The sequence below is a fragment of the Benincasa hispida genome, chromosome 5 (genome assembly GCF_009727055.1).
Source record: "Benincasa hispida cultivar B227 chromosome 5, ASM972705v1, whole genome shotgun sequence".
Lineage (NCBI taxonomy): Eukaryota > Viridiplantae > Streptophyta > Magnoliopsida > Cucurbitales > Cucurbitaceae > Benincasa > Benincasa hispida.
In genome coordinates, this window is record NC_052353.1 from 39,618,318 (window position 1) to 39,686,550 (window position 68,233).

The 68,233-nt window shown below is 34.6% G+C and overlaps 1 protein-coding gene and 1 non-coding gene across 2 annotated transcripts; both read right to left on the bottom strand.

Moving 5' to 3' along the window:
• Positions 1–22,676: 22,676 nt before the first annotated feature.
• TRNAI-AAU lies at positions 22,677–22,750 on the bottom strand. The gene has a single exon. It is a non-coding gene; the product is annotated as a tRNA-Ile (tRNA).
• Positions 22,751–23,204: 454 nt separating this feature from the next.
• Positions 23,205–40,358, bottom strand: LOC120077328 (ADP-ribosylation factor 1). Its single transcript, XM_039031210.1, has 9 exons — positions 40,198–40,358; positions 39,992–40,096; positions 39,339–39,514; positions 38,621–38,722; positions 37,757–37,955; positions 36,741–36,811; positions 31,538–31,657; positions 24,270–24,388; positions 23,205–23,408 (listed from the first exon to the last, which is right to left on the bottom strand). Exons 1-9 carry the CDS (start codon positions 40,241–40,243, stop codon positions 23,315–23,317), a joined length of 1,032 nt encoding a protein of 343 aa, XP_038887138.1. The 5' UTR covers positions 40,244–40,358; the 3' UTR covers positions 23,205–23,314.
• Positions 40,359–68,233: the final 27,875 nt, after the last annotated feature.

Here is a 68,233-nt window from a genome sequence, read left to right on the forward strand (position 1 = left end):
ATGTATGTTAATGAATGTATGGAATATATGTTTACAATTTTGGATGTTTACGGGATTGGATTTTAGTTTTTTCAGCTTTTAACTTTTACAAATTTGATTTGTTAGGGCCCGTGTTTTGTGCATAATTATTGTTATGGAGTCTATATTTGTTCTATATAGAGTCGTTCGTGGCTGTTTCGGTGGACTTCTGGATCAAACGAGGCTAAAAAAAGAGGATTTTCGAAGGAAATCGCAACTGTACAATGGCTACTGTACAGTAGCGTTGCAACGTTGTGCCCTAATGTTGCAACACTGCGATTAGGCGAATGGAGTGGTCTATCCATAGCGTTGCAACGCTAGGTCACAAAATTGCAATGCTGCGAGACAGAAAGAACAAATCGATTCGCATGCAATTCGGTTCGTTGCTTGGCTGGTTTGTATCTGGTTTGGTTGGTTCGAGTGCTTCTTGGTCGGTTTAATTGCTAGATGGTCCGGTTTGTGCAGTTCAAGAATCGGTTTGCTTGTTTTGAACCGATTGACCATTTATTGCTATAATAGATAGTTATTTTTTATTAATTAAATTAATCTAAGTGTTATATTAATTTAATTAATAGTTTAGGAGTCCAATCTCGATTTAATAATTGTTTTAAATTATGCATTTGATGTATGATTTAATTTTCATTTTATATATGTCATAATGTAGCATATAGTAAAAAATTCCACCATGGGTTATGCATAATTCATGCATCATTTATATTATGAATGTTATAATATATAGTTGCATGATTTTATAGCATGGTCATTCATCATGTAGTATAAGTGTTACGGTATATGTTTGCATGCATTAATAACATGGACATACATCATTTATATTATAAGTGTTATAATATATAGTTGAATGTATGTATGGAAGTATGTCATTAACTATATCATTATTTTAATTATATAAGTGTTTTATATGGTTTGTAATGAAATGGAATTGCATGAAGTATGACACTGCATTAGGTAATTTATAATTGTTATAATTTTCCTAAGTGTGTCAATGAATGAAATTGTATGATGTTAATTTATTTCATTTATTTTATAAAAGTTATAATTAAATGAAATTAGAAATTAAAATCAATAATTCAGAATTACATGCAAACCTTAGGTTAAAATCATTTTTTAAAATAACTTTAAAATATGATTCACATAGACCTAAGATCACATTTCGAATAAGATTAGAAATTAAGTTCAATCTTTTAATCAGTTTAATAGGATTAAATTGGTACTTCATTAAAAGATTAAATTTGTAGCAAATGTATCTATAAGGGACCTTTTGTCTAAGGCTAGTTTTGTATAGATTGGGTATTTAAGTTGACGAAAACGTAACACCCCTACCTGGGAACTTACCTGAAAAGGTGAATTAGATAGATTTGATACAAACATGCAATGGTTTATTGAAGTTTATTAAAGTGTTTAATAAATATCAATCAAAGTTGTTTAACCATCCAAAATAAGTATTACTTTTGGGTAAATTAAACAAACACTTAGTTAAAATCAGTAGCCGGATTCTTCTAAGTTAAATAACCTTAGATAAAACACTCAGTGAGAGGAAAACGGGGTATATAATACTTCATTTTCCTTTTCACATTTCTCCTTAAAAGTTCACACCGTGAGATCTATATTCGGCATCGAGGCACCTTTGCTTGTATCCCCCTACAAATGGTGTTTGTATAGGTCAATATCAATGTGAATGGAGAGAGTGTTTATAGTAAGTGGGAGCGGAACGTGTGTCAACACATCCCACGGTCTCTCTCATTAGTTTGTAGTAAAGTTTCATGCTCGGCCTCGAGACACCTTTGTTTGTGTCCCCCTACGGATGACATTTACATGATTATTTACTNTCTCATTAGTTTGTAGTAAAGTTTCATGCTCGGCCTCGAGACACCTTTGTTTGTGTCCCCCTACGGATGACATTTACATGATTATTTACTTCAAACTCCAGAAATGGATAGGGCTACTTTAGTTTGTCCTAGTCTGTTTTTTTCCTCTGGTTGACTCATTGGGGCGCAACTTTAGTATTTAAAATAGAGCTTACAGTTACCCAAAAATGTTAAGTGAGTTTAACAATTTTTGGACTGAACAATGGTGATTGATAGTTACAGTAACAAGAAGTTATTCTATTTATTGGTTGAGATAGTCTCATTTTAGTGAAGGGGCACCTGATCACCCTACGGTGGCTTTTGTCATGTCTCATTGAAACATTATTGTAGAATAGATGTTACTTAGGGTGCATTAGATTATTTTTCTAAATTTGATTGATTTTTGCAAATGGGTTAATGCATAGAGTACTAATATAAATAAATTGTATGGTTTCAACAAATTACATTATGACTTTCACGACACTAAACTTACTTGCTACCAAAAAACTTACCTGTGAAAGTCATACAACAAGGAAAAACACAACCAACACAATACTCATCATCGATGACCTTCTTTTGTCTTTATGGAGGATTGTCCTCCTATTCCTGCTCAAAATGTCAGTCAAAATGTTCGAGAGGCATACGAACGCTGGATAAGGGCAAATGAAAAGGTCCGAGTGTATATCTTAGCAAGCCTTTTTAAAGTCATGACAAAGAAGCATGAGCTCATGATCACTACCCATGAGATCATGGTTTCCCTGTAGGGGATATTCAGGTAATCGTCCGCACAACTCAGGCATGGCGCTCTAAAACACATCTTCTGTGCCTGTATACAAGAAAGGGCATCTGTTAGATAATAAGTTCTCAACATGATGGTCCACTTCAACGTGGCAGAGATGAATGGGTCTGTTATTGATAAGGCCGATTAGGTAAGCTTCATCTTGAAATCTTTGCATGAAAGTTTTCTATAGTTTCATAGTAATGCTATTATGAACAAGATTGACTACAACCTGACCACCTTGCTCAATGAGCTTAAGACATTTGAATCATTGATGAAATCCAAGGAACAAAAGGGTGAAGCAAATGTTGCTTCATCCTCCAAAAAGTAGTAGAAGAAGAAAGATGGAAAGGGAAAAGCTAACCCACTAGTTGCTGCCCATAAGGGAAAGAAGGCTAAGGCTACAAAGGGAATCTATTTCCACTGCAACCATGAGGGACATTGGAAGAGGAATTATCCCAAATACTTGGCAAAAAAGAAGAAGGCCAAGCAAGATAAATATGATTTACTTGTATTGGAGACTTGTTTATTGGAGAACGTTGATTCAGCCTAGATAATAGATTCAAGCATAACTAACCATGTTTGTTCTTCATTTGAGGGAATTAGTTCCTGACGGCAATCGGAGGCTGGGGAGATGACGATGCATGTTGGAGTTAGGCACGTTGTCTCAACTATGGTAGTGGGAGGGCTTCGACTCTGCTTACAGAAATATCATATTTTATTAGATAATGTTTATGTGATTTCAGGCTTGAAAAGGAACCCGGTTTCTATAAAATGTCTTCTTGAACAACATTATTCTCTAAATTTTCAAGTAGATAAAGTGTTTCTTTACAAGAATGGAGTATTAATTTGTTATGCTAATCCTGAAGATAATTTGTATGTGCTAAGATCGTTAGCAACTAAAGTCCTTATAAACATTAAAATTTTTAAAACTGCGGTAACTCAAAATAACAGACTTAAAATTTCTCCTAAAGAAAATTTCGGTCTTTGGCACCTAAGGTTAGGACACATCAATCTCAATGGGATTGAGAGATTGGTTAAGAATGGACTTCTAAGCCAGTCAGAAGAAAATTCTGTACCTGTGTATGATTCATGTCTTGAAGGTAAAATGACTAAAAGATTCCTTTACTGGAAAAGGCCATAAGGTCAAAGAATTCTTAGAGCTTGTACATTCAGACCCCTATGGTCTGATGAATGTTAGAGCAAGAGAAGGGTTTGAATATTTCATCACTTTTACTGATGATTATTCAAGATATGAGTATGTTTATTTAATGCAACAAAAGTCTAAAACTTTTGAAAAATTCAAAGAGTTTAAGGTTAAAGTTGAAAATGAATTAAATAAAATAATGAAAATATTTCAATCTGATCAAGTTAGAGAGTTTTTGGATCTTACATTCCAGCGCTATTTGATAGAACATGGAATTGTATCCCAACTCTTAGCATCTAGTACATCTCAGTAGAATGGTGTATCAGAAAGGAGAAATCGAACCCTGTTGGACATGGTTCAGTCTATGATGAATCATGCTTCCTTACCTAACTCATTTTGGGGTTATACAATATAGACTACACTTATATTTTGAACTGTGTTCCATCCAAGAGTGTTATGGGAAAACCTTTGGAATTATGGAATGGTCGTAAAGGTGGTTTACATCATTTCAGGATTTAGGATTGCCCAAAACACGTGCTTGAGGAAAATCCTAAGAGACTGGAATTTCAATTTCAAAATTATGTCTATTTGTAGGATACCCTAAAGGAACAAGAAGTGTTTATTTCTACAATCCTAAAGAAAATAAAGTGTTCGTATCGACATGTTAGAGTTGATGCCCTAAAGTCTCGTGTTCTGTAGTTTGTAAATAGTTTGTACGAACGCTTGTGTTGTATAATATATGATATTTACTTCACATCTTGATTTTGCTCAATTGTATGTTTTATTTGCTTTACCACAAACCAATAAACATAAAATCCTTGGTTATCTGTATGTAACTTAAACATGTATGTGGTTACATACAAGTGGATCATGTCTTGAGTGATAACCAAAATGGTCTGTAGTATATGGATATAGGAGGGAAACTGTATCCTGGTAACACTAATTGTGGAATGGTCACAAGTGTTGAGACTTGTCATAGATGGTCTGATCCTTATCATTCGTGTAGAGGACATGCGAGTGGGGGTGTCCTATACAAAGAGTTTGTATAAGACCTGACCACGAAGTGTTAACGTCTTGTTATATAACACCGTTCATGATAAAGACTACACTACACTAGGATGATCATAAGTAACATGACCTTAATTCTGAGTGAGTTGGAAACTTCTGCCATTGAGGGCGGTTCTTTGATTTGTATAGGTGAGAATGGCCAAGTCGTCGATTCAAACCTACCATTTTGGGGATTCATCTAATTTGGGAGATGTGAACTCAGCTACACAATATGGAATTCACTCATTCCCTGAAGCAGGGGTAAATAGATAGATAAGCTACCTTAAGGGTTGATTCCAGGGCTTGAACGCTATGGCGCCACACACCTTCTCTTGGCCCGAGAGGTGTTCACATATAATTGGATTATGTTGTATTGTTCATTAGAGGAATCAGTTGTACTTAAGTAGTGAGATGTAACTATAGGGGCAAAACGGTAAATTGGCCCATCTATACTTATGAGCACCTGTGAAGGGTCATCGTACTCATGATTGGTTATATCCGATGGACACAAAAATATATCTATGGTAAGAAAAGTTCAGTTGTTGGTCTTTAGTGGAATGCCTGACAGTTAACGAATGGTGGATCTCGTGGCTAAAGAGTTTAGTCAGTTATTCACGGATCGTTGGAACTTCGAGCCATAAGTCCATTAGGTCCCCTAGGTAGCTTGGATAAAGTCAAGAATCAGTATTTGGGTCATTATGAAATGTTCAAATTGACAAGAGGGAGTTCGATTATATATGATATAATTAGATTGGTTAATTATGTATGATATAGTTGACTAAATGTATGAGATACATTAATTTTGGAGGAAATTAGATATAAATATGATTTATATCAAGTGGAGTTGAAATTATTATAGTAGATATATGATATTAAACTATCGGTTAAGAATATAATATGATTATATTCATTTATTATTAAATTGGTTAATTATGAGATAATAGGCCGTTTTATTCTCCTCAATCGTGCATTAGCGGAAGCAGCCACATTCAGTTATGGTAACCAATGAATAAAATGAAAATTTCTTTCATTTTGCAACAGTTCAAAAATTCACAATCGGTGTGAAAACGTAAACGATCGCCAAGCTTGAGAGACTATACGATAGTAGCTCATTGTTTAAGTGATCGTACACCAGCGCCTAAATGATCGCTTAGCTTTCCTAAACGATTACATAGCGTGCCGCGTTTTCTAAATGATTATCTACCTTTTATTAAACGATCGCTTAGTAAAACCTACACGATCGTGTAGCTTCATCTAAACGATAAACATCCCTATTATACGATAACTCTTTCTCTCCCACTTGCTTATCGTCTATATGATCTGTCTTTCTTCCTACCTCTACCAAATTCACCAAAGACCACACTTTGGATTTCCACTTCGAGAATACCAAGGACTCCAACTGGTGGTGTTGTCCCCGCTGTTTACTTGTTCGTGACTGTTTGTGTTGCTGCCGTTCGTGTAGACGATTGTGCTACCATAGCTGACTGATTTGTTGGGCGATAGTTCATGTAGAGCTTATTGCGCTGCTTTAAGTTCGACGTTTGAAGAGAGTCTTCAACTGGTATGAGAACTCTTTCCCTTGTGTTTTATTGTTCGAAGCATGCCGTTAATTAGTATTAATTTGCATAACAATATGTTAGAATGTATGTGTTGTATTTCAGTCACAATGAAATCGAAAAGATCTGAATGCGTTGATGGATGCTCTTCGATAAGAGTTCCTTCAATTGGTATCAGAGCTAGGTTCTAATATTCCAATTTCATTGTTGCAATGAATTACATATACATTCTTGGTGGGTGCATGTCTGCTCTGTTTAATAGTTAAATTGTTGTGGATGTGTGGATTAATGGATGTTTTCTGGGATATTAGCCTCGGTTTGATTTAATTCTTTTACATTTTCGGTTTATTGTAAATGCCCCTGCATTTTTGGGCATTATTAATCGTTATCGAGTATGTAATTCAAAGTCAGTTTGAGTCTTGAGTCGTTCGTGAAGAGGATCGGAGCAAGATTTTTAGTTTTTCGAGGAAGGGGACGATCAAGGGTTGATCGGGTCTGTAGACGATGGGATAAGCGATCACTGAGTATCGCATCGTGTAGACGATGGGGTAAGCGATCGCTGAGTATCGGGTCGTGTAGACTAAATATCCAGTCATAAGTTCCTGTTTATGCCAATCACCAAAAATAAGTATTACTTTTGGTAATTAAACAAACACTATAAACAAAGTATAAAAAATGTCCGTAGCCGGAATTCTTTCTAAGTATAGAATCCTTAAGATAACACTCAGGAAGAGGAAAAACGGGGTATATAATACTTCATTTCCTTTTCAACAGAAATACGAAACCTTCTCCTTAAAGTTACCACAAGTAGACGTGAAATCTAAATAATTCGGCATCAGAGGCACCTTTGCTGTATCCCCCTAACAAATGAGTGTTTGTAATAGGTCAATATCAATGTGCAATAGGAGAAGTGAGTTTATATGTAAAGATGGGAGCGGAAAACGTGGTGTCAACACACACCAGTCTTCTCAATTAGTTTTAGTAAAGTTTCAATGCTCGCCTCGAGACACCTTTGTTTTGTGTACCACTACGGATGAACAATTTACATGATTATTTAACTTCAAAACTCCAGAAATGGAACTAGGCTACTATTTAGTTTGTCCTGTCTGTTTTTCTCTGGTTGGACTCATATTGGGGCGCAAAACTTTAGATAATTTAAAATAGAGCTACAGTTACCTCAACATAAATGTTAGTGAAGTTTACATTTTTGGACTGAAACATGGTAGATTAATAAGTATAACACGTAACAGAAGTTTATTCTAATTATTGGTTGAGCATTCCTCATTTAGTTGAAGGGGCACCATGAATCAACCCTAACGGTGGCTTTTGTCATGTCACATCATTGAAACACTTATTGTAAGAATAGATGTTACTTATGGGTGCAATTAAATTTATTTTTCTAAATTTGGATTGATTTTTGGCAAAAAATGGGGAAGTCTATAGATGTACTAATATAATAAATGTATGGTTTTTCAAACAATTACACTTTATGACTTTCACGACACTAAACTTAACTTGCTAACCAAAAAAAAACTTACCCTGTGATAAGTCATACAACAGGAAAAACACAACCAAACACAAGTAACATCATGCAACGATGACCTTCTTTTGTATCCTTTATGGAGGATTGTCCTCCTATTCCTGCTCAAAGTCAAGTCAAATGTTCGAAGAGGCATACGAACGCTGGATAAGGGCATAATTGAAAAGGTCCGAGTGTAAATATCTTAGCAAGCCTTTTTAAAAGTCATAGACAAAGAAGCATGAGGCTCATGATCACTACCCATGAGTATCATGGTTTTCCCTGTAGGGGATATTCAGGTAAATCGTCCGCACGAACTCAGGCACTGCGCTCTAAAACCATCTTCTTGCCTGTATACAAGAAAGGGCATCTGTTAGATATAAGTTTTCTCAACATGATGGTCCACTTCAACGTGGCAGAGATGAATGGGTCTGTTATTGATAAGGCCGATAGGATAGCTTTCATCTTGAAATCTTTTGCATGAAAGTTTTCTATTATAGTTTCATAGTAATTGCGTATTATGAAACAAAGATTGAACTACAACCTGACACCCTTAATGACTTCAATGAGCATTAAGACATTTGAATCATTGATGAAAAATCCAGAAGGAAAAAGGGTCGAAGCAATGATGTGCTTCGATCCTCCAAAAAGTAGTAGAAGAAAGAAAAGATGGAAAGGGAAAAAGCTAACCCACTAAAGTTGCTGCACATAAGGGAAAGAAGGCTAAGGCTATACAAGGGAATCTATTTCCCTGCAACCATGAGGGACATTGGAAGAGGAATTTATCCCAAATACTTGGGGCAAAAAAGAAGAAGGCAAAGCAAGATAAATTATGATTTACTTGTATTGGAGACTTTGTTTTATTTGGAGACGTTGATTATGCTAGATAAATAGAATTCAAGCATAACTTAACCATGTTTGTTCTTCATTTGAGGGAATAGTTCTTGACGGCAATCGGAGGCTGGGGAGAGATGACGATGCATGTTGGAGTTAGGCCAACGTTGTCTCAACTATGGTAGTGGGAAGGGCCTTCGACTCCTGCTTACAGAAATATTCATAATTCTTATTAGATAATGTTTATGTGATTTCAAGGCTTGAAAAGGAACCGGTTTCTCTATAAAATTGTCTTCTTGAACAACATTATTCCTATTAAATTTTCAAGTAGAAATAAAGTGTTATCTTATTACAAAAATGGAGAGTTAATTTATGTTATGCTAAATACCCTGAAGATAAATTTGTAATGTGCTAAAGAATCACGGTTAGCAAACTAAAAGTCCTATAAACATAAAATTTTAAAAACTTGCGGTAACTCAAAATAACAAGCACTTAAAATTTTCTCCTAAAAAGAAAAATTTCCGGTCATTTGGCACCTAAGGTTTAGGACACATCAAAATCTCAATGGGGATTGAGAGATGGTTTTAAGAAAATGAACTTCTAAAGCCAGTCAGAAGAAAAATTCTGATACATGTCGTATGATTCATGTCATTGAAGGTAAAAATGACTAAAAAGATTCCTTATACTGGAAAAGGACCAATAAAGTCAAAGCAATTCTTAGAGCTTGTACATTCAAGACCCTCTCAGGTTGATGAATGTTAGAGCAGGAAGGGTTTAATATTTCAATCACTTTTTGATACTGATATTATCAAGATATGAGATATGTTTTATTTAATGCAAACAAAAGTCTAAAAACTTTTGAAAGAATTCAAAAAAGAGTTAAGGTTAAAGTTTGAAAAATGAAATTAAATAAAAGATTAATGAAAATAATTTCAATCCTGATAAAGTAGAGAGAATTTTGGATCCTACATTCCAGCGCTATTTGATAGAACAATGGAATTGTGTCCCAACTCTTAGCATCTATACATCTCAGTAGAATGGTGTATCAGAAAGGAGAAACGACCTCTGTTGGAACCATGGTTCAGTCACTGATTGAATCATGCTTCCCTTACCTAACTCATTATTGGGGTTATACAATATAGACTAACACTTATATTTTGAACTGTGTTCCATCCAAGAGTGTTATGGATAAACCTTGAATTATGGAATAGGTCGTAAAGGTTTACAATCATTTCAGTGATTTAGGATTGCCAAACACGTGCTTGAGGAAATCCTAAGAGACTGTGAATTTTTCAATTTTCAAATATTATGTCATAATTTGTGGGATACTAAAAGGAACAAGAAGTGTTTATTTTCTACAATCCTATAAGAAAATAAAGTGTTCCGTATATCACATGTTAGAGATGATGCCCTAAATCTATGTTCTGCTTAATAGGATTAAATTGACTAACAAAAGGTTAAAGTGTAACAAATCTATCTATAAGGGACCTTTTGTCTAAGGCGGGTTCTGTCTAGGCTGGGGTATTTAAGTTGACGGAAACGTAACACCCCTACCTGGAAACTTACCTAGAAAGATGAAATAGATAGATTTGATGCATGCATGCAAGTTAAGGACAATCCAATAAAGTGTTTAAATGTGACTACTTGAACTTGTTCATATTTCATAAACAAACGTTGTTTATAAGCAGAGTTTTAAAAAGACGACTTAGACTAAAATCAGTAGCCAGATTGTCTTGGTTAATAAACCCCTAGGTAGAACATTCAGTGGGAGGTACATGGGGTATGAGATGCTTCACTTAAATCTTTCACGTTTTTCCTAAATAGTCCACGCCGTAAGATCTACCCTTGGCCTCAAGGCACTTTTGGTGTGTTCCCCTAACGAATGATGTTTGGGTAAGTCAATATCAAGGTGGATGGAGAGAGTGTTCATAGTAAGTGGGAGCGAAAAGTGTGACAACATATCCCTTGGTCTCCCTCGTTGGATTGAATAAAGTCACTGCGCATCGTCTTGAGGCACCCTAGGAGTGTCCCTGTAAAAGATGGCAGTTTTGCGCATTTCTTTATTTAATCTCCTGTAAGAGGATAAGGTTACTTAGTCTCTTGTACTAATCTGTTTCTTCCCTATGGTGGGCTTATTAGGGCACTGAAAACGAGGGGTCACACTTATGCAGAATTGTTAAAGGTTAACAATTCTAAACTGAAAAATGATGGTTGTTAGGTTCAGTTCCAAGAGTTGGTTCTGCTTAATGGTTGAGAATGTCTCATCCCAGCGAAGGGGCATCTGATCACCCCATCGGTGACGTTTTTCCTGCCTCACTAGGGCATCGTTGCAAAATAGAAGTCTTTAACTTAGTGTACATGAAATTGTTTTGCAAAACTAATTGGTTAAATATGGTTTAGAAAAAATCTAATAAAGTTTTGTTCGTATTTTCAGCAACAACTTTTTCAAAATGGCAACAGCCACATTAGCTTTTCTAAGCTCCAAAAAATTAACTGGCGACAAATTTTCGACATGGAAACACATGATCACGACGATCCTAATAATCAAGGATCTCATGTTTGCCCTTACGGAGGTATGTCGTCCTATTCTAGCTCCAAACGCTGCTTGAAATGTTCGGGAGGCATACGAGCGATGCACACAGACGAATGAAAAGGCCTGAGCCTAAATCTTGGCAAGTCTTTCTGAAGTCTTGGCCAACAAACATGAACCAATGGTCTGAGCGCATGAGATCATGGAGTCCCTAGGGGGAATGTTTGGACAACCGTCTGAACAGCTTATGCATGAGGCTCTTAAGTATATATTCAACTCCAAAATGAAAGAAGGCACATCTATTCGTGAACATGTGCTTAACATGATGGTTCATTTCAATGTGGCGGAGTTGAATGGATCTACCATCGATGAGGCTAGCCAAGTTAGGGTAATCCTGCATTCGTTGTCGGAGAACTTCCTGCACTTTGTTAGTAATGTGATTCTTAACAAAGTGAAATATAACCTTACAACTCTCCACAACGAGTTGCAGACCTACCAATCTTTACTGAAAAGTAAGAAGAGGAAGAAGGGTGAGACAAATGATGCTTCATCCTCCAGGACATTCCATAGAGGTTCGACCGTAGGGACGAAGTCTGCACCTTCTACTTCTAACTTTGTAAAGGGGAAGAAGAAGAATGGTGGTAAAGGAAAAGGGAAGGCACCTACTAACCCACCATTTGTCGCCCTAAGGAGGCGTCCACTAGTTGAAAAAGGAAAATGTTTCCAATGCAATCAGGATGGACAATGGAAGAGGAACTGTCCTCGCTATCTAAAGGAGAGGAAGGCCGCCAAGATAGATAAAGGTAAATATGATTTACTTGTACTTGAAACTTGTTTAGTAGAGAATGATGATTCTGCCTGGATAATTGATTTGGGTGTCACATACCACGTTTGTTCTTCTTTTCAAGGGATTAGATCCTGGCGATAGCTAGAGGCTGGTAAGATGACGATGCGAGTAGGCACCGGGCACATCGTCTCAGCTGTGGCAGTGGGAGAGCTCCAGATTAGCTTGTACAGAATAGGTCTCTAGTTTGAATGATATATATATTGTTCCCGACTAAGAAGAAACCTCATTTCTTAAAGTGGGTTATACAATGTAAATACACTAATTTCTTTCAATGAGTGGAAATAAAGTCGTTAGTCATAAAGAATGGGTGTTATTTATGTGTACAACAAGCCATTTAATTCCTTTATATTATAATAGTGCTTAAAGACTACTTGTGACTCAAACACAAACTGTCATATAATTTCATTCAAAAGCAAAATGCCCATATTGGTGGCCATCTTCGTTAGGGCCACATCAATCTCAATAGGTTGAAGATTGGTGAATAATGAGATTTCGATGGAGTTAGAAGAAAATTCTTACCATGGTGCGATGTCTTGTGGCCTTGAAGGTCAAGATGAGCTAGACGACCTTTTACTGGAAAAGGTTATAGAGCCAAGAAGCCTCTTGAGTTAGTACATTCTGACCTTTGTGGTCCTATGAATGTGTGAGCCCGAGGTGGCTATGAGTATTTTTATCAGTTTTACTGATTATTACTCTAGGTACGAGTATGTTTATCTTATGCGACGGAAGTCTGAATCCTTTGAAAAGTTCAAAGAGTTCAAGGCTGAAGTTGAAAACGCAATTGATAGACGGATTAAAACACTTCGATCGGATCGAGGTAGAGTGTTTTTGAACTCGACATTTTAGGACTATTTGATAGAATATGGAATCGTTTCCCAACTCTCAGCATCGGATACACCTATAGGGTAAGAATATAATATGATTATATTAATTTATTATTAAATTGGTTAATTATGAGATAATTGGCCGTTTTATTCTCCTCAATCGTGCATGAATGGGAGCAGCCGCATTCGGTTATGGTAACCGATGAATAAAATGAAAATTGCTTTCATTTTGCAACAGTTCGAAAATTTGCAATAGGTGTGAAAATGTAAACGATCGCCTAGCTTGAGAGCCTATACGATAGTAGCTCATTGTCTAAATGATCGTACACCAACACCTAAACGATCGCACGCCTGTCCTTAAACGATCGCTTAGCTTTCCTAAACGATTGCATAGCGTGTCGCATTTTCTAAACGATCGTCTAACTTTTACTAAACAATCGCTTAGTAAAACCTACACGATTGTGTAGCTTCATCTAAACGATAAACATCCCTGCTATACGATAGCTCTTTCTCTCCCACTTTCTTATCGTCTACACGATCTGTCTTTCTTCCTACCTCTACAAAATTCACCAAAGACCATACTTTGGATTCTCACTCTGAGAATACCAAGGGATCCAACTGGTGGTGTCGTCCTCGCTATTTACTTTTTCATGACTATTCATGTTGTTGCCGTTCGTGTAGACGATCATGCTGCCGCAGTCGATTGATTTTCTGGTTGATAGTTCGTGTAGAGGTTCTTCCGCTACTTTGAGTTCGACGTTTGAAGAGAGTCTTCAACTGGTATAAAAACTCTTTCCCTTGTGTTTTATTGTTTGAAGCATGTCGTTAGTTTGTGTTAATTTGCATAACTATATGTTAGAATGTATGTGTTGTATTTCGGTCACAATGAAATCGAAAGATCCGAATGTGCTCATGGATGCTCTTCGATAAGAGTTCATTCACGATAAACGCTACATTTCTAGAAGAAGACCATAGAAGGGAGCATTAGCCCCGCGATAAGATTGTGTTGAATGAACTTTCCAAGGAAACTATGGAACCTTCAACAAGAGTTGTTGAAAAACCCAACACCTCAACAAGAGTTGTTGAAGTTGGTTCATCTAGTAGGTCATGTTCACCTTAAGTGTTGAGGAAACCTTGATGTAGTGGGAGAGTTGCGAACCCGTCTGTCCGTTATATGGGTTTAACCGAAATCCTAGCTATGGTAGCTGACGAAGATTTTGAAGATCCATAGTCTTACAAGAAGGCAATGGAGGATGTTGACAAAGATGGGTGGATCAAAGCTATATATCTCAAAATAGGGTCTAGTGTATTTCAATTCTGTTTGGGATCTTGTAGATCAATCTGATGGGGTAAAACCTATGGATTGCAAATGGATCTACAAGAGAAAACGGGGTGTTGATGGGAAGATGCAAACCTTCAAGGCTAGACTTGTGGCAAAAGGTTATACCTAAGTTGAGGGAGTTGACTATGAGGTGACTTTCTCACCTATTGCTATGTTGAAGTCTATCCGGATCCTCCTGTCCATTGCCTCATATTATGACTATGAGATCTAGAAAATTGACGTTAAATTTGGAGCAGCCTGAGGGATTCAAAATCCAAGGTCAAGAGCAAAATGTTTGCAAGCTTAATCGATCCATTTGCAAGCTTCTCGATCTTTGAATATAAAATTTGATATTGCGATCAAATCTTATGGCTTTGATCAAAATGTTGATGATCCTTGTGTTTAAAAGAGAATTACCAACAGTTTAGTAGTTTTTCTAGTGCTATATGTGGACGATATCCTACTCACTGGAAATGATGTAGGTCTACTAACTGAAATTAAGAATTTGCTAGCGACCTAATTCCAAATGAAAGCTTTGGGAAAGACATAATTTGTTTTAGACATTCAGATCTTTAGAGATTAAAAGAACAAAACGCTAGTCCTATCTCAGGCATCATATATTGACAAGATGCTTGTCAAATTCTCGATGCGGAACTCCAAGAGGGGTTTACTCCCTTTTAGGCATGGAGTTATATTGTCTAAGGAACAGTGTCCTAAGACACCTCAAGAGGTTAAGGAAATGAGACGGATCCCTTATGCATCAGCTGTTGGCAGTCTGATTGATGCGATGTTATGTACTAGACCTGACATCTGCTCTGCGGTGAGGATAGTTAGTAGATATCAACCTAATCCAAAATTTGATCACTAGATCATTGTTAAGAACATCCTTAAGTATCTGTGGCTAATTTCCGAGAGCCTCGAAGTCACAAGCGCGAGAAGCATATAGAACGAAACTATCATCTCATTTGAGAGATTGTGCATCGCGGGGACATGATCATCACGCAGATAGCTTCAGAGTATAATGTTGTTGATCCGTTTACGAAGGCCCTCACGGCTAAGATGTTTGAGGGTCATCTGTAGAGTATGGGTCTATGAGACAGGCCATTTTTAGACTAGGGCAAATAGGAGATCTTGTACTAGACGCATTTTATGTCCTAGTTTATTACTTTGTGTACTTGTATATTAGTATGTTGTACACCCTACTAGCTTTAGGACAAGTGGGAGATTGTTAGATTGATGCCCTAAATCTCGTAAGGTCCTGTAGTTAGTAATTGTATTGTATAAACATTTTATTTATTTAATAAAATATGAGATGTTTTATTTGAAATTTAGTAATATTAAACCCACAAACTAATAAACTAACATTCGAGGTTATCATTTGTAGCTTAAACATATATGTAGAGACATATAGGTGGATCATGATTAAGTGATAACCTAAATCGTCTGTAGTAGATGGATAAGGCTGGATACCTTATCCTGGTGACATTACGAATATGACCTACTTTGTAAATGTTACAATTGTTGTAAAGTGCTACAAATGATTTGATCCTGATCATTCATGTGGAGACATGTGAGCGGGGATATTTTATACAAAGGAGTTTGTATAAGATCAGACCACGAAATGACTAGTCTCATTATATAACATCGTTCATAATATAGACTTACATTTCACCAGGATGACCATAGATGACATGACTTAAATCCTGAATGAGTTGTGAATTCATGCCTATGAAGGCAGTCCTCTGATTTGTATGGGTGAGAGTGACCAGATCGCCGATTCAATAAGCCTACCATTTTGGGGATTCGTTTGATTGGGGAGCTGGGAACACAACTGCATAAGACAGAATTCACTCATTTCCCTAACGTCGGGGTAAGTAGATAAATTGCTTCTTTAAGGGCTGATTCCGAGGCTTAAACAATATGGTGCCACACCCTCTCCTGGCCCAAAAGGTATTTGGTTATAGTTTGACTATGACTTATTGTTCATTAGAGGGATCAGTGGTACTTAGGAGTTTGATATAACTACAGGGGCAAAATGGTAATTTTGGCCTAGTTGTACTTACAAGCAATTTGTGAAGGGTCATTGCACTGTTGACTGGTTATATCCAATGGACACAGAAATATATCTGTAGTGTGAATAGTGCATCTGTCGGTCTTTAGTGGAGTGCCCGACAGTTAATGGATGTTGAATAATTTAATTAAAAGAGTTTAATTAATTATTCAAGTACTATTGGAGCTTCAAGCTACAGGTTCATGAGGTCTCCTCTGTAGCTAAACAAGGATTAAATGAGAACCAATTTTGAATAATTTGAATTGTTCAAATTATTTGAGGGAATTAATTATATGTGATATAATTAATTTAATTTAATTATATATGATATAATTAATATAATGTATTTGGTACATTATAATATAAAGTTTATTTGAGAGGAAATATATATTTGAATATGATTGAAATATTAATTATATGAATTTGATTCATATAATTAAATTTAACATAAATGAGATTTATATTAAATTTCATTGACGAGAGAAGTAAAACTATAGGTTATATTGTATGTGATACAATATTAAACCATAAGTTATATGTTTTATGTCATATATATATTATTTTTATTTTTATTTTAATTATTTTAATTTTTTGAAATAATGGGAGCGAAATAACTTTCATCCCCTAATCTCTCTCAACTTATTATATGATAGTGGGTGAGTGGTTTTTTGCTTCTTCTACAAAGAGATTTTTTACAGAAGTTTTTTGGCATCTCTGAATTCTCTCTTGAACACACACAACAAAATGTTTTTCCCAAAACCCACTCCTTTTCTCAATCTCACTCCCTCACTGAAAATACTGCAATGTCCACAACTTTTTCAGATTCTCTTTCCCAACAGAGCATATAGGAGGTTCTTATTGGTGATGGCTAATTAGGTTTTTGAGTACGTTACAGTTCGTAACATTTTGGAGAAGAGGACACACGAAGAAGTTTGTGATCTTCAAAGGTATTATTTTTCTCCCTTTTCCTCTTTAAATTGGCATGCTGTAAATTAATTTAGTTTGATTGCATAATGTTGTATTCTGCAAAACCTTGTCATTTGTAAAATTGTTATTTGAGACTGATCCCCGCTTCCGCACTTGACCTTCACCTGTTCCTACACGTTCCATGGTTCCATGTACTTCTCTCCCTGTTCATTTTGTGTAGCTTGTAAACCCCTAAAGTCATTTTACTGGTTAATTATGCTTAAGTCCTCTTAATTATGTGTTTAATGTCATTGTAAGTCTATGTTTATGATAATTGTAATGTTTGTAATAATATGAAGTGTAAGAGCATGTATGTGATGTTAAAAGAGAAGAAAATTTCTAAGTGTTAAAAGATGGCCTTTGGGTGTTTTGAAGGTAGAAAATATTCTAAGTATGAAATGTTGAGCTCTCAAGTGAATTGACTAGGAGTTCACACTTAAAAAGAAAACGGAAGGTCCATGCGACAAAGTCATGTCAATGTATGCGGCCAACTCTTCCAAAATGCAATACAGCCAAGTATTTAAGGAATGAAAACTATGCCAAAGTATAGCCCATGAAGTATGTGGAAGGTCATAAAGGAAGTTAAGTTAGGTATCGAATTTGATGTTTAGCCGAGGCTGGTGGGAGAAGTATGCAACCAACTTCACCTAAGATGGAGAGGGCTAGTACAGGCGACATGCAAATAGCTAAGTTTTCTAGACAAGCACTCCAAAGGGGATGCTAAGGTAGAATGCTAGGATGGTCACAAGAGAATCATTGACCGTGAAGTTTAGAAGTTGGCAGGCAAGACTGCCATGGACATATGTGATGATGGGCCACTCAGTTGATATGAAGAGGTGTGTTAAGGAAGTAAAGATTGATTACGTAAGGTGTGCTAAGAACACCTAAGACGAGGCGATGCAATTACGACTAGGAGTATGCAATAACCAATGATGGGGCCTAAGTGATCGCAAGTTCTATGCGATGAAAACTAAGCTAAGCATTCAGCTTAAACACTGGTTAGTAGGCTGAGTGACAACTTTAGAGATGTTAAGTTCAGGATTGGCATGCTAGGTGGCATTTAGTTGAGATTAGCTCACATGCAAGCTCAAGTATAAATATGACTTCAAAGAAGAAACTAGTTTTGCCAAAATTTTCTTACACCTTAGAAGAAGTGTGAGTGCCTATGAAGCTTTGAAGGTGCTAAGAGATTGTCAAGTAAGCTTGAAGAGACTTGAGGACTTTCAGTTGAACCAAAGAGGATTTGACGCTCAAATTTTAAGGTAAACAATTAAGAAGTTTTGAGGAAATTCATGGAAAGGAATTTAGTCAATTGATAGCTGGGAATAGAGTTATGAGATTTAAAAGATTGGAATCTGAAATGATGCTATGCATCAAAAAGTAGGTTGTTGCATATGAAGAGTAAGCAAGCATCTGGCTTGCCAAGGTATGTTGACAACACACATAGGTGTACAGAACGACATGTGGAAGTTGATTGACGCATAGGCACAAAAGTGTGCCATCGTGACCATTAAGCCAGTCTCTAGCCAAGAGGAAGGTAAAATGGCTAAGTATAAGTGAATGCAAGAAACTCAGTCATGATGCGTTAAGATTTATGTATGCGATGATGAAAATTTAAGTGTTATGTTAAGCTCAAAAGGGAGTTAATGATACTAACCAAGGGACCTCTTATTGTTACATGGCAGATGCAAGTAGAAGAGACTTATAGACCCCTTAGATAAGAAGCTTCAGACTGTGAGTGAAAAGTTTTAATAAATGCTTTCAGTGACCGTTTTCATGAATGATTTTTAATGCATAGCCAGTGTATATGAAGTTTATATATTATCATTTATTTGACACATGCCTTTAAATGAATGTTGATAGCATGATCCATGTTTTCAAATGATCAAGCTATTTATGAACTTAGCATGCATTTTCAGTATGTTAATGTCTATGCTTATTAGCATGATGAAGGTTTATCAGGGAAATTTTATAAGTATACTCCCCAATTTACAAGGCACTGTGCAATGATATGAAACCATAAAATATGATCATTCCAAATGTGTATTCAATTTATGTTCTTTAAATGTTCAAATTTTTTGTGCCTTGTACAAGCACTACTCCAATCTTGATATCGAAGGAATGATAAGGTACCCATATTTTAGTTATGCTAGGGATTCTTAACACCAAAGATATGGTAAGGTGGTCAGGATCCAATACAACTCTGCATGCACGTATGACTCATGTTATCGACGTTGATGAGATTGAGGAAAAGGGCTCCCTCGACTCAGATTGGTAGGTGATTGAGCAAAAGGATTCTCACTCTAGTCCAAGCTATCATATTAGGGATTGAGCAAAAGGGGCTCTCCCCCATGTTCAGACAGTGGAGTAGTAGTATTTTACAGTATGATATTGATGAGCTTTACTTCAAGGTTTCCATTTGATATGATTCCATATTTTCAGTTTTATTTTCTAAACCATGATCATGGTCATGACAATATTTTTTTTATGAAAAGTATGTTTACGTTATTTATGAATAAAAGCATGTCTTTATCTAAAATAGACACTCACTGAGCCTATTTAAGCTCATGTTTTAAAATGTTTACTTTTTCCAGGTAGCGGTCAACGTTCCGAAGCCGAGTAAAACTTCTAGTCAGTCACTATTCAAAATTCTTCAGAAAGTTGAAACTTAGGTGGTTCACCATGTGTGTTAAATCCTAATTTTGTTTATACATGTCATGGGGGTCAAGATAGGATTTTGAGTAAGGGTTGTAATATAAACGTTTAATATCGTTATGTATATTATGTAAATAAATGTGAGTTTCTCTGCAAGGCAGAACCCAAATTAATAAGTTGGTGTGGTAGTTATGCATATATTGAGTATAAGTTATGAACTATATATCATATTAGAAGATGCTTAGGGAATTGGTTTATAAGAATATGTTGGGCAGTAGTTGTCATAAGAGGGTTAGCAATTGCAATCTTCACATCACTTTTCATATTTAAAGGGTAACCTGGGAAGGGATGTGACATAACCATTGGCCTTCAAGGCCTATATTGTTCGAGTTCCACCAGTTTCAACACAACATTTTCTTCTCTCTCTTCTTTACTCTCAGACAAAAACACTTCCCTTTACACTTCTCTTTGATATACGTTTTCCGAGCAACTTATTCTTGAAAGGTGTAATATTTTCGATCGATTTCAATGTAGCTCCAATCAAGACAAAATTTCTTTTTGTGGGTTGTTTTATCCTGGAGACGGCATGGCCATAGTTGAACTGCTTGCACAAGGGACAGAGTCGCGAAACGTCTTAAAGAGAGCGAGCTCCACGACTCAGCCTAAAATCGATTTTTGTTTTGCAGGTTAATTTTCGATATCCGACGTCGTTCGACCACATTTGTGTTCTATCCATGGGAGGTAGCCGTTCCAACAACTCATATCAACAAAACAAACTAGTTTATCTTGATAATCGATACGAGCAGGATTCACGGGTCTGAGATTTTTTTCACAGATTTCCCAAAAAAAAAGAAAATCTATCTGGTGAAATACCTTGGACTTTTAAGATAAAAAAGTTGTATGGAGTTGGTTGTTTCTTATTTTTCTAAATTATGGTTATTAATTAATTGACTGAACACCAATCTCACCAATACCAAAACTTTATCTCAAACTCATTATTGCACAAATGGCCTATTAGCTCAGTTGATTAAAGCGTTGTGCTAATAATGCAAAGATCATTGTGACCTGCATGTGCCCTATATTTTAAGTTAATGTTTCCTATTAAATTTTTATCAATCTAAACTATAAATTTTTGTGTAGGCTCTATTTAGGATTGTTGTGACCAAATTGTATTAAACTAATGTTGACAACTTTTTTTCTTTTTCTTTTTCTTTTTTTTTTGAAATATAGAAATTAATATAGATAAAAGAATATGACAAAAAAAATTATTATGCAAATTTGAATTTGTGTATAAACAATTTTATAATGTGGTTCGAGTAGAAAGGAGAATAGAAGGTTGTTGAGTTGAGAACATCCCATACAACAATATTGCACTTTAAGGTAGAGAAAATTGCACAATTGACCTATCTTAGAGGACTAAAATGAAAAATGCTCCACCTTTTTAAAAATAATGTTAACTGACCTTCTGTTGATGCCATTGATGAGTGAAGTTACTAATTTGCCATTTAGTCAGATTTCTTTCTTTCTTTTTTCGATGAAACCATGTACTAGCTAGCTCTGTGAGTCTAGAGGAGTAGCTCCAACTATGAGATAGGAGAGTAGCTCCGACAAAGTTCGGCGAAACTAGAGTGCATGTGGGAATTCAAGAGAGAGGAGAACAATTTGTGAATGAGGAAAGGAAGCGATAGAGGAAAGTGAATGAGAGTGAGAGCGGGATGAGCTTTTTTTTTGTTTGCAAAGGAAGCGATAAAGGAAAGGGAGCAAGAGTGAAAGTGAGAGCGAGATGGGTTTTTCCGTGTGTGCGAGTTAATTTTGATAATTTTTCTCGAATCTGATGTCAACAAAGGATAAAAAAACCTGACCATTTTAAAAAAGCGGCGAAAATTTCATTTCTTTTTCATACAAAAAGCCCTTTAAAGCAATGACTTGTTATCCTTCTAATGGTATGAGTGAGAGGTGATGTTGCTCACGTAAACATTTGAAAAATAAGAAAAAAGAATGTGTTGTATTGCATAAAAACTAGGGATGGAATTGGTTTAATTTTGTTTGGTGGTCAAACCGAATCGAACAAAAAAAATTTTAAATTTTATATGTGAAATTGAATTGAACCAAACTGAACCACATATATGTAGTTGGCTTCGATTTAGTTTTCAGTTTAGCCTTTTATATATGTGTGTGTGTATAAGGTGTTTTATTTCCTTCTTCCTTCCTTCGTTTCCACCATACACAAAGAAGGAAAACTTCTTTACCCAAAGATGCATTGAACTCCAATGTATAATATTACAATACTGAAAATTTTCTTTCTTTCTTTTAAAGATCTTCAAAAAATAAAGAGGCAGATCGACGGAGACAAAGATGGAGAGATGAAGATGGAGATGAGGAAGAATCAGAGATGGAAATGACGATGAAGGGTGAGGGAGGGAGATGGGGAGAAGCAGAATCGGAGACGAGGGAGAATCGAAAAATCGGAGGGTGAGGCTATGAGAGAGACGACTTAGACGAAGGAGAATCAAAGATGGAGATGGAGAGTGTGGGAGACAAGGGAGAGATTGAGAGAAGCTGAACTTAGAACGAATAAAAGGCTGGGCGTGGCCGGCGGCAAGATTGGCAATGCTATATGACAATTTTACCCTTTTTATGGTTGAAGGATATATATATATATATATAATTGGCCATCAGAGAACTATTTATTTAAAGGGATTGAATGAAAAAAAAAAACTGGCCCATGCAGGTTTCGAACCTGCGACCTTCGCGTTATTAGCACGACGCTCTAACCAACTGAGCTAATAGGCCAATCTTGACATTTAAATGTAATAAAAACATTTTATATTATTTTCTCAGAATGATGTAGCAATCTTCCACCACATTAATCAAGGAAATGATTTTGTGACTAACCAATTAAGCTAGTAAGTCAATTGTAGAAATATTATTGAAACGTATCTTCAAATGTTATTCATTATATTTCTCTATTTTTTTTAAATAAATAACAATGTTCATTTACATAAAGTAAACCTTTAACCTTGATATTACATTAATTAATATTTCTAAAAAATAATAAAACAAAATCAATATCTTTTCTTATAACATACTAGAAGTACTAAAATTCTCAAGAATATCACAATAATACAATAATGGTCATGTGAAATTAGCTGCAAAAATATTAAATTTTTATTCAGTAAATTTACAAATTTTATGAGTGTCTATGATTTTAATTGATCTTCCCTAAATATTCATTGATAAACTGGTATTTTAACATATATATTCATCGACCTCTTAATAAATTTGAGAATTCAAAATGTTCATGGACCTAATATTTCAAAAGATTAAATATAGGGTGAGATATTGAATTATAAAGCATCATGGAGTGTCTTTGATGGTAATGTTGTTGCATAGCCAATCAAAACCCTCGTAAAGCCCTTGCCCAGAAGTTGCAGAAGTACCTTGTATGTACCTTTAGAAGGCAAAAAAATAAAAATAAACATAATAAATAAATAAATAAATAAACTCGATTTCTTTTTTTAGTTAGATGATTATTAATTTTGAAATTTCAAGACATATATTATTTTCTAAACTACAAGTTTAGTCGTTAAATTTGTGTCTTATAAATTCGTAAAATTTATAAACTGTTCTACAAGTCTTTAAACTTGTTAAGAGTGCAAACAAAGTCTTACATTGGTTAGGAAAGGAAGTGATCATGGGTATATAATTGAGAACAATTATATCCGTTGGTATGATGTATTTGGGAGTACCAAAAGTAAAATTATTAGGGGTTATACTATTGTAAAAATAGGTAGAACTTCTGCCGTTTTATATCAAATATGATTTTTTTTTTCAAAAAAAATTTAGAGTTGTTAAAATTTCAATTCTATATTTGAAAGACCTGTGATCTATATAAGATATTTTCAAAATTTAAGGACTTATTAGATACAAAATTGAACGACAATTGCATGTGTAGAGATAATCCAATTTAGACAAATGTCTAGCTTTTAGCACTCTCAATAACTTCCATTAAAAAAAGATCATAATGTCAGAACTAAATTTAGACATATTAAGTTATATGACCTAAAATAGCATAAAAGTGACATTTTAATTCAAACTTAACACATATGAAAGGAAAGGCATTCAAATCTATTTATCATTAAAAAAAAAAAAAACAGAGTGTGAATCCTATTATGATATTTTAGATACTTGAATTATAATCTTTTAAAAAGTTGAATGACAAGCTGAAATAACATTAAAAAAAAAAGTTAAAAAATTATTCAACCAAACAAGTTTCCAACTGAAAAATTTATATATATAAAAACTTACATACCATCTTCTTTGAGAGAGTGTGTGGAGGCCAAGTTTAGTTGCAATTTCAGAGACAGCCATTGAATGTGGAAGATCTTGCTTGTTGGCAAATACAAGCACAGCTGAATTCCTTAGCTCTGGCTGTCAATTTTATTTTATTTTTTTGTATCATTATTATTATTATTTACATCTTCAAATCATCTTAACAAGTATATTTTATCTAAATGAAAAAGAAGTATCATGCATGCATAAAGATAGTTTTTCATAAAAGTTTATTCATTAACATATCTCCTTTACTTTTTTTCCTTTTTTTTTTTTTTTTTTTTGGGGGGGGGGGGGGGGGGGGGGTGGGTGTTAATAATTCTTGGCATAAATATAACCCTAAAATTGTAATTCATTTTCAATTTTTGCTCACTTTCGCATAAAGCCTCATCGATCAGTAAATAATTTATCATACAAAACTAAATGGAAAATTATTTGTTAGCTTTGAAATTAATTATAGGTTGTTTCTTTTTCTGAGAAAAGAAAAATATTGGTATGATACATTAATAACTGAATTTAACTATGGTTTTCTACAAATATGATGAAAAATACGTTCCTTTTCAAAACCTCATGATCTAAGTATTATCTTACAAATGCTAACGGCATATATCTCCAATGGTTTGACCAAAGAGTTAGAGATTCAAATCTCTATTCCCACATACACTAGTTGATATCTCTACTCTCACTATCGATGATACGCCTTCAAATATCTAACAATTTTACGTAGGATTCCACAACATGTTTGAGAGTGATTTAGGAATCGAAGAAATCCACTTTTGTTATGTTTGAAATGAGTACCAAACATGTTTTTAATTATTCAAAATCAATTTTGGTTAGATGAAAATCATGTTCAAAAGTGTAAATCAAATATTAAATTGATTTTGAACGACTAGACTAAGTTTGAAAATGATTTATTTAACATTACAAAAAGTGAATTTAACCATTCCAAAATCACTTCCAAACATGTCAAAAGTGATTGGGACATTGTTGTCAATATTATACCTAATTTTTATCGAGTGGGTTATCTTTGATTATATTATCAGTTATCTATTGGGTAACTAACCTACAAACGACAAACCAAAGAATAGCCAAATAAGATCTCCCTAGAACAGAGCAATGCCCAATCAATTTATTTATAAACTTCAGGGAAAAACTTACAAAACTTGGCTTACAGAACTAAGGTCGAAAAGATTGAGAAAAATCAGTCATTCACAATCACTGATGAAGGATTCCTCGAAAAGTTAAGGATTAGTAATCCTTTTTAGAAATCGAATGGATTCGGTCTTATACATACACGAGGAAGGTAATCAAAAAAGGAAAGAAGATGAGTTCTTCTTTCTTTTATCACTTAGCTTAGGAACCGTGCGAGATGAAAGTCTCATGCACGGTTTTGAATGAGAGAAAGAAGTGAGGAATCCTCTTTTCGAACATCCCGGATCAACTTCCAGATCATAATTGCTCTAGTGAATAACTAAATAAAAAAAAATAAATAGATGGGAGATAGCAGAGAAAGAAACTAAGTATAAAAATCTCTCATAGGTTCACTAATTACTTAACAGTTGGCGGGTCTCTTTGTATGTGTTGTCCGGAAAGAGGAGGACTAAATGATTATTCCTTCGCCGGAACCAGAAGTCAAAATTTTGGTAGATAGGGATCCCATAAAAACTTCTTTCGAGGAATGGGCCAGACCGGGTCATTTCTCGAGAACAANTTCGCCGGAACCAGAAGTCAAAATTTTGGTAGATAGGGATCCCATAAAAACTTCTTTCGAGGAATGGGCCAGACCGGGTCATTTCTCGAGAACAATAGCTAAGGGTCCTGATACTACCACTTGGATCTGGAACCTTCATGCTGATGCTCACGACTTCGATAGCCATACTGGTGATTTGGAGGAGCCATTACAAGGAAAGAAATAAGAGCAGAAAATTAGAAAATACTAGCACTTTCAAGAGGGCTGGAAATCCTCTCCTCACTCAAGTCACAGAGACTATTGTCCTTAGATTTTTCATACCTCATACCCTCCTACCTTCATCTATTTATAGCAAGAATTTCTTCTCTCCCCCAAGAATCTTTTCCTAATCGAATTAGATATTTCCAAGACATTTTACAGGTCTTAATCATGGAACATATTCTTTTCTAACAGCCTCATTTTGTGGAATGTCTTTTCTGCCCCTTCTCTTATATGTGTACAATATTAGGGGTGCAACACTACCGATCTTCTCGAAATGCACCTTGTCCTCAAGGTGGATATCAGGAAATTGTTGTTTTAAAGCATATACAGATTCCCAAGTTGCTTCATTCTCAGGTAGTCCTCCCCATTTGATGGGCCATTCATTAGCTGCCATTTCCTTATAACATCTCACTCCCAAAACTATTTCTAGTATCACTTGGAGTTCGAATTCTTCTGTTAAGGAAGGGCGGTGGTGCTAACTGTTGTGAAATTGCCCCAGTTTCTTTTTAAGTTGGGAGACGTGAAATACATTGTGGATAGATACTTTTGGAGGGAGTTCTAGTTTATAGACCACATCTCCTATTCGTTCAATAATTCGATAAGGCCCATAAAATCTTGGAGCTAATTTTTTCACACTTCTTTTGAGCCAATGATTTCTGTCTATAAGGTTTAAGTTTTAAAAATACCACATCCCCTACTGAAAATTGCAACTCCGTTTGTTTTTTCATGCGGTTTTGAGCCATTACTAAGTTCTCCTTAAGAGCTTAAAGCGCTGAGTATCTTGCTTGCAACTGTTGTTCCACACTATCATTCATTTTCTTTTGTCCATATAAGACTAAGGGAGGTGGAGGGCAGCCGAACACTACTTGGTAAGGGGTCGTCTTGATTGCCGAATGGAAAGTAGTGTTATACCATAATTCCGTCCATGCCACCCATTTGCTCCACTTGGTTGGTTGTTCGTTACAAAAGCACCTTAGGTATGGTTCCAAGCATCTGTTAACCCTTTCTGTTTGTCCATCCATTTGGGGATGGAATGTTGTACTTCTCTTCAGTGTTGTTCCCATCATGGTAAACAGTTCCTTCCAAAAGTGACTTAAAAATATTTTGTCTCGATCTGTTACTATGGAGTTAGGTACTCCATGGTGCCGAATAACTTCCTCAATAAATAAATCCGCTAATTGCTTTGCAAAAAAAGGATGTCGGAGCCTAATAAAATGTGCATACTTACTTAATCTGTCAACGACAACAAGAATTGAGTTGTACCCGTCTGATTTAGGTAGCCCTTCAATAAAATCCATCGTCAAGTCCTCCCAAATCAAATTTGGAATCGAAGAAGTTGTAGCAGGCCTGCTGGGGTTAAGGCTTCTGACTTGATTATATTCTTTGGCATGTATCACATTCTTCCACATACTTCTTAATATCCTTCTTCATTCCTTGTCAATATAACTCACCATTCATCCTTTTATATGTTTGTAAGAACCCTGAGTGCCCTCCCAATATTGAATTATGGAAAGTGTGTAGCAATAAAGGGATAAGGGTTGAAGTCCAGGAGATGACCAAACGACCGTTGTATAAAAGTTTCCCGTTTTTCCATTGATAATTGGGCTTCCCATCTAGGTCTGTTTTTAAACTTTCAATGATTTTCTGTAGATCCTCATCTTGCTGTACTTTTTGAAGGGCTACTTGGATATCAAATAAACTTGGGACTATCAACGTATAAATCTCAGCTGGTTGGACACTCGTGATAGCGAATCAACCGTCTTTGTTTCCAAGAGTTTGGTCAAATAAACTTTGTTCTATAATCCGGGTTGATACAAAATGTCAAGGTTGTATCCCAAGAGTTTGGTCAACATCTTTGGTGTTGAGGTTGAACTTCCCATTTCTCGATTAAGAATTTCAACGCCTTTTGGTCAGATATAATTATGAATTTATTCCCTAGTAGGTAGTGTCTCCACTTTTAAACTACTAGGACTACAACCATTAGTTCCCTTTTATATATTGACTTGGGTTGTGCTCTTGGAGATAGCTTCTGACTAAAGTATGCTATGGGTCTGTCATTTTGAGAGAGAACTACCCCCAACCCATATTCAGAGGCATCCGTTTCAATTACGAAAGGTAAAGAAAAATCTGGCAATGATAAAATAGGGACCGTCATCATAGCTTCCTCGAGTTCCATGAAGGCTTTCATGGCTTCTTCTTCCCAGTCAAAGGCATTCTTTTGTAATAATTTTGTCAAGGGGCTGCAATGCTTCCATACCTTCTCACAAACCTTCAGTAGTATCCAGTCAATTCCAAAAATCCTCGTAGTTCTAATATGTTCTTGGGCTGGGGCCATCTAGCCATTGTTGCGATTTTTTCTCCATCTGCCTCACCCCTTGTTGGAATATCCAATGTCCTAGGTATTGTATTTTTGGTTGGCATAACACACACTTCTTTTGGTTTGCGTAAAGCTTGTGGTCATGTAGGATGTTGAATACCACTCCTAAATGAGTCTTGTGTGTTGAAATATCAGGGTTGGATATTAAGATATCGTTAAAGAAAACCAGCATAAAACGGCAAAGAAATGGTCTAAATACCTGGTTCATTAGAGATTGAAAGGTTTTCGATGCGTTGGTAAATTGGAAGGGAATTACCAAGAACTCATAGTGTTCTTCGTGTGTTCTGAAAGCGATTTTCTCAACATCACAGTCCCTCATTCTGATTTGGTGATAGCCAGATTTGAGATCTAACTTGGAATACACGGCTAAACCCCTGAGTTCCTCCAACAGTTCTTCAATTACGGGAATGGGAAATTTATCCGCTATAGTAGCTTGATTTAACTTCTTGTAATCCAGGCAAAATCGCCAACCGCCATCCTTCTTCCTTACTAGTAGCATTGGGTTTGAATAAGGGCTCCGATTTGGACGTATTATCCCTGCTTGTAACATTTCTTCCACCAACTTCTCTATATCTTCCTTCTAGACATGGCCATACTTATAAGGTCGTACATTAATAGGTTTTTGCCTTTCTATCAACAGGATCCTGTGGTCGATGTCACATTTGGGAGGTAATCTTGTTGGTGTAGCAAATCTATCCATATACTCTTCCAACAGAGCTTGAATCATGATGGGTAACTTTTCTTGTTGCTGTCTCTCATCTTCGAATACGACCTCTCTATTTTCTTATGTTTTCATATTCTGAAATTCGATTAGAAATCCTTAGTCTTCTTCTTCCCATACTTTCGCCAGAGCTTTCAAAGATATTTCTACTTTTGTTAGGGACAGATCTCCCTTCAGAATGATGGGGGTAGCCTTCTGATATGAACGCCATCATCAAGGAGGGCCAATGTATCCCATAAAACCGGTTGTACACAGCCACTGCATACTGAGAAAAACATCAATCTTTCCAAAATCATTGGCAAAGAAGTCAAAGGTTACCTCGATTTCGAGGAATTGATCGTCACAGCCTTGCACTTCCCTTTCCCTTGTACTATCACACCATTTCCAACGACCACCCCAAAGGTGTTGTTGCCCGATATTGGTAGCTTTAATTCTTAGACAATTTTTTTGTGAAGGAAGTTGTGGGTAGCTCCACAATCGATCGGTACAATAACTGTCTTACCTTGAATTGTTCCTCTCAACTTCATTGTCCTTTTAGAAGAGAACCCGAACATTGATTGTAACGTTATTTCTAGATTGTCTGTGACTTCCATGGCCTTCAGCTCGGTCTACACTTATTCTTCAGCAGTTTCGGCCTCCCTTGCTTCTTCTTCTTCATTTAAAATGAATAGCATTAGTTCCTTGCTCTGGTTTTACAACGATGCCCTAGAGAATATTTGTCGTTGCAACGAAAGCACAATCCTTTGTCGAGTCGCTCGCGAACTCATGGTCAGACAGCTTTTTCATCGAAGGCTCCTTCTTCACTAATGGCACTTTGACAGGGATGGAGATCTGCAGTGTACTTAGGGCTTCTTCTTTCTTTGTCGTGCTTTTATCGCCCGCGTTTTCTTTTTTAAAAAGATAGGCCTTTTTTTTAAATGGCCCAGAAACTCCCAAGTCGTTGAGGGCCAAGTGTAAGGCCATATTTCTATCATTCACCAATTGGGCTTCCCTCATACAGTCTTCTAAGGTCATTGAATTTCTGCTTACAACCTCAGCTTGTAGCGTAGGTTCCAAACCATTGATGAATGCATCGTGTAAGACACTTTCAACCATTTTCAGCAAGGATGCTGAATAGTTCACGAATTTTTTTACGTATTCCGGGTAAGTTCCTTCTTGTTTAATCTTGAGTAACCTCGCCCCTAAGCTTCCCTCTCCTGTGGGACAAAAATGCTCAAACATTCTTCTCTTGAGCTCTTTCCAAGAGGTGATAGATCTACGGTTGTGGCTCCACCTGAACCAATCGACTTTATCAGGGGCAAAGCTTACCATAGCTACCTTAACTTTCTTCGCATCTGTGAGTTCATGTATTTCGAAGTAGTGCTCCGCGTGGTAGACCCAAGACTCCGGGTTTTCACTCGAAAAAGGCGGCATATCTAACCTTTTATACTTACTTTTATCTGCTCCTCCAGTTGATTGTGTTGCCATAGAGTCCACATGTTCTAATTTTCATTTGAGTTTGAGCCTCATCCCATCGTGAACGCCAGATTCTTCCATTGTCCGAGTGGAGTTGCTCTCCCTCACATCTTCTACCATTTTTTCTATGTTTTTACATAGCCCCAATAGCATCTCCTTCATCTGAGATATTTCTTTCTCATTGGACTCCATCCATTCCTCCAACTGCTTCTGCGCCATCGCTCTTGTTTGCCCCAGTGTTGTATGGCTCTGATACCAGTTTGTTGGGTAACCAACCTGCAAACAACAAACTAAAGAATACCCAAACAAGATCTCCCCAGAACAGAGAATTGCTCAATCAATTTTTTTATAAACTTCAGGGAAAAACTTACAGAAGTTGGCTAACCATTACAAGAAAAGAAATAAGAGCAGAAAGCTAGAAAGTACCAGCACTTTCAAGAGGGTAGGAAATCCTTTCTTCACTAAGTCACAGAGACTATTTTCCTTAGATTTTTCATACCTCAGACCCTCCTACCTTCATCTATTTATAGCAAGAATTTCTTCTCTCCCCCCAAGAATCTTTTCCTAACTGAATTGGATATTTCCAACAGATTTTGTAGATCTTAATCATGGAGCATATTCTTTTCTAACAGCCTCATTTTGTGGAATGTATTTTCTGCCCCTTCTCTTATATGTGTACAATATTGGGGGTGCAACATTATCACACAACTCAATATAGTGAAAATGAAGCTTCAGTATATATACCTCACTAAGAATACGATGCAACTCATTACGGGCTTCACAGATTCTCCCTCTGTCACTGCTATCCACAACAAATACAAGTCCTTGTGTGTTTTGGAAGTAATGTCTCCATAATGGCCTTATCTGTAAAAACAAATTCAAAATTTTCATTTATTTAAATATTTTGTTCTCTAGTTAAATAAATATAGGCTAATCACTATAATTACATAAAATAATCAAATTAACATGGAGCATCAGTAACTAGACACCGTAAACTTCTTCAGATATATTATATTAATAAAAGTTTCACAAAAACTCAAGGACAGAGTAGTACAATCTATAGAACAAATCATATTCAAGTCAATCGTAGAAGTTTCACTAAAAAACGTAGCCAAAATATATCTAATGGTTCGATTTTATCATTACATTGACAAAAATTCCACAGGAAGAATTTTATGGTCGTATCCAATTTTAACAGGCCAAGTGACAAACTTGAGAGGAAATGCCTTGCTTACTCTTTTTCTTTTTTAAGAAAAAAATATAATTTAAAGCAGAAGTAGAAATTTAAACATGTAACCTTAAATGAGAAGTTACTGATGCTTCAACCATTAACTATTCTTAGGTTATCAAACTTTAGACAATGTCCTTTTCACCCATAATATGTTTTCCTATTTTAGAACAGAGGTTAATATGATGATATTTAGCTCGATGTCAGTTATCTCAAACTCATTCGTCATCGCTTCCTTAAAAGTTGTTGAACATACAAGCACATAATCAATACATCATTATTTTGGAAATTTGATGTAAAGTATGTCCTCATACATGTACTTAATGAAGTTTCCTTCATGTAATACATGTCTATTCAAGAATTCCAAGCTCTTGGAGCTTACTTCAACCCATAGAATGACTTAACTTCAAAACCTTGTCTTATTTTCCCTCAACTTCATAATCTTGAGGTTGTTCATCAATGTAGACTTCTTCCTTTGGAATTTCATTAAAGAAAGCAGATTTTACATCTATTCTCCAACTTTTTGGAGCTACTAACGAAATTCTTAATCTAATTATTTCTAGTCAAGCAACAGGAGCAAATACCTCATCATAGTCAATGTCGACTCTTTTCCTGTAACCTTTTGTCACTAATCTTGCCTTATATCTTTCAACTTATCCTTTAGCATTCTTTTTTACTTTGTAAACCCACTTCACATAAATCGACCTTTTTGGAAGTGAGACTAGTTCTCATGTGTCGTTATCCTTGATCTCTTCATCCATAACGCATTTCCAATTTCTATTGTTCACAGCTTCTTGAAAGTTCATTGGCACACGGTTGGCAAAAAGACAAAAGATAGTATGATTATAGTGATTTTTTTTATGGAATCAACAACTTTCATTGATAAAATATGAAATAATACAATAGAATACAAAAAAAAAAAAAAAAAAAAAAACAAAGCACCCCTTCTATAGAAAGGGTTTCCAACTAAGTAAGATGTTACCTAGGGAATAATTACAAAAAAAAAGCTTTGAAACTGAAGCCCAAAGCCATGAAACCTCACTAGGGTCCAAACCTCACTCGGGTCATTGCCCATACCTCTAAACGCTCGATTATTCCTCTCCTGCCAAATATCCCACAATAAGGTGCACACTTTAGCAAACTATAGAAAATGGCCTTTCTCTCTGAAAGGCAGATGGAGGACTCCCTAATCACTGCTTGAATATTTCTCTGACCAGCCACCTGAACATCAAACTCCTGCAAGAAACAAGCCCACATGACTTTCACGAACTAACCCCAAAGAAGGTGATCCAGGTCTTCCTCTACTTTCTGACAGAGAATACAGCAAAAAAGAACCATTAATGAAGTCAGCTTTCTAGCAAGCCTATCCAAAGTATTCACCTGACCTAGTAAAACGTGCTAGGTAAAGAACTTAATTTTTATTGGTATCTTAATCCTCCAAACAACATCAAAGGCTGATTCACTATCAAGAGAAGGGTCCAACAACATTTTAAAGAAAGATTTACACGAGAAGCCTTCAATAGGATTAGGGCTCCAAACACGAACATTCCTTCTCCCCATCCTAAAATTGCACTCCAACAAAGAAAGAAGAGAGGCCACCTCCATCGATTCCTTATTGGATAAATTATGATGAAATTCGAAAGAAAAGGACACGGAGCTCTCTAACCAAATCAAGAAACCAGAGATATGACAATTTTTAAAGGATGGCAAGTGATAGAGATGAGGAAATGCGTAGTATAAGGGGCTATCCCTCACTCATTGATCTTCCCAAAAATAATAATCATCACCATCCCCCATAACACACCAGATCAAATGAGAAAAAAAGGGAAGCTCAACCGAGATATCTTTTCACGAATTATGGTGTATGCCTTTAACCCCTTTAGCATCCTAATCATAGGGATGGATGTCATACTTACTCACAATGATCCTGTGCCACAAGGATTCGAGCTTAAAGGCAAAACGTCAAAGTCGCTTAACCAATAAAGCTTTGCTTCGGGCTCTTAAATTACCGATCTCTAACCCATCCCGAGTCATAGGGCACCCAACAACCTCCTCGCTAACCAAATTAGAACTCTTCCCTTCATCTATCCCTTCCAAAAGAAAGTCTCTCATGTGATTCTCTAGGCTTTTGCAAACTGAACTGAGAGCACGAAATAGGGGAAAATAATATATGGGAATGCCACTTAACACCGATCTAATCAAAGTTAGACTACCCGCTTTGGAGAAAAAACCTTTCTTCCAAATGGCTAACCTCTTACAAATTTTCTCAGAAATAGGATTCCAAAAAGAGATAACCCTTGGATTACCCCCAAAGTGAAGTCCAAGGTATGAGGAAGAGAGGGATCCAACCTCCCAATCACATTTGCCCATCTCCTAAGTTTCTTCTAATCACAATTAATACCCAAGATTTGGTATATGCTCCTATTGATTTTAAGTCCAGACATTGCTTCAAAAAAAAAAAATCCCACCATATGATAAAGATTAAGAAGGATTCTTCATTACCAGAACAGAACAACATCGTATCATCTGCTAGCTGTAGGTGAGACAAGGCAAAGTCATCGGAACCAATCCTGAAGGGCTCAAGGTTATTTCCTTCTAGACCCCTTAAGATGAGCTGATTTAAGATATTCACAACTATTAAGAACAAGAAAGGGGACAAAGAGCCCCCTTTTCTTAAACTTATAGAAGCCTTACTCGAGAGAGTAAGATTATATTGATTTACAGTTACCTCATAAAGTTCTTGAAAGTTTTTGAAGCACAAAACTCTTTCACTTGAGCTTTCGTCTTCTTCAAAGCTACCCAATAGGACTAAGAAAAACAACAAGCAGATGACAAAACAAAAGAAGAGCAATAGAGAGATCTGAAACTTGGATGCTTGATATCATTCGGAAAAAAAAAAAAAAAAGAAGGCTACTTCTTTGCTTTGAGAAGGGTCATTGTCGGCTTAAAAGCTAGCTCTGCGATTTCCCTTCCTCTTTTTGGCTTTGTGATGGGTGGTGGTCTGCAGGTGCATTGGCTTGTTTTCTGTTCTGCTTATAGGATGCATCGGTCTGATGTTCTCTAGATTGTTGTTTGTTTAGTTTACCCTATTTTTGTGAGTTTCTTGCATCATCAATCCACTTTGCATCTTTTTGTCTTATCTATCCTTTTTGTCGCCCCTCTCCCTTCTAGTCTTATTTGTATTTTTTTTCATTTGATTGGATGGGTCCATTGACTCACCTTGTATCTCTTTTTGGTGTTCTTATTGTACTCTTCAGAGATTTCATTTGCCAATGAAATTATTTCTTATAAAAAAAAAATAAAAATAAATAATCTCATTCTCCTCCATCTAAAACTATATCTTAAGAAATGATGGTCTTCCTCATATCAAGATTGTAGAGTTTGTAGTCTTTGGTATTGGAGTCATATCGATAATGATCACTTCTCACTTTCATCATCCAACTTACTTCTCTTTCAATCTAATATATGCACATGAACAATGCTTCCAAAGACTCTAGAATGGAAAATCTCAAACTTCCTTCCACTTCATGCTTCTTGTGGCATTTTTCTATTTGGAGATCGGTTGGATAGGTAGATTGTGCACCCCCTGCTTCTGTGCAAAACTCTTTTAATCGTTTCTTGCTTTTAAGCATGTTTCTTATCATGTCCAAAATTGTTCTATTCTACTTTTTTGCCACTCCATTTAATTGAAAGGATCTCAACATTCTTAAGGGTCATCAAATTCCGTAGTCTCTATGATAAATTTTCTATCACAATTTAGGGAATTTTACATCATACTCTAAAATATCTTCTAAAAGTGAATACTCTGGTGTATTCTAATACCTAAAATGTTTCCCAAGATTGGACTTTCATTTAGACAAGACCCAAATACTTACCTAAAACCAAGTTTATATTTCAAAAAACTTGTATGAATTGTTTTGGATGCTCATTCATGCAATATTTTCTATCAGTTCACCGTGGACAAATTTTGTCGAGTGTAAATTTATAATTTAAGATTCTTATGTCTAACAAATCATAACTTATCCAACATCCTAAGATTTCTAACTTCTAATAACATCTGAAATAAATCACCCCGACTTTTAAAAAAACTACATTATTATCAGGCTTAATTAGCATTAATATAACATTATAAGATAAATCCCATTTTTGACACACTTGAACAAATCCTATGAATTAAAAACTTTGCTCTTTTTTTTTTACACGCTTGAACAAATTCATTCTTTTTTTTTTAACACAAAAAAAAATTAAAAATTAAAAATTTTGCTCTTCGCACTAAATTAAACAATTCCTTTAGCTGGGAGATGAGTATGAAAGTTATTTTTACAACTACAATCAATTGGAATATATTTAGATAATTGTCTTACCTTATTTATTGTTTTCATTTAAAACTATGATCATATTAGCCGTGTTTATAAGTTGTCTAACCGTAGTTCTCAAACCACTCGTATAACAAACAAAGAAATATTTTTTAACAAAGTTCCATTAGAAATTTCATGTATAATCATATTTTGATTCTTAAAACTTTCATACACATTATGTTTTGGTCAGTGTACTTTGAAATGTCATGTTTTAGTTTTAGAACGTTCACGAGGATATGTTTTGACCATTATATTGTTAGTTTCATTAACATACATTTTGAAGCATATGTTCTTTAATTTTTCAGATTGTAATTGAAGTACAGTATTCGCCGAAGCAGAGTAAGAGAGTGTGATTCCAAACCTTATCTTGTCCTCCAACGTCCCAGACAGTGCAGCTCATATTTTTGTATTCTACTGTTTCCACATTGAACCCTGGATCATAAAATGCAATTATAAAACTGTTCAACAATTATTTCACTCTTTTGCCCAAGTCTTTTCAATTTAGCTCACTCCAGGGTAGTAGAGTACTTGGGGAACAAAAACAACAAAAATTCTTAAGAAAACAATAAACAGTAGTAGTAAAGTCCTTTATTCTGAAAAGATGTTTATTAGATAATATTCTCTAACATGGGATTTCATTTCAAAATCAAATTGGTAATGAGAGTAGTAGTCCATATATCTTATAATGAGTATGTGGTAACCCAAATGGGTGTTCGGTCCAATAAAAAGAAATTGTGATCCAATGAAGAATGGTGAACCCAAAAGCGGCACCATTTTGAGAGGACATGTTAAGAATCTCACACTAAAAAAAGCAAGGAACCTCACACTCATTATAAGATAGATGGACAACTCTTCTTATTGTCAATTGATTTTAAGATGGAATCCATATTATCTAATATTCTCCATCATCCTACATGAGGAGGTTACGTTTGAGTTGGTGCTTCTGTTTGTTTCTTATGTTTTCTGGCTAGGAAAAATAATGCTAGTAACAAAATTAATTTTTGCACAAATATAAATACTTCCAAAATATTATAAACCATGTTATCTAATACTCTCCATCTTCCTACATTAGCCATTAATACATATGAAAGGTAAAACAAAGAAAATACTTCATAAAATTGTAATATGTAACTAAAGAAAACAAACAAATAAATGTAGCTATTCTCCACTTTGTCTAAGCCGTGCACATTACCTAACCAAATTTCAAAAGAGAAAAAAAGGATCATGTTATTATAATAAAATTCTTGAAAAAAATTTATAAAAACAAGCCAAATAATATCACGAGCTGATATCCATTTTATCTCAAAAAAATTTATTTTTTTAAAAAAAAAATAGTACAATCCCATCAAAAAATAAATAAATAGTCAGAGTACATACCAATAGTTGGTACGGTCATAACAATTTCACCAAGTTTCAGTTTGTATAAAATGGTAGTCTTCCCCGATGCATCAAGACCAACCATCAGGATTCTCACTTCACGGTTCTGGAAGAGTCGCTTCCTCAACCTAGATATCACTGCACCCATGCTGCGATATGCAAGGAATATAAAGAAGATGGCAAAAATTTCAGTCCAGGACAATCAGATATTAGTTCTGCAGAAGAAATTAAGGCCAACTGAAAAAAACGATGCAAAAGCATTAGTTTAGAGGGAGATGACAGGAGAGATACCTTGTGTTCCAAGTGAATATTAGACCAAAAACTTCTAAAGGAAAAGGCTGAAAGAGAATTGATTCTTTGGGACAGAAGGCAATAAAGGCCTTTGTCTCCCCTTCCAGTGTATTTGTTTGCCAAAGTGAATGAACTTACTTAGACTGATAGAGATGCTTTCTTCCTATCTTAAAGGAATATATTGCACTACTTTAGAAAGCAGTATAAATCACTTATCTTCGATTAAAACACAAACTGTGGCCCAGGTCTTTAAAAGAAGACACGTGATAGATTGATCTTAGGAACCAAAGGGTCTCCTCCAAGTAGCTCCAGAACATGAATATATAATATTATACACAAGAATGAGGACAATCTGTTCAATACAGGAAACTGAAAACAAAGTCATTGACTCATTGATGTTGGTGGGGGATATTTTTGTGAAAAGGGTTTCTATTAGTTGTTGTCCACTCCAACTTGGTTGCTCATTGTTCGAACTCGAGAATATTACAACTAATAAAAATGAATATCAAGGAAAACATCTTTTAGTATTACAAACTTTACAGAAAACGTGTAAAACCAATCTAGATGTGTTCAGTTTTTGGTAGCTGATTGGAAGATGAAAACTGCAGTCAGTACGCCAACCAATGCGGTAACTGCCAAGGCCACACTAGGGAGGGGAGACGTTACTCCAAGATTCTGCATCATGAAAACAGTGATTCTGGTAAGGTTTCAGTTAATTTAATCCTGTATCACCTATGAAACTTGTCCGACATGACACTGAGAATTCCTCTAACTGAACAAAATAAACAAAAGGGAAGAGCAAACACAATCAACTACCAGCCTAGAATAATTACACGTGCTTTTATATCAGGCAGATGCCGTACATCCAATGATCAGCCTAGAATAATTCAATGGTCACTTTTATATCAAGCCAAAATCAGTGAGACAAGCATCTGGAAATAAAAATACCAGAGTAAGGAAAAAAGTCATTGGAATACATTCTAGATACATTTCAAGAGACAAGAGCCATCTTTAGAACAACCCAATATTTCAAATGGAATACTCTGTGGTACAAAAGTATACTTTTGTATAAATAATTTCCTGAACAGAAAATATGAAACCTGATATCTGTGTGCTGTGTCAAATGAACACAACCGAACCTCAAATTGAAGCTAGTATCTTATTAACAATAACAATTAGGTCTTTACAAAAAGATAGGCCAAATTCAAAAATCCACAAGCTAAAGAAATCCTTAAACAATTTCTTATCAGCTATCAGAAATACGAGTAACTATGACTTAGAAAGGTCATACCTCTAAAAGTCCTTTTCCTGTTGCTATTTCAACACTAATTGCAATTGCAAATCCTACCATCGCAGACCGCCCAAGCCAAACATCCAGATTACTCTGTTGGGTACTTTGCTCACATCTTATAGCAACAGGATTTTGTTTCACCGCATGCTTCTTTTGACCATTTGGCTTGCTTAACACTAAGAACAAGAATAACCATTAGCTGATACTTTATAAAATCAAGTTGAATCTATTGCTTCCTTTGCCAAAATCCAGAAAGAATTCAAAAATTGCAATCACCATACTATTTTCAACACGGTTCCATCTACAATTTCCTAATATTCCAATTATAGTCAACAGTAATCATAAAACTCTTTACGTTAGAACGGAAGTTGCATTAGATCACTTAGACTGGAACTTGTGCAATATTTCTTTCTTCAACACTGTCGCAATTAGCAAACAACACGAAAACCACATATGTAACATCTAGATTTTATTTAGACGTTACGGCAGTTCAATGTTCATTACCAGAATCCATATTATACCCAACTGAATACTCGAAACTGGAATTCCAACATAAAATCGAACTGAAGAACTCGTCAAATCATAGAACTCATCAATAAATCAAGAAGAAACATTCGAATCAGACGGATAATAGACACAATAAAAATCTGTACCGAGTGGAAAGCCAGTAGCGAACGTCGTTCCAATTCGGTATAAATTCGGTAGGGGACCTCTATGACGTGGAAAGACTTTTGGTGCTGTTCTTGAGAAGGAAGCATCTGCAACATTGATCTGGATTATGAATCGTTTGGATGGATATTCAACAATGGCAAAACAGAAGAGCGAGATGGAGAAGCTGTGAGAAAGATAAAGTGAGTACCGCGTGTGGCGAGAGAGAGAGAAGCGGAAGCTTGAAGAACGGCCATTTGAGGAGCTCGATTGGCGCCGGAAAACTGCTGAGTTCTTTGTTGAAGGTCCTTATCCCTTCTTCTCCAATAAGCCAAATACACGGATACCAGTAGTTGACGATGACCGTTTTCTTCCACATTTTGCAATTTGAGGATAGACAAACTGCCACGTGTCCTCCTCCTTAAATAATATAATCCTATAGAACTTAGGGGGTATTTGGAGCAGTTTGGAATCTTAAACTGAAATTTTAAGCTGTAGTTAGACTGATAGATTTAGGTAGTCTGATTTAAGAAAACGGTGTTTGAAGTGCAAGTTTTTGCAGTCTGGATTTAAAAAGCATGAATTTAGAGGACGGCTTAAAAATAAGTCTGATAATGATGTGCAAATTTATAAGGTTTGAATTTATGAAATATTTTCTTGAATAATTGGAATAGGTAGACACAATTTAGGTTTCATTTGAAAAAATGTCAAAACTGAAAGATAATAACATTTTTGGCAAATCATGTGTAGATCACATGTAGGATATTTTCTGAATTCTTGTTTTGCCCTTAATAGAGTCGTTGGTTTTGTGGTTCGAATTCTTATAAATACATTGTAATTGTTGGAGTTAAAGTAAAGATGTAGTTATAGATAGATACAGTGTAATTGTTGAGTTATTAAATTTCAAATATACTGTTTCAATTAAAAAAACACTAAATAAATAAAACCCTAGATTGTAAAACCGTGAGTTATCGGATTTCCATTTAAATATATAATTCTTCCTAATTTTTCCCTCTAAATATCTATTTGGTATCTATCTTTTCTCTACATATTTGATTTTATCTAACTATGTTTTGATTTTTTTAATAATTTGCCACAAGATTCAATTTTATCCAAATCTTTTTTCATTTGTTTATACATTTATCTGTTTTCATCTTTTTTTTCTATTCATTTGTTTACCTTATTATCACATTTTATTTTTTTTTCATTTGTTTATTCATATTATTTTTAGAATCAATTTTTTCCATCTTTTTTTTTTTTTTATAGTTTTTAGTGTATATTTTTATCTCATTTTATTCCATATTATATTATTATATTATATACAATTGTTAATATTTTGAAATACATTTTTAGTTATTTTACATTTCATTATCTAAAATCATGTATTTGTTTATAACACTAAGGAAGATTGAATTTACACATTTGTTTTTTCTTCTTCTTAATTTCAAATTTTTTTTCATCCTTATCTTTTCATTTTATTAAACAATTCTATCCATCGATCCATTGATTTTCCTCTTTTCCTCTTCATCTGTTCTTGTATGAAGATTCAATATTCTTCTGCTTCATTATTATAATAAGCTTTCTTCATTTTTCGACCAAAGAAGATGAAATCTTCTTCATCGAAGAGAATCAGAATTAGACACTACAATAAATTAGAACTTCCAAAACTGCGGTGGATGTCAGAGAATCAGAGTCATGATTTTTGTGTGGTGGTTGACTACTCTCTAATGTATCTATGAATCTTGCACTATATTTGTACAATAATTCAATATAAACCGATCCTTCTCTCAAACCTTTTGAGCACATTATTATCAAATTTGGTTTATCTAACTCTTTTTCAATTAGTTTAGCTTTTTGCTGCCATATTTAGTTTTATCTACATCTGTTTTTATTAGTTTAAACATATTGCTATCAGATTTAAAATGTAATATGAAGTTAAACGTATTTCCAGTTTGCCTTTGGTGGGTTCTGGAAATTAACTAATATACATTAGACATACAGTGTAATTGTAACATGGAGTTATGAGATTAACTAATCTACATTTACACATATAATTTAATTGTAATATGAAGTTATACGATTTTAACTATCATTTTTAATGTTTCTGGATTTAAGTTAGAGTTTCTCCCTGATTTTTCTCCAACAATATCTATTTGAAACTATCTTTTGTTATCACATTCTATTTTATCTTAGTTTTATTTGTTTATAAATTTTATTATCATATTCATATTTTTTTTTTGTTTATATTATTATCATTTATATAGTTTATACTTTTTAAAATGTAATCTATGATATAACAATATGTCATTGGTATATAAAACATATTTATATATTTGTTAGTTTGATAAGATGTGTTTTACACTGTTTCGTTGAAAAAAAACTTAACCTTTACTTCCAAAGTTTCAATATATTTATAATTTTTTTTTGTGAAAAATAAAAAAATCTAAACACTTTCCTCCCTACGTACGGTAAATATATATTTTTTGGAAAAAAACCTTAATTCTACTTTACCTCCCTCACATCCCACTCTTTTCTTTCTATTTTTCATATTTTGCATTTGCAGCAACCCTATAGCTATAATATCTCTACAACCTCTTCTTTAAAATTTATGCTAGCACACTCTCTTCACCGCAATGGCATCTTTGGCCACCTCCTTTAGGACCTGCCATACTTTCTTCTCTCACCATCACCCTTTCTGCCACATTTTGGCTTGCATGACTGTCAAGTCTTATCTTTCTCATCACTGACTAGTTCTCTAAGTAGTTGCATGCCACCACCTGTGACCATTGTACCACAAGCACACCATCATGTTTGTGCGATGAAGAAGCAACCACCAATTGGTTGTTAGTGATGACTATATTGGTTGATTTTTGGATTTTGAAACATTTTCTAAGATTTGGCCATGCTATTTGTTTTTTAGTTTTTGGTTGAGATTGTAATTTTTTTGCTCCTAGAATGTTTAGATAAACTGTATTTGCAGTTTTTGAGTTATTTTTTAAGCCTGTTTATTTGTACTCAATTTGTTAGTCTTTGGGTAATTAGATCATTTACTAATTAGTATTTTATATTATTTGAATTTTTTTTGCTATTTTTATAATTTTGAAACATTTTTAGCATTTTTCCAAATAAAACTTTAAAATTTATTATTTCTCTTGTCAAGTATATTTTCTTGTATTTAATTATGGTTGGACTTAACATGCCTAATTCATCCAAGCCCAACTTTGGAATAAACACCTCCTTAAAAACAAGGTTTAAAACAAGAAATGTGGATGAAAATATTGATAAAATATTAATATCAGTGGATACTTTTAGAAATTATAAAAACAAAAAAAATCGATTTAATTTAACTAAATAAATATTTTGTCCCTTTTAAACTAGTTAAAATATTTTATATTTATATTATGTACATAAGCTCCATGCTTATTTCCTATGTTTTTTAAATTTTATTGTAATGTAAAATTGGTATTCTCGGTGTGAGAATCTAGAGGGTGGGCTCTGTGTGGACTTGGTTTGAGGCAGAAGAATGGAGGAATCAACAATCGTGCAAACGACTGAGCCTATCGTATAGGTTGATGCCCAATCATTTAGCAAAAGTTAAGCTATGTGTCTGTCGTTTACAAAACACTACACGATTGTTACCTTGGTCAAGTTGTCGCTTAGTAAATCCGTGTTTACTTGACAACTTCCGTGAGATTCTTTTTCCGAGAGAAAATCTCAAAAACAAAATTTTCACCATTTCTAAAATTAGAAAAACAATTTTTCTTTTATCTCACGATTACCATGAAACCGCCAATAACCTCACACTCAATTGGTTATTAGAGAAAAAGAATTAATTATCCAATAATTAATGTTATTATAAATATAAAGGATAACCAACTTATCATACTATATTTATAACCTATAATTTTAATATTTCATCTGATGAAACATATAAACCATAGCTCTTTTTCTATTCCATGGTACTTAATGTAAATCTCATTTACATTAATCCTCCACTAGATGTATCTCATACATCATACTGATCATATCACATATAATCAAATTACCTCTTGTTAATTTGAACATTTCAAATCAACACCAAGAACTGATCCTCAACTGAATCCATTGAACTACCAAGGGGACCTTATGGACCTGTAGCTCGAAGCTCCAACAGTACGTGAATAACTGATTAAACTCTTTAGTCAAGGGATCCACCATCCATTAACTGTCAGGCACTCCATTAAAGACTGACAATTGAACTCTCCTTACCACAGATATATTATGTGTCTATCTTAACCAATCAGCAGTACGACAACCCTTCACAGATCACTCGTAAGTACAGTTAGGCCAATAACCGTTATGCCCCTATAGTTACATCTAACTCCTTAAGTACCACTGATTCCTCTAATGAACATAAGTTATAGTTCTACTATGACTGAGTCCTCTCTTCCATAGAGAAGCTGTGGCCACTATGTTCAAGTCTCAGAATCAATCCTTAAGGGAGCAATCTCTCTACTTATCCTTGCTTCAGTAAAAAAGTGAATTCCATCTTGTGGATTGAGTTCCCAGCTCCCAGATCAGACAAGTCCCCAAAAAGGTAGGCATGTTGAGTTGACAATCTAGCCACTCTCACCCATACTAATCAAAGGACCGCCCTCAAAGGCAGGAGTTTCCAAAACACTTAGGATTGAGGTCATGTCACCTATGGTCATTTAGGTAAGATCTAATTCTCTAGTATCAACACTGTTATATATAGGGTCTAGTCATCTCGTGGTCCGGTCTTATCCAAACTCTTTGTATAGGACACCCCCGCTCGCACGTCTCCATATGAGTGGTCAGGATCTACCATCTGTAGTAGTTTACAACACTTGCAAATCTCTACAAAGCAGGCCGTATCCGTAGTGTCACCAGGATCAGGTATCCTACCTTAATCCTTATACTATAGACCTATTTAGGTTATCACTTAAGGCATGATTCACTTGTATATCACATATATATGTTTAAGTTCGCATAAGATAACCAAGGAGCTTTGTTTATTGGATATGAGTAAATGCCAGAATGAAATAACATTTATTTTATTCAATAAACAATGTGTATCATTACAAACAACGAGACTCTGGGAGAATTAGGACACCAATCCCAACATTCAGACCATTGCAGTCAACATAAAGCAGTCACCACTGAGAGCTTTAGGGAGCAAGATATTATTACCTACGGCTTGATTTCTTCACTTCGCTTTTATTTCTTGCATCCATTGTTCCTTTATATTTGTATTAAGTGTAGTGATTGAATCCTTAATATGAATGCAATTCCTTCCATGTTTCATACATTTCTGTCTTCTTCCACAAGCATGAGTAGCTAAATTATCCATGGGTTGAGGGACAGCAGTTAACCTTTTTTTACTAAGTCGTGCATAAGTAGGCATTCATATTTTTCTAACATGTATTGAATTGCTAAGATTAAATCGAGAGGTTGAACTAAGTACAAAACAATTAACACCTTGAGAAAGGAAGCGGTTGTGGAACTTGTTTGATAAGGAAATAAGTAACTTTAGAGATAACGCTAAACTTTTGCAATCAAACTCATCGCATGCATCCTAAAGATAGGTAGTGTGGAATCAAAATCGAGAGGTGAAGTCATTAATTATGAGTTTCTAGCATGAACGCTTAACTTATATATTGCTTAGGAGAATGTTGATGTATCTTTCTCAACCTTATTCATTTATAAGTGTTTCATCCATTTTTGTCGCACACTGCTTTATATTGAATTGCAATTTTCATCACATCCATTTCATCCATCCCATCGCCTAGATTAAATAGGATAGTTAGATATATACACTTCCATCGCTTACTTTATAATCAAAACACTGCGTCAAGATCGAGCAAAAACTTTACTACACATTTTAATCGCATGTCCCTGAGTTCGACACTCGGATCACACTGAGGCACACTCTAGTTAGATTTATACTTGGATTTAACTGGAGAAAAAATTGCATCTAGATTAGTAGATATTCATATTGAAGAAGCACGACATAAGACATTACATCGCATCAATCTAGCATGGAAACATATAGGTTTTGTGACAGGGCTAAAAGTTTTAGTGTAATAAATATCTTCAACTTGATTATAATCTTGGGCTACCAACCTTGCTTTATATCCAGCTATAGATCCATCTTAATTTCTTTTGATCTTGAATACCCATTTACATCCAATCACATTTTTATTTGCTTGTTGTTGTTCTAAATCCCACGTTTTATTTGCTAAAAAAGCATTGTATTCCTCTGTCATTACTTTCACCTAATGAGGACATTTAAAAGCTTCTTTAACATTTGAAGGTTCCATCTCAAGATTCTCCATTGCCAGAACTTTGGGTTTAAATATACCAGTCTTTCCTCTTGTAATCATTGGATGGACATCAAGAGATGTATGAGGCAACGGTGCAGTAGTGAATGAATCTTCGTTATTTGTAGGATCATAATGCTTTAAGATGAAGATAAAGGAAAAGATGAAGGTGTAGGTGAGTCATAGCCTGGTGCAACATTAATATAATCTGAAATTTTCAAAGGAGAAATTTCAGGAGGATAAGAAGATGAAGAATAAGTTGAAGAACCGATGGGTACTTGATTTGTACACTGATTATTAGAGTGTACAATATCTATTAAATTTTGAGGTGATTGGTTATTTATGACAGGACATAAAGGTGAGGTAGTAGGATGACTAGAAATTGGCTGAGAAACATGTAAAATTGGTAGGTAACTTGAAGTTGATGGGATATTTGAAGATGGTTGTGTAGCTAAATAAAAGACATGTACAGAAATTGTCTCGTCAAATATGACATGTCTGAATATATATAATCGACTAGACTTCGAGAGATATTTATATGCTTTATGAATGGAACTATACCCAAGAAAAAAATACAAGGGGTGGATCTTGGATCAAGTTTGTACTTGTTATAGGCTCTCAAAGAAGGATAGCACAAACAACCAAATATTTTTAAAAAGGAATAGTTTGGTTTGATGCTAAAAAACTTTTCCAAGGGAGATATCTTTTGATGGACCAAAGTAGGGAGTCTATTTATCAAATAAACAACCGTAGAAAAAGTATCGTCCCAAAATTCAATATGTAAAGAAGAATGAGATAACAAGACTAAATCCGTTTCAACTATGTGTCTATGTTTTCTTTCTGCAAGATCGTTTTATTAAGAACTATATGGACAAGACATCCAATGTTCAATACCATTGGATTTTAGATAAGGAGTAAACGAACGAAATTCATCCCCACCATCTGTTTGAAGATGAAGTATGAAATGGTCTAAAAGTTTTTCCACCGTTTGCTTGAATGATAGACAAACACTAAATGCTTCAATTTTAGTTCTAAAAAAATAAATTCAAGTATATCTTGAGAAAGAATCAACAAAGCTTATGTAATATTTGAATCCATTTCTAGAGACTTGATAGGATGAACCTCAATATCGATTACAAGATGTTGTAAAGGAGTTGTACATATGGTTTGAGAATTTAAAAAGAAGATTGTGACTTTTAGCAAGAGCACAAGCATGACAAACAAAGAACTTCCTTTTATTTGAATATGAAATATTACAAGAAGATAGAATTTGTTGAACAATATTAAAATTTGAATGATCTAACCTATTATGAAGCTCAGTTTGAAGTTCTTCATACATCAACTACTCATGTAATCCAAACCCATTGTCTATACTTTCTATAGTTGATATATGGCTAGATGAAGACTCTTGGAACATTGCTTTTTCCATTGCAAAACAATAAAGTCAATCACCAAGATTGCCTTGGAGTGGAGTTGGCCATTGAGATCCTTCACAAAACAAACATTTGAATAAAATTCAAATAAGACATAATTATCTTTAGCAAATTAACTTACACTTATAAGATTTTTGGTGATTTTAGGGACATGAAGCAAGTTTTTAAGACAAAAGATAGATTTTTGGATAAGTAGAGGACTTGGTCAACCGTTGGATTCACTATCACCCATGAACTTGCACCTATGCAAATAAAATTTGTATGCACCGAACTAACCCCTTACATTAACTAGTAGTACAAGTAGCAAGTTCGGGGTCGAACTACAGAGAGCTGATTTAGATTCCTCAAAATTTGGAACTTGTAGAAAGTAACTGGGGGGGAGGTTGTGAAAATTTGTGAAAATGAAAAGTACGCAATGTGTGAATAATCAATCGAACAAAATACTTAGCTTAGGTATTTATAGTTTAATTCACCCCTCATCAATTCTATCATAGACTATTCAAAAGATGCGTGAGAATATTTGAATTAAAACTTAACCTACTCGATTAGAATCCTAACCGGTAGTTTATAAAATCAAGTTAATTAACAAAAAAGTGAGAATCCTCAACCAATCAATCAATCAACAAGCATTAAGATTCAAGGCAAAGCTAAGCTAATTAATCGACTTTCATTGTCTAACCAATTAATTGAGCGAGATTTATCTAAGTTAGGAAGTAAATGCTTACTAAATGAAATCCCAATCTAACACAACAAACTAACTTAACTCATACTTCTAGTTGATGACTACCTAACGATTACAAATTAGGGCCAATCAAAGCAGTCAATTAAACATGCATAGCTAATTTGTCAGATTATTCCATACACAAAAATTGAAGAATATGCTCATGATAAATTCTCATAAATTTATAATAAACTCACAAAATTACAATACAAGTCTCAAGAATCAAATTGGAACGAAATTAAACTAACTAACCCAAGCTAAGTTCTTATCCTTTAGCCTCAAAACATGCTCGAAATCAATACAATTGGCAAAGGGGAATAAATTTTTACAAAATTTTGGCGCAAAAGGGAGCTAAAACAAGGTTGGAATAAAGTGGCGGCACTCAAGATCGGGTGTACTTGGTATGATGTAATCGGCTGACCCAAATTATTCTTTTATAAAACTGTCGCAGCATCGCAACACTAGGATGAGTGTTGCAACGCTGCGGCACAAATTGGCCGAGTGTCACAGCGTTGCGTTGACACTGTGTTACACGCGCACTAAGTTGAGTGTCCGTAAAACCACGTAGCATTGCAACGCTGCCTATTCTGTCCTAGAGCGTTGAAGGGCAGCGTTAACGAGTGGTGTGATGGTGGCGTTGGGGCATCTTTGGAGCATTGCAACGCTGCCCTACATCCGAGCATTCTATCTAATAGCATTGTACTTAGGTTTAATGAGAGCATTGCAACGCTCGACAGGGCAACATCTTTCATTCCTTCGTTATTTGGTCAATTTAGCTCCTAACTTCATCATTTTAGCACCTTTTTGTCCCGAATGCTTAGTCTAACTGCTTGTACACTTGAGTCCTACAAAATAATCAATTTATCTAAATTAAGTAGCTAAAAAACCCTGGGTTAAGCGGAAGAAGATAGCACATTTCCAGTGCCATCAGAACTGAAGAAAAGAAGATCCTATATGAGAAATATTCAAACCTGTACCATTTCTAACCAACACTTTGTTTTCTCCCAGATATTTTGATCCATAGGTCAAGTTGGATACATCATTGGTGACATGATTCGTGGCCCTTAAGTCTGGAAACTACTGATTTTCTCTGTTAAACTCATTTTGAATAGACATTGTATTTATTGAAGATGGATTCATATTCTGTCCTTGAGATTGAGACAAAAAGTCTTGTCCATGTTGAGTAGTATTCGGTCCATGAAACGATTTCTCAAGTAGAAGATAGCATTTTAAGGCTGTATGTCCAAATATGTCACAGACTTGGCATTGAGGCTTTCCATTGTTATTCCAGAACTTCTTATTTTGCTTGCTTCCTCGATTCTTGCCTCTTTTATTGGCATCATTGTTGGTCATCAAAGAAGAAGAATTAGGAGATTGCTTTGACTCTGAATTGTTAGATTCATAGAGGGGATAGAGCCATTAGGGTTCATAAAACTATGTCTTTCAATCCGGTTTTCTTGGATAAGAAGTTGAGAATAGATTTTTTGTAAAGATGGATATTCACCTTTATCAGTAATTACAGATACCATTGGATCATATTTTGGTTCTAATCCAGCCAGAATATGCATTATATGATCTTCATGACATATCTTTCTTCCAACAGCTTTTAATGAATCAACTAGATTCTTAATTTTTTGGAAATATTCTTTGATTTTTATTTTTCCCTTTTTCATCACTTGCAGTTTTTCTTCCAGATCAAGAACTCAGCCATATTACGGGAAGAAAATCTTGCGTTAAGTACCTTCTATACCTATTTTGAAGAATCACAGTCAATCATTTCGGTAAGAAAATCCTTAGACATTGCTCCAAGAAGCCAAAAGATTATTAAGCTATCTTGTTTAATCCAATAGTCATATTCTGGATTGATAATTCTTGATGAAGATGAATCTAATTCATTGCTGATGAACTTAAAAGGTACAAGATTGTCTGGCAATGAATTTCTCGAGACCAAAACTATGCAAAGTAGTTGTAATTTGTAATTTCTATGAGAGAAAATTCCCCTCATCCAACTTCACAATGTTGATTTTGCTTCTACGATTGATTGACTTTAGAGGAACGGAAGAGGAAACAATTTGTAAAAACTATGAAATCAACTCCACATTCCCTTAACTAACTCTCATTGTAACGAACCTGCCTTAAGTTAAAAAGAGATTCAAACTTTTATTTTTGTACATACAACATATAGAGAGAAGAGAGAAAAGCAAGAGGGATTATCTTGTAACACTGACTGTGATTTTCTTTCTAAAAGGTTGAGAGCTTCTTCCCGTGGGTGTAGATCAATCAGATCGAACCACGTAAATCAATGTCACATTTTTTTCTTTCTTCCCTCTTTACTTGATCTACCTTGCTTTGTTATCCCTGCATGCAAAGATCATCTTCATCAATACAAAAACACAATTAGAGAGGATTTCTCCAAAGAATTATCATTCACAAAGCAAAAGTGAAAAGGAACTTTTGTTTACAATACCTTTTTGATAATAATTTAGATATGTGACGTGGCCTCAGGAGATCAACTTGTTTCCACAAGTGTCTTCCACCTTCATTGAGCTATACTTAAACTTGGGACTTAGTGCATTTATCCTAAAGCCCAACAAAAGTGGTATTAGAGTGTGAGCTCTAAAAAAGAGCTATTATTCATAGCTTAATTCTGGCTCGTTATCGGATTTTACATGTTATTTCCTTATTTTGTAGGTACTGAGCAATCATGAGGTAGAATTGGCGATTTGGGGTCGAACAAGGTTAATTTGAAGCAATTAGGAGTTGATTTAAGCATCCGGGCTTTAAAGAAGTTGAGATTGCCAAATTGCCATCGAGTAGGGTCAGCTATTGAGTACCATTGAGTTAAATTCTACAAAGTAAACAAGCATTGAGCACTGAGAAAATGAGTAGCGAGTAATGAGTTTTGGCAGAACACTCAAAGTCACAACGCTCTTCATAAGCCTTAGTCCAACGCTCATTCAACGCTGGAAGGCAGTAGCATCAACTGCAGGGCAGCGTTGCAATGCTGCCCCAAGCATCATGACCTCCAGAATTGAATCATCGCTAACGTTGCAACGTATCTCAATGCTCGAGCTTCAATGCTGTAAGGCATAACATTCAGCGTTGCAATGTCCCTTTCAAGCGTTGCAATGCTGTGATGATTGACGAAAAATTTTTGAACGCGCGACGCAAGCAAGCGTTGGGTGCATCGTTGCAACGCTTGCCCAATGCTCTCCAATGCACACCACAGCGTTGCAATGCTATTTCCTAGCATCGTGACGTTGCACGTAACTTATAAATATTGCATTGGTGTTCAACATTCGAAAAAAGGCAAGAAATCAGGTAGCCTCATATCACATTCCTACAGCAAAATACTTTCGAATAGAGTGAATTTTGAGAGTTTAGTTCAGTTTTTGGAGCCATTGAAGCCAAGTTGCCAATCGATCATCATCATAGTCAGCCTTGACTCTTTCCTTTGATCATTGTAATTCCAATATGCCTTTTAGAGGCAAGGTAATTTTCTTGAGATAGTTTGTATGTTTTAATTCTTGAAGTTTACTATTTAATTCATTCAATTGTTGTGAACCCTTTGGGTGGATTTGGTTTATTAATAATAGAATTTTGATGAATTTTTCTAAAAAATTAATTTATTGAATTTCTTGTATGCAAAATCATTCTAATCTGTACATAATTCATTGATTATGTTGCACGTGTTAGGATCACATGTTTAGGGTCTAGACTTTTTCAGGCCAAATTCATGTATACCCTAGTATAATCCTTCCCAAATAAATCATGCTATAGATATGGCTGTCCAGCTTGTAGTTTATCTCGAAATTGAACCTTTACTTAATACTTTTAAGTTTTAACTTGTATGTCACTTAGAAGGAAAAGTTTTAAACTGAATTAAGGCTAATTTAGATTTTTATCAAAATTGGCTAATTGGGCTATTAGAATTTTTGATAGGTTGAGGTATAATTGAAGAAATTAACTAGAATATAATGATAGAAAATAAAAAGTATAAAAACTAATCCCAAGATTTTCCATCAATTTGATTCAATCCCCTTTTTCTGTGCTAGCTCTTATTTATTTTTCCCTGTTTGGTTTTTAATTTATTTTTATAAACAAAATCAAGAACCATCGAAAACCCCTTTATTTGGAATTCATAAATTGGTCTAAGTTAATTCAACAGTCCCCCTGTGGATTCGACCCCAATCTTACTACTTTGTTACGTTTGTAGTATAAGTATTGGATCGATGAAAATAAATTATCTTTGCTCGGGCTGGGAGCGATTACGACACGCTAGTCTCGAAGTTTGAACACAGAGCTGATTACAGATCCAAAGATTTCGAATCTTGAAGAATCAAGAATCAAGAACTTACCATAGATGGCAGTCGCAAGGTACGAAGTGGAGCAATTTGATGGTAGAGGTGATTTCAGTTTGTGGAAAGCCAAAATCAAGGCAATCCTAGGCCAGCAAAAGGCTCATAGAGCCATTCAAGATCCTGCCAAATTTCCAAATATATTGATAACTTAGGAAAAGAGAATATGGAACTATTAGCTTATGACACGATTTTTTTAAACCTCAGTGACAATGTATTACGATAGGTGATCGATCAAGAAACAACATTTAAAATGTGGACTAAACTAGAAGAGTTGTTTGTCACAAAAGATTTTCCTAATAAAATGTATTTAAGAGAGATATTTTTTTACTTTTAAAATGGATTATGCAAAGTCTTTAAAAGAGAACCTTGATTAATATAAAAAGATTGTTTTAGAGTTTAAAAATCTTGATGAGAAAGTTGGTGATGAGAATGAAGTATTTTTTCTTTTAAACTCGTTACCGGAAGCTTATAAAAGAGTAAAAAATGCATTAAAATATGGCAGAGAGACTATCAATATAGAAGGAATCATATCAGCTTTGAAAACAAGAGAAATGGAATTGAACACTGCAAAGAAAGATCAACCAGCAGCTGAAGGCTTATTTGCAAAAGGGAAAACAAAGAACGGTCACAAGAAAAATGTAAAACAGTAGTCAAATCATGAAAATTCCAGCAAATAGAAGGTTAGATGCAATTATTGCAAGAAAGAAGAGCATCTAATCAAGGACTGCTACACTCTTAAGAGGAATAATCAGAAGAAAGAAAAGAATAAAAAAGTTGAAGCCTCTATCATTGACAACTCCATTATCTATTCAGATGCAGTTGCCTCCACTCAAGACAAAGCTAATCTAATCACCCCTCTTGAAAAGCATGACTGGGTGTTACATTTTGGTTGTACTTTGCACATGACTCATTTCGGATCATGGTTCAACACCTATAAAGAAAGTGAAGAAAAGCCTGTGTATATGGAAAATAATGAGGTTTGCAAAATAGTTGGTATTGGTTCAGTTTCCTTAAAATTAATGGATGAATCAATCAAATTATTAAGAAATGTGAGGTATGTTCCTAAACTAAAAAGAAATCTCATATCTTTAAGGATGTTTAACTCAATTGGCTGTGAATATCGAGTGCAAATGAGGATGATGAACTCAGAAAATATAGTTATTGTTTCCACTTTGATAAAAGGTGATATATGGCATAAAAGGTTGACTCACATTAGTGCAAAAGGGCTACAAGCTCTATTGAAACAGGGACTTTTTCCTAATGGCATCAGTGACCAACTTACCTTTTGTGAACATTGCATACTTGGCAAGTCAACAAGGAACAACTTTATCAAATCCCACCATACCACAAAAGGAATCCTATACTATATCCACTTAGATCTTTGGCAGTTAGCTTCAACTCCCTCACTAAGTGGATCAAGGTACTTTCTAACCCTAACTGATGATTACTCTAGAAGAAGTTGGGTTTATTTCCTTAAAATTAAGGATCAAGTGTTTGATAAATTCAAAGAGTGGAAAACACTTTTTGAAAATCAAACAATGAAGAAAATCAAGTACCTAAGAACAGACAACGAATTAGAATTTTGTGGTGAGGACTTTAACAAGTTTTGCAAAGAACATGACATAACTAGACATAGAACTGTAAGACACACCCCTCAACAGAATGAAGTTGCAAAAAGACTTAACAGAACCAATATGGAGAGGGTTAGATGTCTTTTATCTGATGCGATATTATATGAGAAGTTTTGGGCAGAAGCAGCCTCTTAAACAGTTTATACTCTAAACAGATGTTCGCATACTTCCTTAAAATTCCTAACTCTAGAAGAGAAATGGACTAAACACCCATTAACCTAGATAACCTAAATGTTTTTACTTGTGTGGGGTATGTTTTGTTGGGTTGTATGTCCTAAAACTCGTAGTTTATAAACAGTAAATAAATATGAAGTTTATTCAGACAAATGTTGTTAAATGAAAATGAATTGATTGTTTAACTCTAAATCCAATAAACTACGAACCCTTGGCTATTGTCATGAATACTTGGACTTTATATGGAGACATAAACTGGATCAAGTTCGAGTATAATAGTAAACAATCTATAGTACTTGAATTAGGTTGGGTACCTATTTCTGGAGATACTATTGAATATAGTCCGCTTTATGATTATTACAAATGTTGTAAAGTGTCATAAACGATGTGACCAGTTCGTTCATGTAAAGACATGTGAGGAAGTGTTCTACATGATGAGATTGTGTAAGATTAACCATGAAATAATCACTGTTACGTATTAATTCAGTATATTGTTAACACGGATTAATTTCACTTCTTGATGACCAAGATAACTTGATTTGAATCCTGAGCTGTCTATGAACTCCTGTTTATTCGGGATTGTTCCTTAATCTTTATAGATGAGGGTAAGCTCAACAACACTACTCAATATGCCTCCTGTTTCAGGGATAAGACTGGGTAGATAGCTGGGAACATAGAATTTATAAGATGAAATTCAACCCTGCCCATTTTAGGGACAGTTGAAAGGTTGTTCCCTTAAAGACTGATCCCAGGCCTTGAACAAAGAGCCCCATCCTCTCGCTGGCCCGAGAGAGAATGGATTTAGTGATTAAGATCCTAAATCAATTGTTCATTAGAGAGACAATGGTACTTAAGGAGAAAAGATGTAACTTAAGGGTAAAACGATAATTGACCTAGCTGAGGTTATGGGCAACCTGTGAAGGATCAACTTATCGATGACCATTATATCAAATGGACACAAAATATATCTATAGTGAGGGGAGTGCAACTACAGGCTATAGCGAACAATCCTGTTAGTTAACGAATGTTGATTAACTAGGTTAAAGAGTTTGACCGGTTAGTCTCGATCATTGAAGCCTATGATCTATAGGTCTATTGAGACTCCTTGTTAGATCACTACGAACAAAATTAAAGAACTAGGTGAAGTGAGAATTTGAAATGTTCAAATTCGGTCTTTAGGAAAAATTATATTTTTTATGAGATATAATTTACATTTATATAATTAATTATTTTTTAAGAGTATGTTTTAAATAAAATATTAGCATGAAAGTGTTTCAAAAATTTATCAATGTGATTAATCAAAATTAGGTGTCAGAGTCAATTTAATATGTGATATTAAATTCATTGTTCATTATTAATTAAATAATTTCTAAAATATGAAAAATGTATTTCATATTTTTTTTGTCAAAAATTGTTTTATTGTAATTTTATTTTAATAAAAAAATTAGTTAGTGGAAAAATCCAATTGTTGGATTTTCCCACTAACTAAGTGGATTATGAATTGTTTCTGCTTGACACATATTTTTAACATACTAATGTCGTTTGAGGTGAAGGCCATGCAAGAAGAGTCTTTGCATGTGTTTTGGTTATAAATAAGTTTTGATTTTCAAAAATTAAAAACTATGCTTCTTTGACTTTTGACAATTATTCTTCCACAAACTCTCTTTGACCCTCCAAATTAATTAGTGAAATTTTCTATCTTTCACTAAAGATTCGGTCCCACAACCATGTTCTTCAGCTGAAAAATAGCGAGGATTTACCTTGGTGGTGTCGATTGCTCACGAAGACGAAGATACTTGTGGAAACTACAAAGGTTGTATTTCTAACTCTGCTTGCTTAATCCTAGTTAATTAATGTAATTATGTTGTTAATGATCCATTGCTTCCGTTATGCATGCTTCTTTTTATCCATCATGTTCATCATAATCAAGGGAAGTTAAAAGTCAAAGTTGTGAAATGTATGTTTGTTGGTTTCATTGATGGGGTAAAAGGCTTTAGAATATGGCACCCTACAGAAAAGAGGTTTATTAATAGCAGGAATATGATTTTCAGAGAATCTGAAATGTTTATGCAGAAGCAGGAGAAGTGAGATTGTATTTCTAAACCTGTGACCAATTAAATTGAGGTGGAGAATCCATCAGATTAGCCTTTTAGTTCTAATCCACATGATGAGACAGAAAGTCCTGAAGAAGAGATGGTTGAACATGGTGAATTTGAAGAAGTTCAACTTGACTTGAGTCATTACTTCTTAGCCAGAGATAGACAAAGGAGGACTATTGTACCACTTGCTAGGTACATTGAAACAAACTATATGAATCTGGTCTTAAATGCCTCAGTGGCTCCCATAGATGATGAACCATCTTCTTTTGAAGAAGTTATGAATGCTCCTGATGCAAGAAGATGGGCAGAAGTAATGAACGAGGAAACTGAGTCATTGAAAATTAATGGAACATGGACTCTAACTCCTCTTCCTAATGGATATAAGCCTATAGCTTCTAAATGAATTTTCAAATAGAAAAAAGGCATCGATGATATTCAAAAACCTAAATATAAGGCCAGGTTCGTTGCTAAGGGCTACAGTCAAAGTCAGGGAATTGATTATTCTGAAATATTCTCTCCAATGATCAAGCAAACATCAATCAAACTTTTACTCTTTGGTGGCTCAAAACAACTTGAAGCTGGATCAACAAGATGTCAAAACAGCCTTCCTTTATGGGCATCTAGAAGAGACAATCTATATGATCCAGACCCAAGGACATGAAGTGAAGGGTAAAGAAGACCTATATTGTTTGTTAAACAAGTCCATTTATGGACTAAAACAATCTCCAAGATATTGGTACATGAGATTTAATGATTATATACAGACAATAGGTTTAAGAGAAGCTTATTTGACAACTGTGTATGTGAATACTAAGTCCTATAGGGATAAGGTGTATTTTCTCCTCTACGTTGATGACATCCTGCTAGTTAGAAGCTCAAAAAGGGACCTAAATCATGTCAAAGATCTTCTGAAGAAAGAATTTGACATGAAGGATTTGGGGGAGTCTAACAGAATCCTTAGTATTGACATCACAAGAAATAGGGACTAGTCACTTCTATACATAAGTCAACAAGCCTATTATGAAAAAGTAATCAAAAGATTTCACTTCTATGAAGCTAAACCTATGACTACTCCCATGGCTTCACATTTCAAACTCTCAGCAGCAAATTCTCCTAAAGAAATAGACATTGACCATAAAAATCAGATGGCAGCTGTACCCTAATAGTTAAGTAGTGCGAAGCCTCATGTATTTGATGATTTCAACTAGATCAGACTTGTCATATGCAGCCAGTTTGGTTAGTAGATACATGGCTAACCACGGGAAAAGGCATTGAGAAGCAACTAAATAGATACTTAGGTATCTTAAGGGAACAAGGGAGGCTAGACTCATCTATTAGAACAGTCCTAAATAAAAAAAACAAAGTTATATGGCTTTGTGGACTCAGTAGTTGCTTTATCCACTATAGAAGCTGAATTCATAGTATTATCAGAAGCAATCAAAGAAGCTCTATGGTTAAAGGGATTACTGACATATATGGGCATACAACAGAAAACAATCAAAATATTCTATGACAATCAAAGCACCATACATTTATAAAAGAACTCATAGTTTCACAATCGGACCAAACATATAGATATAAAGTATCATTTTGTTCAAGAAATGTTAGAAAAGGAAGAAGTTGAAATTCTAAAAATCCATACCTCTAATAATGCAGATGACATGATGACCAAGCTGGTGACTCAGCTCAAATTCCAGAACTGCTTCGAGCTAATCGGTTTTGACCTATCTGAAAAAGGTTGAAGAAGATCAGATCGGAAGGAGCCTTAAACTTTTTTAGTTGATTTCAAGGTGGAGATTTGTAAAAATTATGAAATTAAATTCACATTCCTTTAACTAACTTTCATTGTAATGAATCTACTTTAAGTATAAAAGGAGACCCAAACCTTTATTTTTTACATACAAACATATAGAGAGAAGAGAGAAAGGCAAGAGAAATTAACTTGTAACACTGCCTGTGATTTTCTTTCTAAAAGGTTGAGAGCTCCTTCTCGTGGATGTAGATTAATCAGATCGAACCACGTAAATCAGTGTCTCATATTTTTTTTCTTTCTTCCCTCTTTACTTCATCTACCTTGCTTCGTTATCCCTGCATGCAAAGTTCATCTTCATTAATACGAAAACACCATGAGAGAGGATTTCTCCAAAGAAATATCATTCACGGAGCAAAAGTGAAAAGGAACTTTTGTTTACAATACCTTTATGATAATTCTTCAGATCTGTGGTGTGGCCTCAGAAGATTAACTTGTTTTCACAACTGTCTTCCACCTTCATTGAGCTATACTTAGACTTGGGCCTCAGTGTGTTTATCCTAAAACCCAACACATTTGATGTTGATAATTGAACCCTATATGGAGAATCTATGCTCGGCAAAAAAATTCCAAGATATGCGTTAGACTTTTAATCTCTGATACCATAAAATAACTTAAAATTAGCAGAGGATGATCACAAATGAAGTGGAATTTTATTGATATCAAGTGACCAAATACAATGACCTTTTATAGAAGATACACTATGTAAAAACAAATAAACAAACTATTAAACTAATTATCAAACAATCTAACAAAAAATTCAATCAATTGATAACATAATTTAAATAAACACAACTAGCTTAATGAGCTCTCCAAATAATTTTAAATCACCAATTGACCCAAAAGCTTAAGTTCATGGATGAAGAAAAATTTAATATCATCTAACAATACCTTTACCTAGCCAATGCGGGGACCTTGATTGCATTCCCAACATCAACATACATGCATAATAAATCCAACCTATAATTTGACATAAAATGACATGAAAAGCCCTAAATCCTTTGATAACATACTTTTTTGTGCATATTACACTCATGTGAAGGCATATTATAATCTTTTGTTTGTATGAAACAACAGTATTTTATCAAGTACAATAGTTACATGCCTACATGTAAAAATTATAAAATATATGTGAACGTTTTAAATTGACATGTCAATTGAGTGTCAAAATATCTGAGTGCAACTGCAGTGTAACACCCCGTATTTTTTTAGTAGTATTAATGTAATTTCAGTAAAAAAATTTACTAATTGAAGACATTTTTGGAATTTTTGGACATTTAAGTGCAATTGTTGGAATTTAAATCATTTAAGTGGAAATTAATATTAGAAATTAATTCCGGAGTTTGGTGTTGGAAATCAAAGGCAAGATTTGTTATTTTAAAAATGGAAAGAAAAAGAATGGAAAAGAATAATAATAAAAATAATAAAGAAGAATAGGAAGGAAATTAAATAAAATATATTTTATTTTATTCATTTTCTTTTCTTTCCTTTTTCTTTTTCCTCTTTTTCTTTCTCCTTCCCCCTTCTTCCTCACACAGACCTAGTAGCCTTTCACTCCCGCCACCGATCTCGGTCAAAAGTTCCGACCTCCTCGCTGCTGACCGTTCGCGCCACCCAAATCTGATTCCTGTCGCGTTGCGAGCCACCCGAGCGCTAAAGTCGATCACACCTGGATCGGATGCCAAGAGCCTCAGTCCAGTTGAGCATTCGTCCAGACTACCGCCGCCCGAGCCCAAGCTGGTCTCCACCGCCACTCGCCGTGTAAGCTTCTGCTTAGCCGACTCCTTCACCGCACGTCCGCCGCTCTTAGCTCGACCAGATTCGAGCCACCGACGTCCTCCTCCGCCCAGATCCGGCCGAGTCTCTCCTCCGCCGCCCACCGCGTCACTGCCGGCTGCTTCCAGGGTCGCCAGCCCTGTTCGTCGCCAGGACCCGCCTACACCACAAGACTTGTGTTTTGAATAAGCGATTGGTTATTTTTTTGGGCAAGATTTTGGTTGATCTAGTTTGATTACCCATTTGGATTTTGGGTTAAAAATTTGTTATCTCTATATTTAGAATCCAGATCCAAGATTGGAGTACTTCGGAGTGCACAGTGTGTTGTTTAGCAGATTCGAGTTCGTTCAGCAAGTATTTTTGGTAAGCGTTGTGACCCTTGTTGTTGATTGTTAGGCACCTTTTGGTTGTTGGACTGATGGAGAGTTTGGTTTTAGTTTCTCGAAGGTTCCAAGTCGTCATCCTTTGGGTTCTAAAATCTTCTAAGAGAAAATTTTGAGCCAAAATCTCGCGAATGTTAGTTGATCAAGTTTCGTTGGGTAAGTTCATTGGTGATCCCTAAATTTAATTTGTATGTATGGATCTTGGTACCAAGAATTTAAAATTTGTGTTATGTTTTGTATTAGGGGACTTAGTTCAGGGGTTTTTGGTTGGAGATCATTAGCTTGGATTAAAAAAATCGGAATTTGATTTCGAGGTAAGTAATCTTACTACTGGAACTGGCCATGGGCCAAGCTTTAGTTGTATGCTAGCATGATAAGTGTATGTTATGGTAAATGTTAGCATGTTGATTAACAGTATGACCTGAATCAAAGTACGTCCTGGCACGAATTTTGATTTGTTTACATACACACCTAAGTACTTGATCGTTAATATGTGATAGTATGTGTTTTCATATGTCGATGTCTGATCTGCTGGTGTTGAGGCATACTTGCATGTTGTAGATTTATGATGTAAGTTATACATGGATGATGTATAATATGTTATTAAGAAATATGTGTATGTGATGAAGTCATGGCATCAAGAATTTTTATGTATGTTTTAGAACCGTACAATGTTGAATCTTAGCACGTTAAGACTATGTGAATATCCTCATTGATTAGTTAGATGCTCACCAGTTTGTGTTTCCTTCGGGATTCACTAGTTTGTGTTTCCTTCGGGATTCACCAGTTTTGTGTTTCCTTCGGGATTCACCAGTTTTGTGTTTCCTTTGGGATTCACCAGTTTGTGTTTCCTTCGGGATTCACCAGTTTTGTGTTTCCTCCGGGATTCACCAGTTTTGTGTTTCCTTCGGGATTCACCAGTTTTGTGGGCATACTTAACTACAATAGGATAGAACTCAGTCTCTTGTCTGTTTCATGTGTTTATGTGCCATATGTGGGTATCTAGAGGACATAGATGCCTAGCCTGACCCCAGTGGTGGGGCTACTTACTGAGTATTTCATACTCATTCTTTCTTATGTTGATGTTTTAGGTAAGTGTAGAGATGCACCGGCGATGGTGCAGCGGAATTCGTGATCGTGTCACTGAGACTAGTTTTTACGCTTCCGCATCATGAGATTTAGAGTTCTTTTCATGTTTCTCTTAATGTTTAGTTTTGATGTTTGAAACTTATTATTAAGAATTATTTTTCATATGTATTTATTAACCTTTATGATTTATGGGTACCCTATTATTGTTGCATTTAATAAATGTCTTTTGAACTTCTCTTGTTTTAATTAGCATTTATTTCAAATAACTGAGCGTCGTTTTAAATCCTTTGCATGCATTTATTTTAGTAATGACCTTACCTAAGTCCTAGGGGGTCGGGTCGTTACATGAAGAGTCAAACAAAAAGTTAAGCAAATAAAAATAGTTTCCAAATAACCATACATTTTTAGATTAAAAAAATATGCACCACATACCCTAACTTAATAACTCAACTCTAAACGTCAAACACATGCTTTCTAACTCCATACTAAGCAACTCTGCACTCCAAGTACAACCTTCCTAACTCCACATACATATGAACTTTAACCTTTTAAACTCAAATCAACATACCAAACAACTCTTCAGATATCTCCGACATAAAAGTTTAAAAACTAAAGATCTATCATCTATGTGGAGTTTCTTGATGTAAGTAGATGAATCAACACATAAATTAATAAGGACCATAAAATTGAAATATCTTATTGTGAAACTAGAATATTATCACAAGAATAAGAACAACACAAAAGAAATGACAAGATTAAAGGAGCACTACAAGAATTTCAGGATTTAATGTCGTTTTTAAACCAACATTAAAGGGCTTTAAGGTCGGTTGACAACCAACATTAAAGATAGTGTTATTAAAGCTCTTTAATGTCGGTTTTCTTTAATTCCGGTTTTAAACTGACATCAAAGGGTTTTAATAACACTGTCTTTAATGTCGGTTGCAACCGACAATAAAGCCCTTTAATGAAATTTGCAACTGACATTAAAGTATTTTAATGTCGGTTGCAACCGAAGCCCAAGAATCAATTGAAACCCTTTAAACCGACATTGAAGCTCAGAATCTGTCCATTTTATCAATTATTATCCGTTTTTTTTAAATTCCATTGTCGAATCCATTTTTTCGATCAAAAAGTTAAAAATGACATTATATGTCTCGTGTTGGGTCAAGAAATGTCTATCATTGTTTTTTTATTAAAAAGTATAAAAAAAATTTGCATGGCAAGCCATCAATATTTGTCTTCCACCTATGAACTTATCCATAAACAAGAATTAATATTTCCAATCCATTACATATACTCATTAAATACGAAATAAACACACTAATCACCAATATTTGTATAACAATAACAGACTTTCATAGAATACTTACACCAAGCCGTCATTTCTCTCATTCACAAATATCAATTAGTACTAATTCCATGAATACTTAACACCAAATACCTCATATACACAAAAATATTATACATAAATCTTCCAATAAACAGATCATGGTTAGATAAATTTGCATTCATTCTAAGCTAGCATTTACATTCTATTGAGATAAAAAACAAGAATTACATCCTTACACAAATCAGTCAACAAAACTTACCCATTGGGTTTGAATTACGTCAAGCTCTCCTTGGGTATATGCATTTTTTTGTATTGAACTACAAAGAGGAAAAAAAAGATAAATTCAACATAAGTTTACATTCATTTATTAAATTAAAGCTTGTATATAAAAAATAAATAATTTATGTACGAGGCTAGTAATGGGAGTAGTAGGATTATGCACTATTTAATGTATATACTTTTGCACATAGTATCCGTATCCTACAGAATCTAATTGACAGGGGCACTGCATATAAAGAAGTTGAAAACAATTATTTTTATGTTCGAATGAACATAAATTGTTAAAAAATGAATGCAAATTTACCTTTACAGGTTTCCATTTTGGAGAAGACCGATGGTGTTGGAGATCGTGCTTGGCTTGCCATGTTTTCAATCCACTAAATAGTTTGAAAACATTAGTTAAACATAAATACTTCAATTAAGAGCTAATAAAGTTCAATTACACTTACATATTTATAACTCCATGAAAATCCTCTTGAACCTTACTTCGAAGAGAGTCCAAAACATAAACACAATTTTCTTGTAGATTGATTACAATCAATATCCAATGATAACTATAACAAGCAACGATTTTGAAATATTAATATGCATATAATGCAAATTAAAAATAACTTAAGAACTTGTATTTACTTACCCTTTATTATATGGAATAAGGACTAATTGGTCCAAATTAGCCAATTCTAGTTGATTGGCTAAATTTCTGGATCGAATATCTTGAGACTTCATGTGTGGCGATATTCTTGCTTAATCAATTATAAAAAACAGCTTCGTAATATCACGACCACATTCTTTTCTTTCTAGTTCCATGGTCTGGCCTAGTCAGTACCTAGTCGGGCTTTTTTTGTTCCAATGAATCGTAGATAAAATTATTATTTGATTTGAAAACACAAAATCTTTTTGAAACAAATAAAATCGAAGATACCTAAATAAAGTAAAAGTTATTATTTAAACATGAAACAAAGTATACATGAGTGAATCTAGATGAGTAATACTTATGCAATGTATTTCAAAATACACATGTAGCCTATTTCAACCATATTACAATATTGGATCAAATCATCGCGTGCTAAATAAATAAATTTATCTCTTCCAAATATATGCTCGTCCAAATTGATACGGATCATGTCTACATCGTTCATGTTATGCATGGCATGTCCGTTCAAGAGTTTGATGGTACGATTGGCGTCAGTATATTTGGAGGACTGGTCGAAGCTCTTAATTGTTGAATGGTCCTACCATAACCAAAGTTACAAAAATTCAAAGTAGGAAAAATAATAAATAACCAAACTCATATCCTGAAAAAGAGGCATACTTTTTTCTCGTCAACCATAACTATAAGTTCACGAGGCCATGTTACAAAGTTGCCCATTGCTTGATTTAAGGACTCTATTTTACCCTTCACAGGAATTGGTATAGGCAAATCTTCTCCCATGACAATGTCAATAAGAACTTTAACAATTAAGCATGACACATCATCATCAAATGCTATGGCTACTGTAACAATATTATCTACAGTTCCTATAGCTAAGTGGCCTGGTGTCCCCTTAACAAATTTAAAAGAACTATTGTCATGCATGGTTAAGCACAATATGATTAAAATTTAAAAGTCACGACAAATAAATTACCTCCAAATCTTCTTTAGGAATCTTCTCAGTATTTTCTTCTTTAGATGCACTTAATGCAACACTTCCAACAGATGATTTGGACTGATGAGATTGTCTGCTGTGAGTTCTTTCTAACACTTTACCATGTTGAACAATATTTTTTTCACTAAAGCCTCCTTCAATTTCTTAGCTCATTGAGGACTTTGGTTTTACTAATTTGAAATATTGGGAATGGGAAACAAAATCACCCATTTCTCTAACATGTCTCCAATGTTCCTCTGTACCCAATGCTTTGGTCAAAACATCTTCACCTTCATAGACTTCAGCCAATTTATCATGTAAAACATATTCAATATTCACACAATATCTATATCATCACGAGTTTCAGACATTATATATATGTCATCTTAAACTTTGCACAATATAAACTTACAATTCGATTAGCATATTCTCAAGTAGCTTCATCAAAGTATTCATTATTTTTTCCTTTTCTTGCTTCTTTCCATAAAGTCACCCGATAAGAAGGATCACTCCATAGGTTCTACATGAACATACATATTTAATTAGTATAAACATATTAGAATAAAAGATTTAATTTAAGTCGAATAACTTACTAATTCTTGGGTAAGATTCGCATAATCCTTCCGAGAAATGTGATGATTATATACATATTTCGCACGTCTTTCTTTTTTAAGACGACTGATCTCCTATACAACAAATCTAATTAAGTTACCTATCAAAATAATGATCATATTGATATTTAATTTATTTAGAATGACTTGCATCCCATTCTTCACTCAATCATTTATTAACAAATGATGTCCACTGATCTTGCTCTATATGAGAATATTGTTGGAGAGAAAATTGCAAGACCGAGGGTTCATCCTTAAATGAAGTATGAACTTTTGAATCAATGTGGTCTTGAAAGTCTGAAACTTCCTAGATGCAGACATGAGTATACCATGTTTGGACTTAGAGTCCACATCGAACGACATCTGCACAATGAAAAAAGTAGTTAAACAATAAACTAATAAACTACTATACACATGAATTCAAATTTTAGAAAACATATTGCTACACAATAAAAAGGTTTATCTTTTAAATGGTTTGGAACTTTTTTCCAAGAATTATATGTTATAGGTATTTGTTGTCGAACACAAACTCCTATATAACTTTGCATCTTCTTTGCTCCAAATCCAATCGGTTGTCCATGTTCATTATAATCAGTGGTCAACTGTTGCCCAGATGTTCTTATTTGTGCCAACTCAAACATTGTAGTTGAGCCACGTGGAATACTTATTCTACTATGTTTTTGTGGGATCATATTTCTATCATCATCGCTACTACTTGCTGAATTTTCCATGTCAATCTACGGGCGGGAGAAGAGAGACGCTATATAGAATATTGTTGGAGAGAAAATTGCAAGAACCGAGGTTCATCTTAAATGAAGTATGAACTTTTGAATCAATGTGGTCTTGAAAAGTCTGAAACTTCCTAGATGCAGACATGAGTATACCATGTTTGGACTTAGAGTCCACATCGAACGACATCTGCACAATGAAAAAAGTAGTTAAACAATAAACTAATAAACTACTATACACATGAATCAAATTTTAGAAAACATATTGCTACACAATAAAAAGGTTTATCTTTTAAATGGTTTGGAACTTTTTTCAAGAATTATATGTTTATAGGTTATTTGTTGTCGAACACAAACTCCTATATAATTTGCATCTTCTTTGCTCCAAATCCAATCGGTTGTCCATGTTCATTATAATCAGTGGTCAACTGTTGCCACAGATGTTCTATTTGTGCCAACTCAAACATTGTAGTTGAGCCACGTGGAATACTTATTCTACTATGTTTTTGTGGGATCATATTTCTATTCCATCGCCGCTACTACTTGCTGAATTTTCCATGTCAATCTACAAAAAAAAAAAAAAAAAAAAAAAAAAAAAATACTCACACAAAAAACATATAATTTTAATATTTAAATACATATAACCATATAATTTTAATATTTAAATATTTTTTTTTATTATATATTCATTTTATTGTATATTCCAATTTTTTATTAATATTTATTGTACATTCAATTTTTTATAATTAATTTATTGTATATTCAATTTTTTTATTGTAATCTATAAAGTTATACATTATTCTTTTAATTGAGAAATAAATACTTCTTTTATCATGTTATTTAATTAAGTGTAGATACTTTTATTGTATATTCAAATTTTTTATTATAATTTATAAAGTTGTACATTATTCTTTTAATTAAGTTGTACATTATTCTTTAATTAAGTTGTACATTATTTTTTAATTAAGTTGTACATTATTCTTTTAAATTAAGTGGTACATTATTTAATTAAGTTAATTAAGTTGTACATTATTCTTCTAATTGAGAAACAAAGATTTTTTAAATTAAGACATAAATATTTTTTTTTTTCAGATCATGGCTTTAAACCCAAGACCTGTTGATCCCGATGTTTTGTACGACCAGTCCATTCATCGATCATCTGTTGTATGGCAAGATCGTACTACTGGAGAAATATCTTGCAGGCGTCGAGAGGCAGTTCTCCAGCGCACTATCGCTCCACCTCAAATACTACCGCTACTGCGCACATCTGGATTCTCCAGGTCAACTGTACCTTGGTGCGACCCCACCTGCCGACAAGATTAAAGGATCAAGGTTAAGTTCGATATGGTTAGAAACACAATTCCATGAGCTCACAGATGATGCAACGAGGAACCGTCATAAGATATGCGTGAGCATATATACTACAAATGATGAGTGGAAGTCTGTTTTCAGATAAATCAAGTCATTTTGTTCACTTGATGTTCCTACCACTATTAGCTAACCTTCATTATACGAGGCGGTATTCGTGGGGTGGAGCATGTTTGACATGGTTGTATAGACAACTATGCAAAGAAACAAGACCTGAGTTCGGAAGATAGTTGGGTCTCTCAATACTTTTACAACTATGGGCTTGGGAGCGATTTCCAACAATGGCTCCACACAGCTACATGTTAATGACACTCAGTTAGTTGGACGAGCCTACGGTCTCGGTATGTTGTTTTAATTCAATTTAATTTTTATATCAACTGATCTAGTAATTTAGATTCTAAATTAAATCAATTTAAAAATTTAGGGTGGAGAGACAAATTTTGTGGCGACTAGGAACACCCAGTATGCAGCCAATATATAATACATGTTTGACCTACTTCAACCTTTGA

What these genes read in the sequence shown, in the direction of transcription:
- LOC120077328 (XM_039031210.1), bottom strand. Translation starts at nt 40,243, where the DNA reads ATGGCCGTTCTTCAAGCTTCCGCTTCTCTCTCTCTCGCCACACGCG. An exon ending in TATGACCGTACCAACTATTG is followed by an intron (nt 36,812 to 37,756) that starts GTATGTACTCTG and finishes TTTATGATCCAG; the next exon opens with GGTTCAATGTGGAAACAGTA. An exon ending in TGCATCGTATTCTTAGTGAG is followed by an intron (nt 24,389 to 31,537) that starts GTATATATACTG and finishes TAAAATTGACAG; the next exon opens with CCAGAGCTAAGGAATTCAGC.